This window comes from Psittacula echo (assembly GCF_963264785.1).
Source record: "Psittacula echo genome assembly, chromosome: 11".
Taxonomy (NCBI): domain Eukaryota; kingdom Metazoa; phylum Chordata; class Aves; order Psittaciformes; family Psittacidae; genus Psittacula; species Psittacula echo.
The window spans coordinates 3,450,171-3,522,259 of NC_137746.1; the positions used below are offsets into that span (position 1 = coordinate 3,450,171).

A 72,089-nucleotide genomic window follows, 5' to 3' on the forward strand; every position below is an offset into this window, starting at 1 on the left:
AGCATAACCTGGCTCTATTGCGAGAGCTGAATTATTGCTGTGTAGCTTTAAAAACACAGTATCAAATTATCCCTATAATTTGAGGTTGGTTTTTAATAAGCATTTTCTCTTGCCTGTGGTTCCCTCTGGTTTCAATGTTCTCAAGTTCTTGGTCAGATAAATAACAGCCTAGAACAGTGCTTCTAGGAACAGATGATGCTGGGTGATGGCTGGGGTTTCTGTGGCTTTCACCACCCTTTAGAAAGCTTGGGCTTATGTGTGTGCTCTTCAAGGAAACAGAGAACAACTTGGGATGGTTTTAGCTGAAACATCATTTAAGACAGTTCACAACCTCTCCTTTGATTGTGGGAGCTGATGGGAGGGTTTCTCTGTATTCTGAATATAACTGCACCTTCTTGATCTGTGTACACCTACCCCTGGTTTTACTTTATTCTTTCATGCTTTCCTCTGTCTTTGCTTCCTTGTTTCTCATCCGTTCTTTCATGTCTCTGTGTTCCTCTCACTGTTTCTACTTCGCTGTTTCTCTTCCCAGTTCTTCTGCAGTTCAAAATTACCTTGTCTAGAGCTGTTCCAACCAGCCCTGGCAGAAGTCAGCTCCTTGTCAAGGCCAAATTATGCTTTTGGTCTAATGTGGAGATCACATCCCAAATGTGCCTACATTAAAAGGGACAACACTATAGAAAGGAGGGAGATGAGGGCAGGGAAGCTTGGAGGAGTGTGCTATGGAGTGTCCCTGCTTCACTTCAGGCTCGTTTCCACAGTGCTATCAACAGCTGAGGGAGGATGATGAGGTGTGAATGAGAGCTGGAAGAGGCTGTGCAGAGAACACAGCTCAATGTCTTGGGTCTTCTGGAGGCAGAAGATGGGTCCGTGTGCTCTGGGTCTGTGGGATGTGGGAGGCACAAACTCAAGGCCTGGGTTTTATCATAGAGCTTTATTAAACCATAGCTGGAGGTGGGAAAGTGACTGAGCCTGAAGAAGCAGAACCAGAGAGGTCCTTACCATGGAGTATCCAAAGGTTTTTGGCTGATTCCCACTGGCTTGTGGATGGGGTCAGTGCTTTGAGGAACCTGGAAACAAGGAGGTTTCTTCCTTGTGCCAGATCCTCTTTGATCCCTTCTCTCCTGCCTGCTTGATACCCTGTAAAGCCTGGCCCTGTGGTGTCAGTGGATGACAGCCACCAGAACTACCTGTAGCGATGTGGGATTAACTGCTGTGGAGGATGACTTAAAGTCCTGAGATCTCCTCTTTTCTGCCCAAATTATGCTACTTGACAAATCCACTGCTTGACTGTGCTGTCACCTCCTCACAGTTCCCACTTCCCAGCTGAGTAGATCAGCTCTGGATTTGAGGAAGCAAAATGTTCTTCAGACCTAAAGACAGTGAACTGCATTGATTTATGTGGCCTCTGTCTGTCCCGTGAGTTCTTCCATATTCCATTACTTCCCAAACGCCACTTGGGCTCCTGCAAGGTGAGCAATCAATGGGGCAGTGTATTAATGTACCAATGGCATTAACTTTGCATCCAGACTTTTTTCTTTAATGTTTGCAGTGGTGTGGATGCTTTGGAAGTTGCAGGCTCTGAAGGAGGTAATACTCATCTGTGGGAAAGGCTGACTGATGCTAGTTCTTTGGCCATCTGGCTGGGAGATCCTGGCTCTACAACTTCAGGCAGTTTTAGAAAGACTGAAGATGTAGATGTTTAAATGGTGATTAATAGCAGTTTTCATCTCAGAGATTCTCTTGGCAAAGCTCTTGCTTTAACATTGGCTTTCAATAAAGCTCGGCCATCTTAAACTTTCATTTTAAGCAGAAAAATGCTTCTTAAGTTTCAGATTTAGAAGCTATTTCGGATCTTAATAAAAACTTGCTTTTGGGGCAAAGCACAGTTGGTAGCTGGACTGATGGCTTCTAGGTAAAAACATGTCCCTTTTGTTTGCTGCTCTTGCAGCTGCTGAAGTTCTTTGTCTTGCTTCATCCAAGTATCTTTTACCATCTCACAGGCATTAGAGAGAAGGGGGGAAATGCCTCCAACATCACCAATAGAGAGAACTTGATTTTAGTCTCTCCCATGACTCTTTGTATTGATGTGGAAGGATCTGGACAGGTACCAGGGTGTTGGGGAGAAGAGGATGCTCTGCAATGCGCACAGTAAATGGGATGGTCAAACACTCCACTGTGCTTCACAAACTATCATTGGATATGTAGGCAGCAGGATGGCCAAGTCCACCAGGCCTTTGTGTAGGAGCAACGTGCCCTTCATCCTTACCTGTTCCGTGACCAACCTGCCAGTAACAGGGCAAAGTGTTCCAATACATAAATGTGATGGAGGCTTCTGGTTTAAGTTCCATATAAGGTCCTATAGAGACAGTAATGACTGCGGTGGGAATCCTCATAGATGCTGTTGGGTTCGGACAGATAAGCAACAGCAAAATAACCAGAGAAACACGGACCATTCAAAGAGAATGATTCAGAGAAAAACACATTCAGTTATGAATTGAGTGGGTAAAATGCCTTTCTGGGATGTGGCTCATCCTATTGCCACATTCCTGGCTGCCTCTCACTTCTCTAGGAAGAAGTTAGCAAAGGGAATAAAAGGAAATCAAAAAGTTAATCTCTTCCCTAACTAGTAGCTGTATCTCTTTACTGGCTTAGCACTTCTGGGGCACATATCCATGTAGGAACCCCAGTTGTAGCTCTTTTTATGTGTATTGACTTAGTGGAGTGCAAACATGTTAAAAAGTTCACTTTCTCCTTTATACGAGTCTATAAAAAAGCTCTTAAAATGGAGTCATAGGGTTTCAATGAGACAAATGAATGATCAGCCGAGGCCTAACAGCCCTTCCCAATGGATTAGGTGCTGTAGTGTGAGAAACTCAAGGATGCTAATCAGCCTGGTGAGTTTTCATGCCTCCTGCGCTATGTAATGACACAGAATACAGTGATGCCTCCAAGTTATGATGGAATAGGTGAGGAGGATGCAGTAATAGCTGTCACTTGTGATACTTGAGTCCAGTTAAAACTCTGTTTGCAGAAGTCTCTAGGCAGCAGAGATTTCTTATGCATTTATGGGAACTTGAGTAAAACTAACCATACACACACGAGCTTGGAAATGTTTCTAACAGCTCTTTGGACACAGTAATGCACAGATCTAATTGTAAACACATGCACAAGTGGATCAGTGTGTGTTTTCAATGCCTGCTTTTAGGAGGAGTAACACATTAACATATTTTCTGCGTTTTGCAAATGCACTGCACAATTGCAGCCCAATAAACTTCGCTTTAGATGTTCTTCTAAACTGATGACACTGGTAGAAAATCAAGATGGTTTCCAGTTGGGATTTAGGAAGCTGTAAGACACGACAGAAGTGTTCATAATAGGGGTTTCCAGCACAAACTTGAACTCACACAGAGTTATCCGCAGTCAGCTTTGCAGTGAGGAATGGATCTGTTTACAGTGCTTCCTGGGGAAGGGATCGATCCCACTGCCAGAGCAGTAAACCACACATTTCCTGCAATAGCACAGAAGCAGGTCACAGCTTCCCAGAAGGAATCACTTACTGTACAGAGCTGCTGTGCCTTAGCTCTGCACACCTGGGAATCTTGTTGTCCTGTCACTTACTGCAGGCGTGCGAGCACTGCGTTTGAGTTCTGTGCTGCTTGCTGAGATCCCAAACATGATCAGCACTGGGAAATGAAGGAGAACAAGCAGGATAATTCCTCTCTGTGTCTTTCTAGGGGTGGTATCGGTTTTTGGGGAGATAAAGAGCAAAAGGGAAGTGTCTGAACACAGCCCCCAGAACAGTGCTTTCTACAGGCTTCACTGAGGATCAATAGGAAGCACCTGAGCTAGTGCTGAAGTGGTTAACTATAATAGCACAGGGCTGTTAGGAAATCAGCATCCATCCCTGGCACAACTGCTTCAGGAATGCTGCCAGGAGCCAGTGGCTGAAAGCCTCCCTAAAAACAACAGGACAACACTATTGAATGCCTGGAGTCTTACATGGTTAGTAGCTTGTCAAGGTGACACGCTTGTGGTCTTTATTGAAGTGCAGGCTGAGAGATAGCTCATGGACATGGGTAAGCAATGCAGGTTGTGAGCACTTCTGCTGTCGTTACAAGAACAAAATGTTATCTGCATAATTATGAAGCTATGTTCTGATAGGGATTCTTATTTAAGCCTGTTCCATGCTCCAGCAAAGCAGAAAATCCCTTTCTGAGCACCCTTAATAAGGGAGCATTAAGAATCCACTGTTCTTTTTTCTTTCTTCATATACATCTACTTACTTTAAAAACAACAGTTTTGATGCTTTCTAGGGTTGCTTTCTCAGGTGCTGAAGAGGTCTTTTCCCTGTACCTGGCTACAAGAAGGAATGTCTCTGCAATCACTTCTGGTCATGTTCCCTGTGCCTTGTTGGGAGCATCCCTCTTCCCAGTGCAGCCCACGGCAGGGCCTGGGACAGGGATTTAGGTGGATGATGTAGTGAGGGGAGTGTTTTGGCTCTAGGCAAAGTGCATGGGCCAGGAGAGGTCGATGATGTTCAGAGATTGCTTTTGGTAAGGATCAAATTGAACTTTCTTGTGGAGAAATTACTGATGTTTAGTGGTGGATTTGGCAGTGTTAGGTTAATGGCTGGACTTGATCTTAAAGGTCTTTTCCAACCTAAATGATTCTATGATTCTATATGATGCTAGAGGACTAAAATACCTCCAATTTTCCCTCAGCAATCTAAGTAGAGTCCATGGCCATGTCCTCAGGGATGTTCCAAGCATGGATTCACACCTGGGCAGTGCCTCCAGTGGTGGTGGGATTCTCTTGGGAATGCTCCTTGGGGACTAAAAGGGCTTTTCAGGCTGTGCTAACCCAGCCCTCTCCAAACCCAGTGAGTAAAGGTGCAGCATCCTTGTGTGTAAAGCTGTGACAGGTTTGGGAAACACAGTGCAGTGGGAAGGGAAGGAGTGTGAACCCTACAAAGGGAAAGAAGGGAGAAGGCAGGCAGGAGGGGAAGGTGGATGGGTGATTCCTGGTGGTTAAAGCTTCCTGGAGGCAACCCCACTCCCTGGGCAGAACCTGCCTGGTTGCTCCTTCCACTGGTGCCGCTTGTTCACACCAGATGCATTGACAGAACAAACAGCCAAGGATAATAAGAAATGGCCACCATCAACCAGGCTCTGCTTGTTGAGCCACTGGGAGTTTGTACCTGGAGGGGCTGAGGTCCTGCATTTAGCGCTGTGTCCAGCTGAGATGTGGTCAGACAGACAAGAGGGGACCAGTCCAGGGAACCTGGCTTCCTCCAGGGATTCCCACAGCAGAGCCCTGACATTGAAGGATGTCAGCAGGCTAACCCACACCTATTCCACTTAATACAGCTTGCTGCCAGGATCCATGGATGTATCTCCCCAGGTTTGTTAAGGCACAGCAGTGAGTTAAGCAGCAGAAAAAGAAGGCAGAATGAAACCCTTTCCTAAGCTGGGCTCTTGAAGAACATGCTAAGTATAATATTAAGTAATGTAAATATAATATTAAGTAATGTAAGTATAATGTTAAGTATAACATTAGCATTATGTGGCTTTATTATGGACATGTATCCACTTGGATTTAAAGGCCAGTGGCTGGATGGTGGGAAGGGGAGAAGGGAAAGCATCTCTTTTCCTGTGTCAGTACAAAGGATGATGAATGACACCAGGAACAGCTGCAGTGCACTTGAAACCATGGGAGCCCAGCTGATTCCTACTGTGCTTCCCAGCCAACAGGCACCACCTGAGACCTGCCAGGTAAAAACCAGGCTCTGTGCTTTGTCCAAGTCATTAGAGCCCCACTTGGAGAGCAGAAAGCAAGGAACAAGCTTTGCCTCATTGCTTAAGAGCTGCTCCAGAAGGGAAGAAATACCTGGAAGAAATGTTCCAGCCCAAGGTAATATTTGCTTGGGTGCTTAAAACTTTGTGAAATGCCCTGCAGGTCATGAGCCATTCATCCTGCTGTGTATTTCTCTTTAAGAAGGTGCTTGTAAGTACTACTGGAACACATGTGGGATGAGGGGTTGCCATGACAAACAGGTCTTGGCACTATTTAAGGCTGGGTTTTATTGCAGGGCAGAATAAATAAGCATGCTAAAGCCACATACAGTAACTTGTTGGCACATACATTAATGCTCCCAAGGGCTGCAATAACTTAAGCACCCTCCCTTTAAACGTTTTTCAGTGTTTTTTCCCTTTTATTGACTACATGCATTTAGTATTAGGGTGAGGAATGTCCCATTTCCACCCCTTTTGAAGTGAGCGATCGAGGCAAGAAAGGGGGACTGTCTAATAAATCAGAAAGGGGCATTGTGCATGGACAAGAGGGGCAATTTTCCCATTCCTGACATACATGAGGATAAGCCAGCATGAGACTTGGCTGTGCACTAAATCCCGATTTCAGATCGAGTAGATTGGCCTGTTTGTGTTTCTGATGGAGCCTGAATAACCAGCAAGAGTTTCACACCATTTGCTGCTGCCTCTTTTTGTGCCAAGCCCATCTCCTACCACATCACAGCAGCGAGCTGGTTACTCCGGCTTTAGGCATCTTATGAACCACTTGTTCTGTTCCCAGTTTGGCCCCCAGTCCACACCAGTGAGTCCAGTTGGATCTGGAAACGCTCCCAGCTTTGAGGAAGTGCTGCAGGGAGACAAGAGGCAAATCTGTGCCTGTAAGAGGGCTCAGGGTTGTGGTGCTCTTCAAGGTGAACATAAATTACACTTTATAATGAAAGCTCCGCTTTAAGAAGAGTGATTAGTGCGTTAGGCTGGGCTTTATCAGCTCGGAGGGCTCGGAGCCATGTGGGAGGTGTAACACTGGCTCCCTCTTCTGTGGGAAGCAGCAACTTCCCTGCTTTGGAGAACGAAGCTGTCAACACAGGCCAAATGCAGCCTTCCCCATTCCCTCCCACTTCAGGTCACCGGTACAAAGCGCATCAGTGCGGATGCGGTCAGGTAACACAGCTGGAGGGTGAGTGGTCCAGTTGCATCCTCCCCTGCGGAGCAGAGGATGGCTGAGGCTGTCGGTGAGTGATTTCTGTTCGAAAACTAAGGAACTGGTGAGCGGATGGACCGGATTCTGCTGGGTTTGTTGGTGAGAAAGCTACTTGGGAGAAAAATCTGGTTTTACTGGTTTATTAGGAAGAGCATCCTCCCTGTGAGGGTGCTGAGGCGCTGGCACAGGGTGCCCAGAGAAGCTGTGGCTGCCCCATCCCTGGCAGTGTTCAAGGCCAGGTTGGACACAGGGGCTTGGAGCAAGCTGCTCCAGTGGAAGGGGTCCCTGCCTGTGGCAGGGATTGGAACTGGATGAGTTTTAAGGTCCCTTCAACCCAAACCAGTCTGTGATACTCTCTATGGTTTCAGGATGAAAGCTGTAATGTATTTTGCCTTTTGCCCCATCGCCAGGCTTAGGGCAATCATCAGAGCTACTTTTTTCTCCTAAACTTTGCTGTATGCTTGGCAATCGCCGAAGCTGGCTGAGGCCTGTCAAATGGGGAAGGAAATAGAGCAGCTTATTTCATGAAACATACATGCTTCATATGGCACACTGATAGCTTCATTATGAATTGCAATTTCTGAATAAGAGAGTTCACAAGGGAGGGACAGTGCCTGGAGAGAGAAGAAAGAAGAAGAGGGAGGTGATTTTATGTCTGTGAAGGTGTCTGCTGGGTATAACCAGAGTTGAAGACCTACCATTTCCTTCCAGCTGTTTGGATTTGCTGGCAATTAAAGCCTAGTGGAGCTGTCAGGGGCTGTTGACAAATATATTATAAGCAACTTAGGTTAAGTGAAAGTTACTTAGAATTAATCCATCCCTGCCCAAGACTCCTGTTTCACTTCAGAAGAATGTGCCAGGAGGAATTCGTATGCTCCTGACCGTGTTCAGAGAACCTCCTCAAGGTGGAAACTTGCAAATAGGGCTACTGTAGTATGTAATGAGAAGCTGCAGGGCTTTCAATTATCCCACATAGTCTGTCTCTTTGCAACTTGACTGACAGTTAATTATACTGGTGCCATTCTTTTGGCAGTGGAATTTAATCTCCCAGATGGGAAGCAAATCAATCTGCCCATCGCTGCAGCTGAGGCATACTTTGGCTCAGCTTTAATTTATTCTCCTAAGCCCAAGAAGGCTTCTTGTCGTTTCAAGGTACAAGAATATCACGTTTCTGCTGTTAACCAGGCTGGTGGAAAAGTGTGCAAGAGTTGGGATTTCATAGGCTACGCTGGGAAATGTTGTTGCTCCCTCCTCCATATTCGGAACCAGCAGCATCCTGTCCCCTTGATTCCTGTTCGTGGAGTCTGATAGGGAAGAAGCGTTTATGAGCAGGTTGCTAGTGATAATGGTTAAACATGAGTTGTGGAGGCATTAAGTAGGATTCTATGGAGGAATGAACTAAATCTCTGAAGAACTTGACACGAGAAGGAATCGGTGGCAATTTTCAAGCACTTTAGCCAGCGTGCAATAGCCCGGCTCCCCTTGGGTTTCATGTCAGGGATAGGGAAACAATCCTCTACTTACCTGTACTCTTCAAACCTATCAATTATGCTGCTCCCTCCGAGCTGCTGTTACAACTTTAGGCATTACTGTCCTTTGTAAAACCATCGCAGAGCAGAGTATGTGACTGGTTACCACTGGCTGCAGCCCTGATCCTCAAGTACCTGGGCACCTGCAGCTCCTGTCAGTGGGAATATTTCCAGGCAAGAAAACCTGATTTGAGCTAGGATCAAGGGCAGGCAGCTCACAAGAACATGGTGCTAATGAGTGCGGGGAAATCAGAGCCTTGTTGTTCTGCAGACTTCTGTTTGGTTTAATGCTGTTTCAGGCTGGTATGGTACTGATGTTTTTCCCTTTTGGGATGCTTTGATTTCTTAATCCATTGGGTTATTCGCTGTGTGTACTCTGTTTTTTGGAGCATTCACAAATAGAAAAGGTTCCAAATTCCCCTTTTTACTGGAAAAGGCATTTCTAAGAGCGTTTTGCATACACCTAATGAGTCTGATTCTCTTTCTCACACTTGTACAAAAACACAGCTGTTTTACTGACTCTTCTTTAGTACATTTGGAGGCTGAAGGGTTACAAGTTCTCTTACCTAGCGCTTAATACCCATATTCATATTATGCTTATTATGTTGATGCTGCTCCTAATAAGCCTTTGAATGACATTTTAATTATAATGAAATCTTGTACATGGAAGCATTTGTTCATGATGAATCTCTGGAGAACAGATGATGCTGTCCCATTACTGCTGTGCTGTGTGATGTATTTCTGTGGTGTGGTAGTTGAGGGAGCCTGTGTGGTGGCCTCACAGTCTGCAGCAGGGAGATCATGCAGCAGATGATCAGAGCACTAATAAGTCTGTAGGAAGAGTGATCAATACCTGGGGAAATTCAGTGCAGGAGCAACTGCAATTCCTTTGGAAAGGAATGTCCTGTGTGCCTTGGAGCTATGTTTGAGGTTATAAATGCTGTTTAAAGCTGCAGGTATTTTGTTGAAAGTGTGCATGTAGTGCATGGAAATTCAAATCACCTGGAAATCACCAGCAAAATGGAGCATCATGAACCCCATCACTGCCACCAGATGTCCAGACTTAGCATTTTGGTAAATTCAGGGTTACATCAGCCCATGGCAAAGCTTGGCACATCAGCACAAGTAGGTGGCCAAACGAGGACCAACCCCAACAGCAGCTATGCAAGTATGGTTAAGACTTTTCCCAGTTCCATCCCTGTTTGTAGCCTGGGATCCCCATTTCCCCACGCTTTCAGATGAGAAGACAGCAACCAGCAGCACTGCCCTGCACTCCTCACATTGGAGTCTTAGGTCTTCAATGGTACCTATTATCATCAGCTTTAAACTTCTAGGATGATTAAGAGCAAAACTGAACAGCCAAGGGGTTGACACCCAGCAAGGAGCTGAAGGAAAAGCAGTGGGGTTTGTTACTGGATCTTAAATGAATTGTGAAGTCTGGAGCACTGATTTCAGGGGGCTGTAACATGAGGCTGAAAGTCTCACCTGTCCATCAGCACACTAACCAGCCAGGAGCCTCACCACATCACTGCTAGCAAATAATCCACCCTTCCCAAATCGTTTCAGGCAAGTAAAGGTTACGCAAATGTTGTTCATTGCTCCCATTTTCAGGATTAAAGGAAGGACTTCAGGGGAATAAGGATTCAGAGAGCTACAGACTGATTATTAGCTCTCTTCTTTAAGGGGGGAAATGACCCCCAAACTTGGGTTTTTGCTTGCTTCCTCTCTAGGGCACAGCCAGGCTTCTGCTGGGAGCTAATTGCAGCTACACCCAGCCTGGCAACCAGGCCATGAACAGGGCAGGGTAATTACACATCTCACACAGGCTGACAGTTTGGGGTGAGGGGAGCTTCAGGAGGATGATGGGCTGTAAAATCAGAGGGAGCTTCTAAAGTTACCCAATTTGGTGCACCCTAAGGACAGCATCACAATGAGTTTTTGTACTGTGGAAACAGTTGACTGGAAGCAGGGAAGTGGTGAGAGCAGGATTTGAAACTGTGAGTTGAAAATGCTGTTGGCTTTAAAATGCTTTTCATCTTTTAAAGTACTGAAACACTTAAAGACTGTATATTGTAACTACTGTTTTCAGGTAAGATCCATAATGGACTTACCAGTAAGAAAATGAGCTGTAAAGGCATTTTAACTGGGGTTTTGCTGGATGTGGCAATCCCAAAGTGCAATTCGTATATTTCATTTGCAGCTGGAGCTTGCATGTTTATTTGTGACAAGCAAAATGCAAGAGAGATTCCCAAAGCAATGTTGTCTTGGCTGCAGTGCATGTTAGGAGGAATTCCTTCTCTTGTTTTCCTTGTTATGCATGTAACATGGTATAACACTTTTCAGGTCCTTGAATATATGCCATAACCTAGTTGGGCTGTCCTGTGTGGCTGAGTTTGAGCGTGTTCTGGGATCTCTGCATTTTTTGACAGAGCCTGCTGGATCCTGGAACAGAAGAGGCTTCTTCAGGCTGTGGGGAAGGTGGGTGGATATTGATGCAGAGGCAGGGCCAGACCGGCTTACCCTCTGTGTACAGTAACTGTACACGGGAGCAAAACATGGGCCACAGTTACCAGTTAGGATGGGAAGAGAGGCTTCCTGGAAGTGGCTGGGCTGTGGCTTGGCCCACCATGGGATGGCAATGAAGCATCTTCCTTGTTGAAGGTGTTGTAAAGAGTCCTTGCTAGCTGATTTTTGGTTGCACAGGGTTATATACCAGCTATAAACTCTACAGTGCAAAGAGACTGAGTGCTGTATGTACACACATTTTGATGTGCATGTTCCTTCTGTGTTAAAAAATCCCTTTCTGTGCTGAAAACATGAGGGCCCTTCTCCCACCAAGTGTTCCCAGAGGTACCTGCTCAGTTGTGCTTTATTTTCCAATCCTTTTAGTGACACCTAGTGCGACCTTTGGGAAGTGCAAGTTTCCGTTTTCCTCACAAGAACCCATGCCACTGCAGTAACACACTCCAAAATTAAACTGAAGTCCTTAAGCTACACATCTTTAGTGTCTGGTATTCCTGAGCTGACTGAACAGTCAGTTGGCTTTGGTCCACTCATTCCTGAGTGGCTGTGAAATCTCTTTCATCAATGATGAAGTTTTCCACAGAGATGGAAAATGTGTGCCTCCTACCTCAAAAGCAGGCTAAAGACTTCAAAGGAAGAGCTTCCTTCTCTTTAGCGAGCATTCCCAGGCAATGCCTTTTGGAAGTGCAACCTCTTCTTTCTCACAAAACTAAGTGGCTTCTGTAAGGGTTTATGTTGGTATGGATTTCAGCTGTGTGAATGATACAGCAACCAATACAAACTGGGCTCATAAATGCTTGGAAAAAAAAAATGCAGAATGGCTTCAAACAGGCCAATATTAAATGGCTGGAACTAGTTAAGAATTCCTAGGCCTTGCTTGGGCTAAAAGGCTTCAACCTCCTAAGCTAAACCACCCCTGAAGTCAGATGCTGAACAGAAGGATCCAAAGCACCAAGTGGAGAAAGCCCTGACCAGAGCATCTCTGAGCATCCATGGGTCCAGCCAGCCCAGGTAAAAGGCTCAGCATCACCCCACATAGTTCCAGGCCACCAGTTCTGATCTGTTCCTCTCACAACTAGCTATCCACTTAGAAAACACAGGCTTAAGGTCAAAATTAATCCAAGTACACCACCAGCACCAGTTCAAACATTTTACTAAATCGGTTCACACAATCTCAAAATTGTAAATATAATTAAGGACAACAGGGTTTCTGTATCTGGGTTTTTTCCTCTTCCAGGTTTCTCATTAAGACAATAAACAAACACAAATTAGGTTTATAGCATCTGTTCTTTTAAAAAATGAAAGGAATATCACTCGATGTATCGATAAAGCACCACAACACAGTTACAAAATAGGGTTGGCCTGTTTCTGTCACAAGTAAAAGACTACGTACTCCTACCAGCTTCCTGCCTCCATCCAGACTTCATTAAAATAAAACTATAAAATCTCCTAGATTACACTAAGGTCAGACAATGCCTGGTATACAGTGCATTAACAGCAGTAATGCCAACTATCAGTGCCAACAGAAAACAGTTTAGAAAGTAAAAACAAACAAAAAAAACCCCAAACAAAATAAAAACCAACAAAAATCCACCTTTATTCCCCTAGATGAGCAAAATTCAAAATAAGGGGTGCTCTGCTCCACAATGAGTTAAGGACTGGGGGAGAATGAGGGGTAGAAGAAGGCGGGGGGGCTGATACTGCAGCTTTCCAGGCTTAGTTGGCATCTAGTTTGGCCATTTCCTGCACGTAGATCCCTATACTCTCGCTGTCAAAGAGCACGAAGTACACAGTCTTGATTGAAGAGGACATTGTTGACACGAAGTAGCTGGAGATGGCTTTCAGGATCAGCTGAGCAGCCGTTTGCTTTGGGAAACCATTTCTAGGAGAGACAAAAAGAAGAAAGGAAAATCAGGACTTGCTGACGCAGCTTTGGATGGTGCAACCTTGCAGGCAATGTGCCAACTTTTCTCTGCCACTGCATGGTAAATACCGCTGCAAGGCTCAGTGGTTACAGCCTGGATTAGAAGCTGCAAACTTGTTTGTTTAGACTTATAATATCTAAAATTCCCAAAATATGGATACAGAATCTACACACTTAAATGGGCTGAACTTTACACTATCTGATGGGTCAATTATTCTCATTTAACAGACAGGTAAACCAACAGCCTGAAGGGGTCAGGAAGCAGCACATATATCAGGGTTGCAGAGTCAAGCCTGCCCTGAAAGCAAACCATTAAAGAGGAATAAAAAGGGACAGAGAACTTGATAGAGAAAATGGAGCATATAGAGTACAAAATGGGTTTACCACTACTAATGGTTAATAATAGAGCACAACATTTTAAAAGTTACTTGTACAGCCTTGCTGCAGACTGGAAAGGAAAAGAGAGTGAGTTCTAGTAGTCTGGTAGCAAGAAGCAACTCTGGCAGCACCCTGATCACTTCAAACGTGGTAGCACAAGTAAAGCAGCCTGAGTGATGCGGAGAGCCTCTTGGCTCACATCAAGCCTTGTCTAAATGGATCAGTCTAACTTTACTGGGGTTGGGAAGCAGAAGTACCTGTGTCAGGTCTGACCTAAGGGACCTGGTGGCTTTTCTATAAGCCAGCCTCAGCATCACTTCCAACACTCCTTACATCCTTTTTAATTATAGGCTGATTCAATGTAAGTGCAGTCCTAAGAAAAAGATCTTGAAAGCCATCTGCTTTGTATTAGCTGCAGGGATCTGAAAACCAGAGGCCCTTCTACTCCTCCAGCTCCTGCCTCCTCCTGGAGAAGCCACAGCCACACAGAATAACCCTCGCTGCTTTCCTAGAGGACAAAACCGTACATGACTGAATTTCAAAGCTCACTGTCCAATTTGGGACCACTTCTCACAAGCTTTTTCACATTTTTATCCAGCAGCTCTTGTCCAAAAGTTTTATCTAATCTTAGAACAGGTCAAGCACAAGTAGAACAGTCTGAACAAAGCCATGACTTGAACTCTAAGTTTTATAGGTCATGGCAAACTCCTGGTAACTACACTGAATGAGGTCAAAAGCTCTGCTGCTGCATTACCCATGAAGTACTGCTGCCCACCAACTGGGGTTTCACTGCAGCTCAAGTCCTAGTGCTCCCCAAACCACAGTGAAGCGTGCTGCAGTAACCAGCCCGAAGGAGATGGGACAAAACCACTGTTACGAGTGAGACCCAAACAGAATGGGAATAAGCCCATTTGTACATCACCTGGCTCCTCATGCACTTATAGATCCACGGTGGTCAATACTCCCCATTATAAAGCATGTAGTATTAATACTGATTCACAGATTACACAAGTGGCTGAGTTTCTCAGAGTTTCCTCAGCAATTCCAAGAAGCTGGGCTAAATCCACCTCTGGCACTAACAGGCACCACATCGCTTAGCATTTGCTCACTGAAGCACCACACTGATCATAAATGCTGTTGTACTCTCCTTCTCATTACATGCTGCAAGACACAAAATGAGAAAGGCAACCAGCTGTGTCATGGCCCGCTTACTGCACATTACCTTACCATAAAATACACTCTGAGAGCCACGCTGTAGTAGCGCTGCCTGTAATGTGATATTATACCTGCTGCCTGAAGATAATGCTCGTTATATTTCAAAAATGATGTCAGGAAATAGCTCATGCTATTTCTTTCTTTTCTGAAAATGACTATTTATCTTTTACTGAAGAAGGGGGAAAGAAAAAAAGGCAAAAGGCATTGTGAAACCCTTGTACTCTTCCAAAGCCAAATGAGCTGGTCAGGAGAATCAGCTGGGTGACAAGTTAATCAACTGAGAGCATAGTTTTGACATAGGAGCTGCTTGCCACTGCCAGCTTACCTAGAGAACAAGACACAGACTCGGCATGCCTCCACAGCTGATTACTTGCTAGTTACTTATGAATGCTGCATCCTGGCAAATACTGAACAGATCTTCAAGGAATTCCGCTCCTGAGCAGGAATTGTCATGCAGGCCAGTATTAAAGAACAAACAGGGTATGCACTGCTATTGAATCACTCACAAAGGACACAAGTCATACAACTGCCACTTCAGCAGCGTGGTCACCACAGTGCAAGTGAAACAGCAGCAGTCCGCTCAGAAGGAGGCATGCACATAGGGTAGCCAACAATGTAAATTGTTCAGGACCACACTGCCAAAAGAAAGGAGAGAGCAGAAAAATGAGAAGGAAGGGGCTGACCAAGTGACCATGTGTGGGCTGCAAAGAACAGAAGCCTCTTGCACTGATCTAGTGGTCCCAGTTAAATTCCTGTGAAAAGGCAGTGTGAAGCTTTACCAAGCTAGTGTCAATTCAGATCAAAGTCAGAGCCTCAGGATGAAATCCCTACTCCAACGATGGTTTTACATTCAATCCCTAACTCTCCCTTTTCTCCTGCTGGCCCTACCAGACTGAACTCCAGGCTACCTCTGCACCGCACCCAACTTGTGCTTTCCACAAGTTGGCCATAGCTGAGCATCTGGCCCACTGAATGCTACAAGTATGTGATTTTATTTCCCCCCGTGATTTATTTGAACTGCCCTCATGTAATCCCATTCCTCAACTATAAAAGAGAATGAAACTGTTTATGTGGGTTTATTGGGTGATGTCTGCTTGACAGATGTCTGTACTAGAGCAGCTGCATACATGTGGTGTCTCTGGCATTTGCTGTCTTTAAAAGCTTGACTTTTATTTTTCTTTTAATGCGTCTGACTTCATAAAGACAAGTCAAGAGCATTGTCAGAATATATTAAGTTCTCTCCAAATTCAATTTATGCTTAAGTATCTCTAATTAAGAGGAAAAATACACAACCTCATCTATTTCTCAAGGCCTTTTGATTCCTCTCCATCATTTCAAAGCACCACTTCAACTGGCTTGAGCGAGAACGATGTGCACATGCCAAGTGGAGGACTTCGCCTTAGATCTTGCCTGTCAGTAATCAGGTTTCATAACAGAATGTGAATCTAATGACTGTTCAGGGTTTCATCATCTTCCAATACCAATCAACTACTTCACAATGAGGGTTGGGAATGATTCTTCCCTGGGAGCTCTCCAGAAAAGACAGGGAAGATACTTTACATAGTCTTGCTTTTAGATAACCAATTCCATAGTTTCTCTACAGGCTGTGGAGGAATAGAGTTTCTCCCAAAAGCAATTCAAAGCTTCTCTTTGTACTGACTAGCCCACGAACCTCACAGCTAATTCAACAGGTTAGTACAAACCCTTTGCCATACTCCTCTATTGTTGCACAAGGTTTGCTCCTGTTATCCTCTTAAAAAGACTTTCATGCAAATTAACCTTATTTGGAGCTTTGACTCACACAAGTTGCTTAAATTTATTATCTTTATTTATTATATGAAACTTCTACTTCTTTATTGCCATTCATCCAAAAGCTCAAATAGCGCTTTCTGTTCTAACCCACAGAACAGGCAGGAATTAATCCAGTGCTGCAACATGGAACAATGGGAAGAATATTCTTCCTGTACCTCAGCCAACTTCTTTCATGGCAAATTCAAAGGGGGCAGTTGTTCAGCCTAGAGTTGGTCTCATACAGAGCCATCATTAAGGTCCAATTGTTCCCTCCCCACCCCAAACCCAAGAGCCTCAGGTTAACAGCATAGCCCATACTCAGACTCCGCAGGCACTGAGCATCTTGTACAAAGCCAGAGGACCTTAACTTTAGACTTTGGCTTTCAAAGACCACATATTGAGAATCAAGGCATTTCAGGTTTGCTGCATAAATAAACACTAAGTCACATCTTCTGGCTATCCTAGGACATACATTGCAGTAAGTTTAATTACACACTAAAACTAGGTAAAACAGACCCCTTCATGTCCTGCTCTACATCCCAATTTAGATGAACAAACTGTCTGAAAAAAAAAAAGATCTCTCTTTTAGTATCCTCTTTAGAAGTTTATTTTATGCTATTTAACCTATTTGCATGCTTTAAGATTCTGCAGGGATTACTATGAGACCTGCCTGAACTAGTGTTCATACTGCAGGCTCCACACACAGCTTCAACCAACCTAGAAGAAACATTTAGGGAAAGGATTTAAACAAAGAATAAAGTCAGCATTGTAGCAATGGGTTTGTACACGAGAAGGGATTGCAGGATATGAGATGGCGCTTAGAAAACGTGACCTATTTGGCGCTGGGTTTGTGTAACAGCCTTACCTGCCGCTGCCAATTGAAGGAAACGCAATTGATTTCAGCTTCTTTTCATCAGCCAGAGCCAAGCAGTTCTTCACCGTCTTTTCCAGCAGCTCCTCGCATTTGTCTGAGCCCCAGCCTGGGCTATTACAGTGGATCACAAATTTTGCAGGCAATCCATGGCCAGCACTGACAACAGCTAGTAAAAACCGAAAGTGAAACATAATTGCTTTCCTCTCCTTAGGATTAAAAGAGTGCAAATGTGATTAAAATCGCAAACAACTGACAGACGTTCCTTTAGCCCGGGTGAATGTTTTAGATTACAAATCACACAGCCTTAAAATATAACAACATGATTACAGAGACTTTGTATTTTCCATTTCCAGCTGCACTTTGCTGTGGTAATTTATAAATCATAGCTATAATCGAGCTTATTTTCGAGAGAGCAAGAATTCAAGCTGACATCAAAGGAAACATTTAAATTGGGGTTTGTGCAAACCTGTGCAACGTGGAAGGAAAAAAGCAGTAATCTTTTAGAAGCTAAACCTGTTCAAGGGATGATCTTGCTCTGGTTCAGTTTATTGCAGAGCTACAGTAAGTATCAGGGTGCTGGACAGACACATAAAGACTTGTGAGACCTTCAGCTAAATACAATTTGTTTAGGTTGTATGTAAAAAGAAACCACACTGCTCACAAGAACATACACTGAGCCCTCACCAAGAGTCAGGCCCCTAACACACTTTGGGATATAATTATACACAGCCACAAAAGTGTAGGGATAAAATGGCAGTTTATGCCTTCAAAAACAATAGTAAAAATGCCAATAATTTAAAAAAATAATAAAAAATAAAGAGGTTTGTGAAGGTGCTTAGAGGGCAGAAACCCTCCACTCCGTTCTGGAATGTTTATGGCCATTTTGTTATTTAAGTATAGTAGAAAAAAAACCTCTTGGAGCACAATCATCACATATGGATACTATCCCATAGCTGCTGCAGGAAAAGAGAATATAGACTTTGTCATATGGCATTCTGACTGGAGGTGAATCAGAAAAGTGCGTTCTGAAGGACGATGGAAGCATGAGCATTTCTGTTCTGATGGGCTTGCAGATCCCCAACATGTTGAAGAGCCTCACTGTTAGGCAATGTTAATTTGTCATAATGTGCAACTAAAATGTTGGCAGATTCAGAATACATCATAAATCCCAGACAAAAAAAAAATCTATTAAGAGCAGCTGACGTATCTCTAGTCAGATGTGAAATGTGGGTAATAACTTCATCCTGCAATAATGAAACACTGTATTCACACACATCACCAACTTCACTGTTTCTCAGGGACTGATTTCTGGAGTTGTCGTTAATTAACTCATTAGGATGCTGTTGAGGATAACTGTTCATTACCAAAAGCACTTGTCCCTTAATACAAATGCAAATGCTCTGAGAGGGGAACTAAGTTATGCTTCTGCTGTAGAAAGAGACAAGCATCCTAGCATTCTGCGCTGGCTACAGTTACATTCCAGCTAAGGATCCTGGTTACTGGTAGATTAAAGGGATATCTACATAATTGAGAAGTCTGAAAACTGGGTATCCATATGACTGAGAAACTGACGTGTATCAGCTTTTCTCCGGTTCTCCAACAAGTCCCTGACACCCAGTTTCTCATGGTGCAGCGTAGAGCTCCCCATGGGGTAAGATTGCCAAGCAGCTTTCACATCTAGGGGAACTTTTCTCTCCAACTTGCAATCTATTTGTAAGCAGCTGGATTAGGGCTGATAAGCAATATTGTATGGAAGAAAAAAAGAAATAACTGATTCCACAGACTTCTGCAGGACAAGAATTCCAAGCAAAATGTATTAAAAATGTTAAAAAGCCAGGCAAAAAATAACCCCAACTCAATGTATTAAGCACCAGAAGTAAACAGTTGTAATTTTTCCTGTCAGAGCTGAAGCCTTACGTCTCCCCTTCAGCTTTAGTTAGAATTCGTTTACAAAACTGCGCACACTGTATTTATTTTTATAGCATAAACACAGATGGCAGAATCAGCCTTCTATATGAACAACATGTATCAGCAATTTCACAGATGGTGTAAAAATTATATATCGCCATTACCACACTTTATTACTCATATAGTAGATTTTTCTCAGATATTACATAAATTTTGATAACTAGGCATCAAAAAGTCATAAGCTTTTATAGTGATGATTTTGGCACCGACAAAACCAAGTGCCCAAGCAGATGCTGAACTTTAAGCACGTGCTTAAGTTCAGTGAAAGTGGGCAGCATTTCAGCAAAGCAGATGTTTAACGGAGTTGGAATCAACCGTTCTGAAAAATAAGAGCCTCATGAATTGCTTTTCTTAATAATCAGTGTCCACTGTGTATGTGTATACCTGTTAAGAGACTGCTCTTACTTGGAGTATCACACCACTTTCCTGGATGCGTTGGTAATGGTCACTTAAGATGCAACGTGTGTATATTAACTTTGGAGAATAGAAGTATCACGTAACCCATAAAAGCTGCGTGCAGACAGTAGGATCCCAAGTGCTGTATTAGTGCACTAGCAGGAGCTCTGCTGTCTGAGTGCTGCAGACAGTGAAGCCAATGCCTGTGTGTTTTGGCTGCATGTTCCCGAGCGCAGATCCTCACCTCCAGCTATGTCCAATGGCCCGTTCTTTTTGCGGAGCTCAATGACAGCTTCCACAAACTCCTTGCCGCCTTTCTTTTCCAAAGTGCTCCCTAAACAGAGAATGGTTATTTTACTCATCTGATCCCAGTTTCCACAGCAAACATGCGACTCATCATTATTTTATGACATTCCTCTAGAGTTTTCTACCCAAACATTTTTTTTTTGGGGACTGCAAAGTAAGATCTAAACCTTTTGGGACTTGAGAATTAGCTACTCATTAAAAACAACAACAACAACAACAGAAAGTAAAAACCAAAAGAGACAACCCTAACAACCCAAAAACCTCACATTGGTTTATCCCTTGCCAACATTCTCTGATTTCAATGTCAAATCATCTGACATGACATCCCTACCTCCTTCCTTATCACGAGCATCTGTTAGGGTGCAATGTTCCAGCAGGATGTGCTAGCTCAAGAGTGGTCGAAGGTTCATAATTCCTTCCCCTAAGATGCATTTTCCCCTCTCTCTTATAAATTGCTTTAAAGAGCCATTTGCCACAATAAGAATTTGAAACTCACCTGTTCTTGGTCCCTGACCCCAACAGGTGGCACCAGGAATGAAACAGTCTCGTGAGTGCAGCGGGCTGCTTTACTTGGTAACTGCCCAGCTTGTTGAGCCACCTTTAACCAAGAGGAAGAGCCTCAGAAATAAGGAGAATCTCTAAGGAACATATTCCTCCAATGAACTTCTCTAACTACAGCTAAGGAGCTGGACAACATCATTCTGGGAGGAGAAGAGCTGTTCAGTGTTTCGGGGCAACCAAAATGTATGCTGTTTACAAAGGCAGTCCATCACTAAATGGTTTAGATCTTATTTTGCAGCTCTAGTTGTAAATATTAATGTATAAAAAAATAGCCCAAGAAAGCATTTTCCTAACTACATAAGCATCCCACATAATTTTGCACTGTGCATATTAATTATAGAGGTAGATAACGCAAAAAGCAGTGATGTTTCATAAAGGCTCTTATTTATTACTTTGAAAACTGATTTCCATCAATTCAGAACTAGGATCTATAAAGATCTAGACATTCATTTGCTGAAACCCCTTACTTTCACTGATAAAGAAAGAAAACAAATGCATTTTCTGATGGAAGTGCACATACTATATGCTCAAGGAAGCAGAGCCCTTCCTCCAAGAGTCCGTTTACTAAATAGGGTTATAGCTCTAAGTACTAAGAGGACTGAAAGATGCTTTTGTTTCAACACCATTGCTAAATTTCTTCCAAACTGGAGATTAAATGTTGGAAACAATGCATTCAAAAACTGACTCCACAGCCCTGCCTCTATTTTGCTATTGGGAAGTTCTTGCTTTTCGAGGTACAAAAGCTGAGGACAATTATAAAGTGTCTGTCTTTCCTTTTGCTTTTTTTCATAATCATTTCATACTGGGTGCTTGCCAAAAGCTGGATTGTGAGGTCAGAGTGCGATTTGCTTTTAGTGCTCATTTAAGCTTTTTTATAGAAATACTTCAGTCTAACCTTATTCATAATCCTAGGAATTTTCTGAAACTCCAAGTTACCCATCCCTGTGCAGCTCGGATCTCACAAATCTCTTGGGAAAGGCAGTAACTGCTCTTTCTGTAGCAGCAAAGTGTCTTAGGAGAGTGCTAAGGAAAGAGATCCACATCAGCACGGAGGTGCCTGGGTACATGCAGCCCTTTCAAGGCACGGACGTGCCGGGCAGCACGAAGCCCTTTGCTGAACCAGCCTGATGCAGCAGTCTTACACAATCACTCTTGACAGAGAGGGGATGGGGAGGGAAAGCAGCAGTCTTCCATTCTAGTTATATCCCTGTTGTATGTATTTCCATACCATTCCTATTTATATTTGCTTATATTCCAGTTATATTCCCCTTGAGTCCATGAACTCAGATCAGTCCAAAACCCCATGACATTCATAATCCTTAATTTCTCTTGTTTCAAGGGGAAACATAATTAAGCCTTGCACAGAACCCAGGAACAGAAAAGATCTATTAAGTAGGTCATTTCTTTGCCATTGCAAAGCTGTTGTACATTTAATGGAATTTAGCCTAGTTTGGTTTAATTCAATCCAGAAGGATCAGCTTTTTCCCTTCTACTGGGAATTAATTCATAATTAAAAGCAATGAACAACACTGTCAGTCTATTTCACCAAGCTCTCTGCTTGCAGATCTGGTCTATAGAAGAGCAAAAGCACCGTTTGGTATGACTCAGTAAGGTTTTCTGCATTTACTCCTCAATTATGTTCTCTTTCTGATTAATAGCAAGGGTTTATATTGAAATTATATTTCAGAACTACGTTGTAAATTAGCTTCATCTGGGAAAGGACAGACTGTAGTTAAGCATTTTCCACTACATTAGCAAGTTTCTTGATGGAAGTCTTGCTTCACAGCTTCAAGGTTAGTAGCTTATTTGCTCACAGGCATAAATATGTGTCACTCCCATGAGAATAAGATCATTATCTCATGCTTTCCAAGCAGGCATTGGTATCAGTGTTGAAAACAGCGTTAGCAGAAATTTAGGCTCTAAAATTCTCAGGATAAACCCCCAGTACATTTAAATTGTTAGGGAAAAAAAAAACAACAGAAATTAAAAATAATTAAAAAAAAATTTAGATGGGGAAAAGTTAATCATTGGAAGCTAAGCATTTGTGCACTTCTATTCTTTCTTACAGCAGTCAGAGGCAACAGGAACCTACGCTAAGGAATGAGCAGTACAGCTTCGAGAGACAATTTTCTCTGTAGGGTAGCAAAGCATTTCTTTGTCAAAGAGTAGGAGGCACATGAGCTAAATGGGTCTGACTTTAGAAAGTTAGAACTTTAGACTGCTCTAGACTTTAGCAGTGTATGCTTCAGATACAGGGTATTATGACACTTATTTCAATGCGTTTGCATGATGTTTAGCCAGCCAAGTCACAGCTGTTCCTGCCCAACAGGCCATACAGAGCTACATTAGTCTACATGTTACTTGGAAAGTAGCCCGTTTGGAAAAAGCAGGAGTTGTGGGCCATGCCAGCTCTGCGGCAGGACATGCCCCTCTAACCAGGTACTGGAACGGGGCTGCAGGCATGGAAGCAGACCATTTGCATAGCGATGATAAGGTTAAGGTGAGATGTAGAGCAGAGCCTGGCAGCTTAAGCTTGGTGGGTCATCACCTTTACCAGTAATTCCACATTCAGCCCAAATGCGGATTTGCCTTCTCAAATTACCAAGGCAGTAAGTTAAATTACTGCTACCCTTTTAGAAAGTCCCTCCAAATACTGTACGTAGAGCGGGGTATTACTAAGGGAGGAGTTACTCAGGGGACACTGGAGATACTGAATTGAGATGTCATGTTTTCTGTCATGCCTTCTGTCATCGGTGTAGCTTAGGTGTCTGCCTGCCTGAAAAACATATGTAGTATCACTACCTGTGTGCTTGTGCGTGTGAGGACTGTTGACTCGGCTATGGATATAATCAGTCCACAAAACACAAAAAACCTAACCTAAGAGTTCATAAAATATGGATGGGTTAGATCCAGCATGTCAGATGTGAACATCTGAAACTTGGCATGGAGAGGGTGTAGTGGAACTGGTTAGAAGTCTACAGATCAAGACTCAAACCACATTCAAAACAGGCACTTAACATGTCAAACAAACAATGTGGTAATTCATTTTCCTTGGTCACAGGCCTGCACTGAACATACTGTTCCTGCACTTCAAATTTTGGCGGTGCAACCTATTGTTACTTCTGAAAAGTCTGATTTGGTGATAAAACCCAAAAATGCCTACAGAGTTTGCAATTCTTCATTTCTTTTAATATCAGTCAGGACTGCTGGAAGTGAGAAATGAATGCAAATCTGCATAGCTACAACAAGCTTGTGGCTGCTGATTGACCATGCACACACATACAAACTCCGCAGCACTGAACTTGCCATTACCTACTTCACCACCGGTGTAGAAGTCAGAGTTTGTCGGGTGAACGACAGCATCACTGTCGATCGTGGCAATGTCAGCCTGTACAACTTGCAACTACAACAGGTAAACAGATGTATATCAACCACGTTGGACAGAGACCCAGCACAGGCTCTACATTTACACATGTACCAACGTCCATATTTTCCTACCTTTACATCTCCAAACCTTGCGCCAAAGGAGTATGCTGAGTTGTGTGTGCAGGTGTGTGTAGAGAAAGGGGTGTAGGGAACAGGAGGAGGAATATTGAGTATGACATCATCAAATAAATGTTAAAATGACAAGTCAGAGCAATCACATGAGATCATTTCCAAAGTTTTAAAATCAGCTAATACCCCATTTCACTTGGCAGTAACCTAGAACAACCAGTTCCCCACAGAGCATGACACTAAAATATGGAATCTGTTTAAAAAAAGAAATTCAGGATCATCAAGCCAAACAAAATAACTAGTTTCTCCATTTTGTCAGCATCAATAAGCTGACAGGCACCAAGCTTCATATGGATAGGATGCATCGTTTTGTTTCTATAAACGACAGTCTCCTTCATATGGAGGAAACTGTATCTGCAGACAAGGTTGTACTGAATGTGCTTTAAAAAATAGAAATGATTGTTCTTGTATTTTAAAGGTTAAGGCACATTTTCTAGTTACGTGTTGAATGGCTGAGACACTTGTAAAAACGTACATATTTCTGGGAAAGGCTGACTGAAATCTTTTCCTTGTTAAATTACTGTGTACATTCCCATAGGAAACACAGTAGTAGAATTACGGGGTGTATTCCATTAAGGAAGTTTTAAACCAAGACAGCAGCAGGTGTACTCAAATAAGAAAGGAATGCAGTACTTAATGCATGGCAGTTAATTTTTCTTTAACTTTAGCTGAAGAACAAACTTCTGTTGAAGAAGGATTTACTTATTTTTCAATATGGAACAAGACAGAAGCTTTAGAAGCAATACATCATCTACGATAGTATCTACAAGTTCAGTGTTGGTATAACATCAGTATTTGTTTTCAGCTGAATGAAAGTGCCGAGGAGTAATTGAAGTGCAATGGAAATAAATGATTTGTCTGAATTAAACATGAAATTGAGGTAGGAAAGATTTGGGAATAGTTAATTATTTAATCAATCCTCTTTAGAAATATTTATGCCTACTGTGAGTATCAGAAAAAAAACCCAGATTGCAGCGAGAATGGAGAAACTGCTTATTTTGAAAACAACCTGACAAAGAAGTATTTTAGTCCTCAAAGTATCCAAATAAGAAACCCCCCAAAATAGCTAACAGTCACATATGATCATTATGGAAAAGAATTTATGAGTTTTGCTTTAACAGAAATCAAGACTAGCAATTGCTGCGAGTATTCAGATTTGGTGAAAAAGGATTTTGAATGTAGTTCTTCAACAAAACAGAACCTGCAGGATTTGAATTTCTGCTCTTTTTAAATATAGGAAGCCCTAGAGAGTAAATTCTGGGTTCCATAATTTCCATGTGACCATTAGTTGTGTCAACCCATGCCCCATTTACCTAGGTCATCTTTAAGGTCAATGTCAGCATTGGTAGGATTGATAATGGCCTCCACCTCGAAGCCGGCTAAATTACTGATTTCACTGTGAATAAGGTTCAGCTGAAAAGAAAAGCATGAGGTGGGAAATAACAGGACAGCTGGGAAATCACAGAGAAGCTGCAGAAAAGTGAGCTTTGCAACACAGATGGAGATAGCATCACTGCAAACAAATATGCAAAATAAAAGGCAGGTCATAAAGGAGGGTTATTATCCAAATAAAATTCAAACACAAGACTCAAACATTGTTCACACTGGGGGGGGACATAAAGGTACCTACTAACAAAGTCTAGTTTGGCTTTATGCTGATCACTATCTGGGATTGTTATAAGAGGGTATTTGTTTCTCCTCTAAGTATAGATGAAGGACACGCTGATCATTTCTTGAAGTACCAATTACAGGAATGTGCCATGACCCCTGGGCACTAAAACTTGGATAAAAGATGCTGCTCCTCCTCCTTTAAGCCAGTAAACTTGAGAAAGCACATGTGTCTCCAGCAATCCCTCCAGCCTAACAAAGGGATGTGTTCCCTTATGAGTGGTCAACACATTCTGTATTGCATTTCAGTTTTCATTTGCACAGCTCCGCAGCCTTTGGGAAGAGCTGGGGATGTCCCATAAGCAAGCACTATTATGTGCTTACTGCTGCTAGGTTTTATTTCATTTGCTTTATTTCCTTTTGTCAGTTATGAAAATAGAGATTTTGCCCCCATCCATTAATGCTCATGAGCTTCTCTCACTAACACCATGTATTTCAAGCATGCCTTTCAATTTCTGTCTTAACTGCTACAAAATTGGAAGGATTTCTCATGGGCACACAGTAAATTGAGGAAGTCAGCACAGATAATGTATTAGGAAAATATTCTTCCCTGTGAGGGTGCTGAGGCGCCGGCACAGGGTGCCCAGAGAAGCTGTGGCTGCCCCATCCCTGGCAGTGTGCAAGGCCAGGTTGGACACGGGCTTGGAGCAACCTGCTCTAGTGGAAGGTGTCCCTGCCTGTGGCGGGGGGGGTTGGAATTGGATGAGCTTTAAGGTCCCTTCCAACCCAAACTGTTCTATATCTCACATCTGTACTACCTGTTCTCAATAGAATAAAAAGAATTAATGAAATATGACGAAGTGCAGATTTCAACTTCTAACACCACATTTTGAGCAAGACCTAACAAAATATTGTATAAAATAAGAAGTCAGTGAAAAAGTCAGACCAGCAATGGTAACGAACTGATCCTGCCATGTCCTTCTAGTAAGAATGTGTATTTGGAAGTAGTTAGAGGTGTAAAGGGACAGCACAGCTTGCTTCCTACTGATAGCAGAGAAAGTTCTCATTCATTTATGCAAGCCTTGAAGCCAGCTGCAGCTAAGCCAGGCTTTCCTTCCAATCCCAAACCCACCAGGTTCAACCTCCGAAGCGTAACATTCAGGCACAGCAATTTATCTCATCAATAATAATTTTGTCTCTTGGTTTGTATTCCATGTTCTATAAAATGAACCCTTCAAATCTCCTCCTTGTGTCCCTTAGTTTATTAATAAGGAATATGAACTAATTCATGAAACCAGTACAAGTGAATGGGTCATTTAAGGAGGCCAACATCCATGCATTTAAGTTTTATGAATAAATTGTTTCCATTTCATTCATGTGATTATATGAATTGACCTTCTTTCTCTTCTTAAAAGCCTACAATTTCATGCAATTTGCAGATGGTGCTTGACTAAACTACGCTCCCTCAAAATAGGGTTATTTTGGCTAAAAATGAGTGTAATTCAGCCCTGCTTTAAGTATGGGTCTGTTGAGGAATTTGTAATAAAATCTAAGCAGGCTTGCTTTCCAAATAGCTTAGAATCCTTTAATATTTCACACATGGTGACTTATTCATACTGGAGTTTGAGTCTTGAGTTTGACTACAAGCAACTGCTGTTTAAAAAATAAAGTCAAATCATATCAAACCAAAAGGTTAAAAAAAAAAATTGATGAATTTTGAAATAAAAAAATAAAGAAAATAAGAAAACCAATGACAAAACACATGCACACACCAAAAGACTGGTTTGTGGGGATTTTAGTATGTTCCTAAGCATATTTTGTTCACTTAGGTGATGCTTTGATTCCTATGTTCTACAAGCTTATGCCCCAGAATACTGGCTGCAGAGCATTTTGTTTTCAGACCTCTAACCTATCTCTGTGCCTACTCATATATGGGATTTACATAGTAACTAGATGGCAATTAAAGTTTCAATTTAACAGTAACATCAAATGCTCTAAAAGCTGCCCATCACTGACAGCCTCTGTGGCAGCTAAACTTTGCAGCCACTGTTCAATGCAGTGTTAGTGATTGCCCAAAACTATTAAAACACTCCGGAAGTTTTCCTACTGAATTAACCCAGTGGGTTATTGCTCAGTTTTACTACTCAGTAGTGTGAAGCATGTATTAAGACAGAAGTAATCCCCCCTAAAGAGCCACTTAAAACCATATAAATAGGCACGACTTGCACATACATGTGCAGCAAAGAAGGGATGCAACTTTAGGTAGCATTTAAATTGCATGTTAGATAAAATGCAGGTGGTACTTAGCACATCCATGAGCATTCTCTGGGCCAAGCCTTGCATTTCTTACTTCAGACAAAATTACCTTCAAAGTCTTGGGAGTGTTTCTGGTATGAGTTTCATACAGAAAACTGAAGATGTCTGTTGCAGACAACAAGCTGAGGAGCTTGGAAATTCCAAACCCTAATGCTTAGGCTTGAGACCTTACAACTCTGCCTCTACTCTGTAATTGTCTCAGGAAAAACAAACTAGCTGATGTGCAGAACATCATGTTTCCATTGGGACATCACCTGTAGATGTGCAATCATTTACCTAATAGCTAGATTTTAATGCTTAGTGTGGCACTAATATACTTCTAAAGGTGTAGCTGAAGGGTTTGTTGCCCTTTCCAACCTCTAAGAGTTTTTGGCTGAATGTCAGCAAGATTTAATGATTTCATGTCAAGATTTAATGCAGTAACTACATTCTAAAAACTGGGCAATACCCAGGTTTGCAGCATTCTCATTTGTGCTTTCAGTAATTAAATCTGGGGATATTAGAAACACGAAGAACTACTCTTGCAAATAAAACCCTTCCCTTCTGCAAGCTTCGAGCCAAGAAGATTTTTCCCATTAAACACTTTTGAATGACGTGATCCTAAGGATTATTTTCTCCCTTCTCTTCATTTAGTCCATTATTTCCTGATCTAGCAGGTAGTGGTTTTGCAGATCAAAGAGACATGCCGTAAAGGTGTCCAAAGATGTCACAGGATGTCCAAAAGGTACAGATTATTTGTCTGGTTGGGCTTTTCAGTCTCAGGTTTCTGTGTTTACACTGCACTTTAATAAGAACACACAGAACATGAAAATCTGTATGTACAAACTCAAGAAAAATCAAATAACGATGATTAATATGAGTGGTTTTGCTTTTCAAATGGAAAAGCTCAAGGTGTTTTATCATATTAAGCTTTCCTACCATCATTGTGAAGAGTATCTCCAAGTGTGTCTCCATTATGCAAATGCAGAAGGCAACAGAAGGAGAGGAGGTGATTTACAGTACCTCTGACTTGGCCAAAACCAGAAGCCAAAGTCATGGTTTCCAGACCTCCAGCTGAACCTGAAAACACTGTCCTCCCTACCCAAGAAACCAGTCTCCTTCCCTCAAAATGCTGTTTAAAGGAGAGCAGGCTCTGCTGAACAGAAGGAAGGTCCTCCCTTTCTGCCCTCATGCTTTCCAAACAAGCAACACACACGCATCTAAGGAATCAAACTGCAACTCTACTGTCTGCAATCACTATTGATGAAATTCTTAGTTCATTATGTTAATGAATGCCTTGTGGCATTCATTTAAGACAACCCTAACAAATGTGATATTTTGCTGTTAAGCATCAGACTTAAATTTAGACAACTAGTTTAAGAACCAAATATTACCTTTTTAAACAGCAATTGCATGTAGAAATGACTAAACAGAAGCATTTACCTGATTAGAAGCCACTTGAGTTTTTACAGAGAATTGTTACATTTAATTTGTAGATTTGCCAAATAAATAGCATTTATTTGGGACTGCCAAGTGTCAGTTCACTAACATCCACCTTAGCAGGCTGCTAAACCTGCACGTAGCAGCAGATATCCTGTCACACCCAGGATCTCCTTGGCCCATGCAAAACACACCTCATGTTTAGAGGCATTCAACTCTCACCAGTTCCATGTTTGACAGTTTTATCTTTGTCTTATTTATCACAAGAAAATTAAAATTTTTTGGGGTAGTTCTGAAAACACATGTTTTGAAATTAATTTCTGGGGAATGGTCTGAAAATATTCCTGGGAATAGGCCAGCATGGGGTTTTTTTTTGGTTATTTTAACGCTAAATAAAATCTCTTTGATCACTACAGTGTAAAGGGTTTTTTGCATTCTAAGCTTTTCACATTTTCAGTCTTAAAAGAATTTAGGTTGGTCTCAACATGCTATTTTGGGAGTAAAAATCGGAACAGAGACATGAATACATTATTGATCAGCTCAAGCAAGGCAAGATTTTCATTTTTAACTCAGAATACAGAAAATTCTTGCATTTGTTAGACATAGCCTATCTTTAGATTTGTATGCTAACCATTCACTGCCTCTGAAGACAGTTTCTGCCAGGGAATCAGCAGCAAACTATAATCTGTGCTAGACAAGCGTGCTAGACTCATCTCCACAGCACCTATGCATGCTCTATCCCTCAGAAAACAAACCACTGCATTTAGAGTGTTTGCTCCTAACAGAGGGGGTTTAATTTTTGTTACAAATAAACGCTAAAACCTGTCCCCCACTCACATGCAGGGCTAACTGACAGCGAACCGGTACAGGGATGGACACGTCATACCACTGATTATTAATAGGGGGCTGCCCTCCAAGTGAAGGAGAAAGCCAGAAAGCCCATTTCCCAGTGCAAGGTACTCACTGGAAAGCTCTACAACAGGCACTGGCTTTGCTCACCATAGCTTAAAGCAGTCCCAGAGCTCATGACTCTTCCACTGAGGGTGACAGCAAAGCCCCACTGATTTGATGGGTCACTCTTGCTGGAACACACCACCAGGCATTACTATAGGATTCCTATGGTAACTAAAAGCTGTTCAAAATCAGGTCCAAGAGTCTGACGCTACTTGCTTTCTTGAAACACTAATGTGTTTTACAAGTTTGGGGCTCTGATTTAGTCATCAAAGTATGATCAAAACCAGCCCCTTAGCAGTAGTCAAACAACAGCCCCCTACCAAAGCAGCAACCCGGCTCTAGCTGTAAAATTCATTGTGGAAAATCAAAACTCTTGCAAAAAATAACAGTACTCTCATGCATGTTAAACTGAGCAAACAAACTGTGGAAGGGTAAATGGAGAACAACCTCAGTATGAAATAAAAATGAGTCAGAGGAGATGCATTCCACAATGGACAATGGCTCATCGTTTATGACTTACAACACAATGAGCTGATTACTGAATGATAGAAGAAAGATGCAGTTTTACTTCACAAAGTTTTCTATCACGAACTAAAGGCAGGTTTCAAGATAAAAGACCAAATTAATTTAATGAATTGTCTCTAACTGGATCCTCTCTTTAAGCAGGTATTTCTATTAGACCACCCCATGTCCCAAAGCATATTCACAGGGAAAAAAAGGATTGTTGATTGCTAGCTTTTCATAAAAAGCATCATTCGTTATTACACAGCATTAACTTTTGTAAATAACAAAGCAGAACAAAACATAAAACCACTATTATGAACCAATGTTTGAAAGAGGTTTTGATAAAAACCTGGAAATCATTTCCATCAGCAATGAAGCGGGCTGCCCATTGGAAAAAGACAGTTCATTTTTAGGATTAGCTTTGGCAGAAGGTTAGCTGGAACAATTCTGCTGTTATGAATAAAATAAGAGATACAAGCACACAGGCTTGCCTTCTCTTCGAGTATTTATGAAGCCATCTGAAGACTCTCTTGTATATTTTTAAAGTTTTTTAAAAGTTGTTTCAGAGAATTGCTTTGTTCAAAAATTAACAAACATCTCCTCAAGTGCTCAGTGGGGAAATGTCCATTGTGCCTAGGTGGTTTGGGGAAAGGGGACGGGTGCAAAGGGGTATTCCCTAAGCAGCACTGAGAAATAGGTATTCAGTTAGAAAAATGCAGGAGCATACCTTCTGGCCAAGAAACAGACTTTTGGTGGACAGGACTGTGAAACCATCTGCAGGAGTTCCCTCTGTTGTGCTGTCAGCACTGGCTGATTTGCTCACTTCTCCCTGCTTCTTCTTCCAAAAACATAGTTAATTAGTTAACTCAAGGCTGAGAAAAACAGTTTGATAACACTACGATATATGACATGCCATAAATGATCACAGGCAATAAAGTGCCAGTACAAACACCAGCATTTGGATTTTATCCTTTAGTCTAACTGCAGTGACCGATTACAGCTGAAGGAATCAATAGGAAAAATGACCTCAGTGTCTATACATCAACCTAAGTCTTTTCTTGCCTACCACAGTGCACACTTCAGAAGACAGTTGTCTTCAATGAGAAAACAAACAGCCTGAAACTTTTAACAGCTTCCTAATGGCTTGTGTGGAAAAAGATAATGTATTTGTTCATATGTATGAATAGACATTCATTTTAAGGTAAAACCTGACTTGCCAGAGTACAAATTCTCTCTCTCTCTGTGAAGAGAAGAGCTCCCAGATGCCACAAAGTTCTGTTTCAGAAATGCTGCTTTGTAATCTGGCCATCCTTAGAGGCAGGGTCAGAAGAATACATCTACTTTTTACCTGCCTAGTAGTAGGAAATGAACTGAATCATTTTCTCTGTCTTGTTTAACACTATCACCTTCCTTTATCTCCAGTAAAGCTGTAGGTGGAGAGGGTATTCCCCTCCACCACCATTCCTTTTATCAACTGTATTCCTGAAGCAAAATAACAGTTTTCAGGAATGAAATGATTTACAGAATAGAAGAGAGAATTAGGAACATTTTGAAAGGGATGTTTCATGGAGACAGTGAATTGACTGCTGTGGTTATAGTCAGTTTGTGCCAAAAATAATTTCATATTTTCAATAAAATTACTACTTATGATTTCATATAAATACTTGGTGCCTCAGCAGTACCTATGCTGAAGCTAAAAAGCACACCTGGAATATTAAGCAAGCCACTGTTCTCCTATTGGCCCTTTCCAAAGCATATAAACTAAATCTGTGGCCAAGCAACTAAAATGACTTTGATGCAACAGTATATTGGTGCTTTAGAAGCTGTAACTATGCTTTGCTTTACATAGATGTTTTGGAAATTAGATTTTCATGGGCCCTATTTCAATTCCCCAGGAGTTTACTGTTAGCCAAATACCAATATAGTAAGTAGACAATACAGTTTATTGTGTGGAAGAAAAACAGAACCCCAGAACAGACTTCCTGCTTTTGTAATCAAGTAAGGGGGAAAAAATTCCAGATTTAGGGAACTTATTAGTGCATTGTTATTAGAAGCACTGCACTTGAAATGTCAGCTAGTTTCTAAGAGAGAAAACTAAGTTCAACAGTTCAAAACAAGAGTGAAACATCATTTGAGCGACCAAGTAATTAGTAACAGAGACATACAGTTCTGTTTGACCTGGAAGCAACTTTTCACATGCACTGTTCATTTCATGTGAAAATCATGTACTTTTCTTCCCATTTTCATAAACTATGGCTTGACAGTAGTTGTTTTGCAAAACAAACAAAAGATCCTTTGTCACACACAGACATTAGCAAGATTCCCTATTCCTACAAACAAACTAAGAAAAAGGAATGAAGGAATGTTCTCCTCAGCTTAAAAATGTTATTCTTAGGTTTTTTGTCGTAAGAAAAATCACATTTTGGTCCTCTTGTTCTTGCCCTCACCTCCATATTTAATTTTGAATTACTTTCATTGATGACTAGGAAATAACCCCCCCAAAAATAAACATGGAATAGTCTCAACTCTAACATACCAACAGCAGAGAAGGACATTTGTGGGTCTTCAGCTCAGCCAAAGACATCCTGTATAGCCAACAATACAGTTTCTTTGATGCAGCTATCTGATGGTAGCAGTATTGCATCCTACTTCAGGGGTATTTCTTACTCCTTGGGTTTCATCAAATCAACTATGAGGAACCTTACACTAAACTAGACCAAACCAAAACGTATTAAAAAACCCAATAAGCAACAGCAAACCACAAAACTTGAAAACAGGACTCTGACACACTAACGGCTGAGGGCATTGTTGCAAGTGACTTAGGCTGTTGTTTTCATTCATCATTTAAAATTGCAAAATGCTCTTTTAGTTTGACTTTACCTGTTCAAAAAACCACCCCAACCCCAGATTCTTTGTTTCTTGCAGGCCTATAGCAATACCTGAACAAAGTCCAAGCCAGTGCACTCTGCCCAGCCCAATGCAGGCATTTGCACAGTCACAGCAGACCTGCCCCTTTAAGTCACTTCCTATGATCTTTTTGCTCCCCACACCCTTCTTCTGTTTCCTGGTGCCTTCAGCCTGTGTCCACCTAAAGACTGCTTCATACAGTGTATTTACAGCTTGTCTGCACTCTGTCCTGCAGACCTGTGCCACTTCTGAGGGTTGTCAGGCTTCCAGCCGCTCTAGGGAGAGGGCAGCACTCCCTTCAGGATTTGCTTAGACTGTACTGTCATCACTACTGTCAACAACACATGGAAGAGACCATCTACCCTATACATGCTGCTCCCTGCAGCTACTACTAGCAAGTTTGTTTGGGTTTAAAATGAACAGATTACTCTACCTTGGATTTCCTTGCCCCCTTCTTGCCGCCTGCTTTCTTTGATACAGTTTTTTTCTGTGATGGAGACTTTGCCTTCTTTGCTGGAGGTGGTGTGATGATGGCTTCCAGTTTTCCTTTTGATCCCCGCTTCTTTGCCAGCAGCTCTGGGTGAATATTGGGTAACACTCCACCACTGGCTATGGTGACCCCTTTCAATAGCTAATGAGAAAATATAAGAACAAGTTGTAGGGGACAAATTCCAGCATTTACTCACCAATCAATAGCAAATGGCATTTACTGCAAACATTGTACATTGCCTTGAGATTTAACTGGTTCTTGCATGTTTCTCAACACATTGTCCTTAAAGAAGGAACACGAAATGTACAAAATGAACCTGATCACATATCAGATTTTAGCTATAAAGGGATTATGTGTTCTTCTAGCACACATGCTTGTAACTATCAGTGCCTCTTGGGCTCACACAAGGTCTGTTTCTGTGAAGCCATGAAATGAAAACTGTTACCCAGCTATGAGAAAACAGGACAGCCCCAGGCACAGACGTAAGGGCAGCTTGTGAGAGAGAAATGGGATCCCAAAGTCCATCAAACAGGACTGCAACGGGTACCACACTGTGGAGAACCCAATGTGTGTCCCAACTGATGAATGTTCTTAAAAGTGCATTTTTAAAACAGACTATTTTTTTTTCCTTAGAAAAAGAAGCCTCAGCTATAGGGTAACATTCATACAAATCTCTATACCTGGAAATCTTTCTTCAAAAAAATCTTCATGTAGTTGAAGAAAAGAGAATCAAAAGTGTATAGTTCATTCAAGCCTTTAAAAGCAGAGCTGAAATAGATCATGTTCTGTATTTAAAACCACTTTAACCCATTTTTTTATACATCTAACGGGGACTAATTCACAATCCAGGAAGATACAAACAGTGCCAAAGTCCCTCAGGTACTCTCACCTTCTGATCTGTGTTTACTGCTCTCCAACCACAACTCAGTGAGGCTCCAAGCTTACAAAGGAATGATGAATGGAAAGTATTATCAGACAAAGGCAGAAGGAGGGTGGTTTGGGGATATTATTCTCCCCATCATGATATAAAGGTTTGGAAAAAGTATCTTTTCAGATGTGTTTTTAAGGCACCTCACACAAAGGTGCTTTCATCTTTGCCAGTGCCTCTGGCTTTCACCACACCAGTGTAATAACAATAAAGTCCAAGTTTTCTGCAGCCAAGTTAAAAGCATCTTGAAATCTACAAAGGACACAGACATGCAAGAGTTCCAGAGCTCTTAATTCTGTGGTCACAGTGATGGACTTCAATGGGAACAAGATAGGTCCCACTGAGTTCCAAGCTGTGTAATGGGGAAACAAAAAAAAAAAACCAGAAAACCTCATCTACAAGATTTTCTCTGTGTCTTTGTAGAGTTTATGACTATGTCAAACACTACCATAAGTGGTTGTAATAGTGCAAGCAAATGTCATATCACATCCCCATTGCATTCTGCACATTTTAAGAGTCCTGAAATGCATAATTAAGCTGAGTGCTGCTGTTAGTTACACAGGCAGTGTGCTAGTAAGGGAAGGAGCTGATTCCTGGTGGGTTACTCAATAAGCAGAGATCTTGAGTTACAAGTCAGCTATATGGAAAGACAATTTAAAAAGCCCTAAAGGAAATCCTGGGCCTCACACAGTGGAGTTTTTTCTTACCTGATTTAATTCTTCATCATTTGCTACAGCCAACAGGATGTGTCTAGGAGTGACTCGACCCTTCTTGTTGTCCCTTGCTGCATTTCCAGCCAATTCCAGAATTTCCGCTGGGAAAAAAAAAAACCAAGCCCCTTTCAATCACACTGTGATCATCAAGAGAAATCAATGTGTTATTTATTAGCATCCATGCAAACAGATTTTATTTACATCATGTTATTCCTGCCTGCTGTAGAAAACCATCAGTAGGTACCTACTTCTAAAACTGTAGTTTTCTTTTTGTAGGTTTGCTCCCTGAAGGGTGAATGCAATACACATTTCAAGTCCTGTGGTCTAAACTGTATTTACTTTTTTGTCCTTTTAAAGCAGCTCCCCTAAATTCTTCACTTTACAATGTTCTTCCCAAGGTTACTGTGTGTTCATCCCCAGGATCCCTCTCCTGTCAGGTGACAGAGCTTTAGAAGAACAAATGCTATAGTTTTTTTCACCTCGAACCTGTCATCAACATGAGTTCTGGCTTGCACTGCTTCTACTTTATCACTGGAAAAGGTGCTGCTCCCAGTTTCTCATTTTAACATTATGGAAATATACCAGCACACATCCAAGTTAGGGCACTAAAAATATAAACTCTGCTTCTACACTACAATGATTTTGTTTTTTCCTTGGAGAAGAACTTTCTGTCCAGAAGATGTAATTGATGAATCATGTTTGTTTGCTGCTAGTAAATTATCCTTTAGAAGAAATCTCCAGTCCTGACAAAACACATTTAACAGCTGGGCATATGATGGCTTTTATTAGAATTAGGAAAGATTAACTTGTTCCCTTGCAAGGATCTGTGAAGCAAAAGGCTGCAGCATTACCTCCTAACTTATCTGTCTACTCAACAAGCCTTAGGCAAAGAATGCTATTAATTACAAGAAAGTCAGGGGGAACAATTCAAGAAGTGACATAACATGTTTATCTGACTGCAATTATGTGCTACTGCTGTCTCCATTATACCTAACCTTTCATCTCCTTCTTTACAGACTGTGCTTCACTATTGCTTTTCATGCATTTCCTCCTGCAAACTGGTGGCGTTTGAAGAAAAAGGGGGAAAAAAAACCCCCAGACCTTCTTTTTTACATCTATTACACGCTAATATAATAAAATTTCACATTAGAATGGGCTATGATATTGATTTCACATTTAACAACTGACTATACCATGAAAGCACTCCCATAAGCTTGCTGTAGAGGCAAATAGAACTGAATTAAGACATAAATCTGGAAATGAAGAAGACTAAAATCAAAGCCCACATGACCACATACCTTTACTATAACACATAGTAAATCTTAAGTAATACTACATAGCACAGACTATGGCTTCTCATTAGCCCAAGCTTAACATAATTCTCCAGTTACTTTTCATCCTAAGTCCCATAATAAGCTAGCTATGACAGCTGCTTCTGGATGTTCTACACTTAAACTTGATCAAGGATTTTGGTAGGCTTTCACTACTTTTATGTTCTTCAAAGAGCACAATTAACTTTATTACAGGACGAGACAGAATATTAAGTCCAAGCCCTCCCAAACTCAACATTTCATGCTGACTATTGCTCTAATTTCTTTTCAAAGCGGGATTAGCAGGGTAAGGTCAACCTGACCATGCTTTCCACACCTCTAAAGAACTGAATTAAGCTGGCATAATCCTTTTCACATATTCTCAGAAGCCACAGCTTGCACATGCGTGGTTTAGTTTGCATTCAGCACCGCATACAGCCACTTGTGACACAAGACCTGATTCACCTTCCAACGGAAAACCTGGGTAAATCCTGTGCATCCTCACTGACCTCAGGAGGACTCTGTATCTCCACCTCTCTACATCAGGAGTTGTTCTGTTTGTATCTCAGATGTTATTAATGGCTAAAAAGCATGGGATGGATTTGTTGCAAGCAGCAGACTACTTTTTGGTTTGCCTCTGCTTCCCCTACCTCCACTCCTTTACTGCATCAGGCACTGCTAAAACAGTTGGGCCGTGTTATTCTCTGCGACTGATCAGCATAACTATGCAGACAGGTCATTTTGTAACTAAAGAGTCTAAGAAAGTGTTATGCCTGTAAAGCACAGAGGAATGTTTTATTTGTTCCTCATAAAACTGAAATGTCTGCCTTGTACAGTGGAGAACTGTTCTTGTAAGTGCTAAGCCCTCTTCCTTGGACAGGAAACTCATTTTGAAATTACAGTTTTCTAATGGTCCTTTAGGGAAGTTGAGGTACCCCACTTCCCTTTCAGGAACAGAACCCTCTGCACTGCTGTTGAGGACCACAAAAGTGGAGCTTGGGGAGAGGGAGAGAGGAGGAGGAGGGCATGGAGGGTGGAATTTTTCTTCTGGCCTTCTCCTTAGCTCTCCAATAATAATCAAATGCTGCTTGCGCACATAGAGGGATCCAACAGAACTCAGCTGTGCACACAAGGCTGGTCAAAGGGGGGCTCTCCCCTCTTTAAAAGCAAAGGATGGGGAGGTGTTTGAGCTGAAGCCAACATAGGTAACAATTTTTGATTTGGCACTGACAGAGACAAACCCCATCCAACCCCAACAGATTCGAGCACTTACAGATGCTAGAAACGGAGACTTTCTGGGTCTGGACGGGGTCTGGACTACTTGCCTGTACTTTGCTTGCAGCCAGCTTTATTCTTACGCTCCTTGAATTCTGAAGATTTAAATGGTTTCTCATCCATGTTTTGAACCACTTTTAAATTAGATTCAAATCTCTCTCTCTCTGTAAGGGAGCTGATTCAAACTGCCAGAATAACTACTCTGGATTTAGGTGTGGAGCTGGAAAGAGTAGTAGGTGGGAAAAGGTATTTAAAATTGAGATTGGATCTCAATTCTTAGGTCAGACCTATCTTTGGAAGTGCCATTCTACCAGGTGCAAAGGTTGAGTCATTGTGAAGTTCTATTTCATTAATGGTAATCTTTCCAACAGTGGCGAAATAACAAACACAAAAGAAAGTATCAACTCCTGCAACTGAACAGGATCAAGAGAAAAAGCTTTGCTTGTAAGAGTTGAGTCAAAAGCAAGTTTTAAGAGCTTCCATGACATCAGGATTCACTCAGCTTGCATTTACCCAGCCAGACTCAGCTTGTACTTATCCAGCCAGAAGACCAAAACAAGAACAGTTTACAAAAATGAGGCCTCACAAAAAGGATGGAAGTTGCATAATGTCTATTCCATTCCTTTCATATATTGACTCAAGGCATTTCCCCCCTAGAGAATAATTACAGCACCACCACTCAGGCAAAAGGCAACTCTGAGACACACTTTACAGAACACCAAAATCCCTATTTTGTTTTAAATGAGGAAAATATACAAGTTATTCAATATTTTTAGTTTTTGAAGATATAATTTTCAAGTACTACATCCTGAAATCTTGGGTTAATATGAAAAGATACTCTTTATATTTCCACAAGTGACTTTTCCTGTGCTTTTCAAAGATTTGAACTAAAAAAGCAGAACATGTACAGCTTTAACTGCAGGCATGAAACCATCCAGTGAAAAAGCTGGGAGAAGTACATGATTAGGAAAGGAAAAAATTGATCAGGAATGCCATGTCAGCATGGGATATATTCATGTATGGACAGCTCTTGTGTAGCTTTCGAAATCTAACTCTAAGATGAACACATCAATGTGATTTAAAAGACATAGCTATGATTAACCTTTTTCTTTTCAGTCATCGTTAAGTGGAAGATTAAAGTGGGAAGAGAAAGTCTTAAAAGTTAAGAAATTTTCTCTTAAAATTTAACTGAAAGGCACTTCTCATATCACTCGAAAAAATCCTTTGTAATATACAGAGGTAGGCAGATGGCTATGGGTAGTGAAGGCTGTTCTAAGCCTGGTCTCAGCACTTGAACCCGAACCACTTTTCTTGTGCTGAGGTTTTTAAAGTTCAGTTAAAGATTTTAAAACAGGTTGTGAAACTTTGTAGTTCAGCCTGAGATAAGACCACAGGAAAAGCTATTCTCAAGGCATTTCCTACTCAAACACAACCAAAAGCCTCCACAGAAATCTCATCCTGAAGCAAGTTTTGAGGGCAAGTTCCTCATTCTTTACTTGCGGAGACTCTGGTCATGTCTTGGACATCCTCCCAAGCTCCCAATCTCGTTATTTGCACTTCCCTGTTTTGCAGTGGTATGACTCTGCCTTGAATACCCTTGCGTGTATTTCACAACACTCGGTGCAGTTTGGAACAAGAACTCCAAACAAGGTTAAAATGAAACAAATTACTATTAGACCAAAACAAAGCAGACACAGTAGCAACCACAGACCTGGATGGAAACAAAGGCAAATGCATTCTTCCCTCACTCTAGTTCATTTATCCTCATTTTGAAACAAAATACTACTGGTCATTACTGAAGAAAACTCCTTTAAAGCCTCAATGACAAGGCCTTTAGCTTATCATGCATTCCAGGCTGTAACACTTTATAAATGTAAATACTCAACTGAATCTGGTCTGAGTTCAGACCCAAAATGCTTTCTTTTCTGTTTTTGGTTTACATCTCCAGCTAAAACCCTGCTGTTGCATTGAATCCCTCTGTCCATCTTCTCTTCAGGGAGATGAAATCATAGCTTTGAAACTAAACTCTTAACAACTAACAGGTGATGTGCTGACACAAAGCCAATTCCTGAACACGCAAGTTCCAACAGGCACAAGTCAGGGGTTTCTAAAAGCTTGTGAAGCCTCCCTCTCCTCAGCACCAAATTGAAAACAATGTCCAGAAATGAAAGAAAAATGGCTGTTGATACAATTCCACTGAGAAAATACATATTTGCTACAAAGCCAACTACATGACAAGGAGTCTGTTTATTGTACTTTAAATTAATCATCCTTCCATCAGGATTTTATTGACTTCAGAATCATTTTCCATGATTCCGGAAGGTTTTAACCCAATCAACCCCAATCAACCACGACTGTTCAGAGTTTCCTGCATTCTTCTCTCTGTGTATTCCACCCAATCCCCCTGGAATCTGCAGTTGTGAGAGTGAAAGTAGAATCATTTAACAACACTTTCCCTCTTACGCATTCCAATAAAACAGTTCTCAGCCTTGGTTCAAAGTCATGGAAATCTGATGCAGTGAAAATCAATTCAAGAACTTTTATTGCTTTGAACAAGCCTCAATGAAACCTTAACTCTCAACTGGACAATCATTCTCCTTGGATACAATAAAAACCCCGAACCAAGTCTTTAGCGTCTGAGCTCTATCAAAACTAGGCACTGTAGAAGAGAACCTGTAACTGTGCCAAGTTATTGTAAGCTTTGCATTTCTGTGAGGCAGATGACAGACTGCTGTTTACATAAAACTCAAGTTCAGGCCACAAAAGCCACTTCCACTTAGAGCCTTCTGATGTGTCTCACACTTCAGCTCTTTTCTCCACTTCAATACCATCCATGTTTTATATTTTTTGGTAAGAGATCCAACATAATTTAGCTTCCTAATTCTTTTAATTTCCTGGTTTACTATTAATGCAAATTCTGATACATATTTATCCCTCTGAACTAAGTGTCTATACTGACATATCAGTATACAATGATGGGGCTTTTATTATGAGAAAATGCTTTGGCTTTTATGGGTTTTTGTCAACCCTGATCTGTGCAGCTCGGCAAATACACTAGGACCCTAATCAAGTAAGCAGTTCTGTACTGACTTTGCTTTTTTAAGTCGGATATCAATTGAAGTTTACGGAACTACAAGACAGAACAGGCACATACGTGTTCACAGGGCTGGAGCCAAGGCAGGGCATATTAGTGAGAGAAAACTTCATTTATATCCATTTGAAGATGATCAATTCATGCATTTGTAAGTTCAGAATGTTGGTCATTCAACTGCTAACAGTGCAAAGCTTTGTATCTAAAGAGGCACTTCTTACAAGTACAGCAATGTTAAATTATGACAATCTCACTTCTCATGACACAAGTCTTATCTAGAAGAGGAATATTACAAAGGAGCTTTGCTACGCTGACATTCTCCAAAGGTCTCTGCTTGTGAGGCTATTGCCATCAACAGCCCTGCTGTATTTTAGGTCCAGTACTGACACATGTTAAAGCCACACAGGATCTGAAGAGGTAGTTTCGTGCTTGCTCAAATAAGGCATAAGTCCTACAAGTCCCCAATTTATTTTAAACCTCTTTTGGGACACAGTTTGTAGCACAACACCGTAACAGGGACTAGTGCTTCTGTTTAAATAGAAGAAACGTTATCTTGGTGGTGAATGCATGTTTCAACAGTATCAACAAGATACTGTCAATTAATTATCTTCTTAAATTTCATTACTCCCTAAGGATCATTATTTATGGTAGTTTCAGAGTGCCTGGAACTTGAACCTGCTTTTAACCTAATGCTTTTTTGCTGTGGACCTCTGAGCTCCCCTCTGCTTCCAAGCAGAAGTTCAGCAATACATTTGCTTTGACAAACAGGGCAAAACATTGTTTTCCTCTGTGACCCTGGAAAAGTTTTCAGCAGCAAGCAGACCACAAGAGGTGAAAAGCAGTTCAAGTTGATCAGTTTGCACATCGGAAAGTGAGCATCTGAAACTTCCTGCATTGAGGAAGGCCTTTCATTTTGCAGCCTATCAGCAGTTGGCTTAAAGTTTTCCACATCGAAAATTAATCAAGATGAAAATGCATCGAACTGAACTCCAGCACATGAACCTCCATTAGGGGATTCTGGTGTCATCACAAAGCCTGGAAACAAACACTCAGGTAAGCACCAGAATGCCTCAGATGCAATTCTACCCGTGGCATTCAAAAGGTGCTTGTTTTACACTTGAACAAAATACAGGATCAATAGTACACAATGGGCAATAAAAATCCAGTTGAGAGAGAAAAATCTAATGGAGAAAACAGACATTTAATATTTTCTCCCACCTTCCTTCACTGTGTACAGGACAAATATAAATCAAAGTCTCATTTCTTCTGTATTCCTGTTCTCCTGCTGTTTTATAAACTTCTCCCTCTCCTCATCTGCTATGACATTTTGGCAATTGAAAGTTATTTACAGTGGAGAGAAGACGATGGGGGCCAGCAAGAGCAGAAATCAGTTGCAGGCCTGGTTCTTGCTGCCTTTAAATATGCTCTAGAGATTTCTATTTTTTTAAGGGCAAAGGCCCCTTTTAAGGGCTTCAGTTAGCAAGAAAGTTTGGACTAGATTCTAACTTGTGCAAACTACACACCTGAAAGAAACATACCTGATTACATGTATGGCTGCACCAGTTCTGACAAATACAAGCTACACGACTTCATCCAAATGAAGTCTGAGGCCATCCTCTGGACTGACCTAGTATTTTTCTCTTGATATAAACTGGTACTGATGCACTATTTTGCAGGGCAAATAAGGAGTGGATTGCAGTTTTCTGCAGTACACATTAGGGAAGATAAATAAGCGATGAACCATTGTAAACAAGTGCCACAACAACAAAAGACAAAAAGAATTACTAACACCAAACTATCTTAAAGCAGGTGATAATGCTTCAAATTAGTTCAGCAGCAGAAGCAGAAATTAATCAAATATGCTGATTAATCCCTGCAAGACAGGCAGCACTGCCTGAAGTGCTACTGCAAAGAAATAAGAACCATGCATTATAGCATCCACAGTATTCTCCCAGACTAAAGAAAGGAAGTACATGCACTTGCTTCAGAATTGGTAAAATTCAAAGGTACCTTCTGCACATTCACCCATGAATAGACATTTGCATCCTGTTTACAGTCGACATTACAGTTTATTTCCTTAGATGAAAAGCAGGGAAGAATACACAGGTGGTATGCTTAAGAAACCAAACTGCATACACTGAGTATAATGATGAGAAAATCACACTGTAATATTACTTGTAAGGAAGAAGAACCTTTAGTGAATAAGTAATAGGAGGAGAATACTCGCTGTGCAACCTCTTTATGTCAAGTATACTTAAATGGAAGATAAGGAAAACCACTTTATTAGCTGAAGGCCAGAAGACAAATTTTACATCTAATAACATAGTAGTTTTATTATGATTACTTTTGAAGTTACTATAACAGACAACACAGGGAAGATGCATCCCAGCCAGCCCCTGTAGATGAAGCTGTCAGAAGCTAAGTGAGTGAAATTCAGCACAGCAAAGACACACAGTGTTTAGTTCACAGCAAATGAAGCAACCAGACTAATTCCTGAGTGCTAAAACAGTGTGTGCTCCTGCTAGTGGAGCTGTACCATGTATGAACAGGCTAATATAAGAGAACAGCACAAACATAGTTTGAAAAAGCATATTTGGGCATAGACTGAAGAAGAGCTTAAATTACAAATGGGCCCATGCACTACAGGGAATTAGAGACTATGTATTTTTACTTCTAATGAGTAGCTGTATATACATGGTAACAGTAAGTTACCTTCAAAGTACCAAGTGGATAAAGTCACAACTACAGATGGATCCCAAACAGAACTCCAAATCTGAACAGCTGGAAGCATTATAGAAGTTCAAATCTCAAACTGAACCAAACCAAAACCTCAGATCTGAGCACATTATGGGCTAATTTCAGATTTACAGAGTTAAGTTTGCTTTAGCAAAGGCAGCAAAATTTAACACTTCATCTTCTAAAGGATTAAAATCAGTGCCATATTCTGCACGCACGAGACTGTTTTCAAACCTTAGTAGGTTCCTTTCTATTAGGTCACATCCCTGCCATTTCCCCTCATGGTCTTTTCTGAAGTTCTTCTTTCCTACAACTGTTTTTGATATTTTATGTTTCTTCTCTCCTTCCTGAATGCACAGGATTGGGTTTTTGATGTAGCCAATTTATTAGCATGCCACTTCACATGGTCTCCTTCCTATTATGTCACGTTCCTGCTTTTACTTTGAAATGGTTGAAATGCTTTGATTTAGTCTCAGATCATGCGCTGGCATGATCACCTTTAAAAGCTCTCCTGGAGAGAAGTCAGGATTTCTCTGGGTTTGTGAAGTAATAACTAACAAGATGTAAAAAAGAACACAAACCAAAAAGCTCCAAGCATCCCATTTCAAGGGAGGGTTTCTGAATTATACTGGAAAAAATAAATGACCCGAAGTTCAGAAAACATACTGAGCATTAAAGGTGAAAAAATTACACTACATAGAGTGTGAAAAACTTACAGAAAGGTGAAAAAAAACTAAAACCATGAGACTGAAAGAGTCATAAACCATAGAGCTATTGCTAAATCAGGAGAGAAAAGAGTATCTGTGCTTTTGAGATGTATTTATGTACAAGAATGAAAGAAAACCCTGAGATACAAGATACTAAGAATACCTACCTTGCCTTCAGAGGAGGAAAAAAAAAAAAACAACCAACAAAACCAGCTTAAACATACTTAAAGGAAGAAAACAAAAACAAACAAAAAAGGTACTTTTCCCCTTAGCTCTCTTTCCCCCTTTCCTTTTCTCTTTTCCTTAAGAAAGCTATGTATGCAAGTGGTTTTGGCTTTGTTGTTGTTAACCTCCTCAGACAGTTTCCCAAGAAGCCCAGCAGTTAAAGAAACACCTTTATTTCCCGTCCTGTTCTTGGCTGGCCAAGCCACCAGTAACTTAGTAAACACTTTAAATCAAAGAGTTAAGCAATACCATGTGCTGCTCATTAGCAGAGCCTGAAGCTCACCTGTATTGTTCTACTTCTTTAAAAGGGCAGCATTCAAAGCACCCTTCACCCTAAGAAGCATTTTATTTGAGTTGTTATTGCTGTAAGCAGGAACCAAGCTGAAGGAAATGTTAATTTTTTTAAGTCCATCTAGGAAGTTTAAAAGCATTCTTTGGAAAAAAAGGCCCAAATAAAGAAAACTATGAACATGGACAAGTGAAGGAAACAAGAAAGGTATCTGATGGCCAAGAAAACTCAATAATGTAATATGAACACCTTAGAGAATAATAGAGAAGCTGTTTTCTGTAACATTACCAATCTTCATCTTTAAGGGAAGAGGAAACTTTACAGCAAAAAAAATAAAATAGACTACTTCTGTTCTTCAATGTCAATATCCATTATAAGATGTAACTAAAATTGTCTTAACAGTCAGGTCACTTCAGTTTTAAATGCTCCCAGCAATGTTAAACCACATCTTGCTACTATGTGCTTAAGTCAAAGAAGGAATGAACTGTATTGCTTCCTCAGAGGCTCCATAACAGCTCATAGACTACTCTCCCTTGAAACACTTGAACCTGCTGCAACCAAAACACTGCCATAAGCAGATGCACTGGAAAAAGAAACACTGCTATGAGAAATTAGATCCAATTCAAGCTTTTCCTTCATCATGCTAACAGCATCTCTACCCAAACAGTAATCCATCTACCACTTGTGCTTTTTGCTAGATCTCCAGCCTACAGGTATACACTTAGAAGTCAACCTGGCCATGTGAATGTGACTGAACTGGTGATTTATTCTTACCTATTTTTTTAAATTTATTTTATCTTAAGCAAGCCAATATTGCAAAAAGCCCATATGTTGATGCTACTGCAGTTGGGGTTAATTTTCCATTAAAAGACTACTTTTGTATCATTGTTTGTGGGGTAAATGCAACATTTTAAGTTTCGTTTGAGAGAAGAACTGTTATGTAAAGATCTTTACTTTCATGTCTAGTTGTGTATGTCTTTGGCAAAGCATTTTCTTCCTCTGAAACTCCTTTCTAAATGGAGGGAAAATAGCAGTTCCATTCTCCTCCAAGAAGGTACTGTGAGGAGAAGATAATGATTTAAGGTGTTCTCATTCTCATGTGATGACAGGAACATAAAAAGGACTACACATGAAAGCAAATAAGCTGTGTTGATGCAGGACAGAACAACAGTGTGCATTTATACACAGACTCAACCAAACAAACTGCAAGCAGCATATGTAGTCTCAACAATAATCTGTAAATTCAACAGAAATGTTTAAACAACACTGTAAACAACCTCAGTCCTGTGTAAACACCGAGAAGCCGAGAAGCTCTCTATGCAAAAGGAATGTATATGCTTAACACACAATTGTAACCCAAGCAAAGCCACCAGGCACAAAGTTGAAGCAGGAAGCTCTGCAACACTGCAAGCCCAGCCCTTATTTACTGTTATTAATGAATGCCTCTGCCTGCCTATGTGGAAGAAGAGTGTTTACACGTCAAAGCAGATGCAGTGCTGGAATGCACAAAAGCCATCCAAGCTGAGGCAAGGGTAGGGGATATATTGATTTTGGCTTAGATGTGTGATCACCAAGCATGCACTTCAGCTACAACTTCTTAGTCACCTATAAATCAGAGGCTCTCTCTCATTTTTCCTGTGCAAAATTCAGTTTGTATTATTACTTTCACATTGTTCAGCAAAACCTACCAGTCAGATATTCCAGTACAGCAGCCATATACACTGGAGCACCAACACCAATTCTGTACTTGGGATGGCCTTTCTTAATGTAACGTAGCATTCTTCCAACAGGGAATATGACCCCAGCCTTTGCGGAACGGGAAGTCTTGGTTGACTTCTTCTTTCCACCCCTGCTGGACATTTTGTCTGTGTTGGCTCTAGAACAGCACTCTACATATTAGAAAGGAAACAAAAAAGAAACAAAAGGTTATCAATAAGGACTGATGCTATAATGCCATATACTGAATTTCTAGAAAGATCAGTATTTGGGGTAGGCAACGCATTAGGGTGCTTAAACCATACAGAAAGTTGCCTTTTTAGAGTATATACAAGAACCTAAAGCAAATATTCTGTGAAAAGTTATTTGCCATTGCAATCCCACCATAATTTTATAGAGTAAATATATAGGCCAGAGAATTTATTTCCTATAAATTTGCTTTGGAATTACTTTTCTAAAATTCCTAACAGATAGAAGCCAGTACCATTAATGCAACACAGCGTGGTAACTACCTAATGTAAAGTAGAGCTTCCACATTAAAGTGGAGGATGCTTTCTGCAAGAACACAATCCTTTGCTCTCTGGATAAAACTCCTGACTGGGCATTTGAACAGCTGTGGTAGGACTGTTAAGCTCATGAATAACTATGTTCCTAACTAGGAAAAATTGTACCCACTAAGGCTTTCATAAAATGGATTCACCTTCCTCAAAAAAACCTACATTTTTTTCAAGCATGTATGAATTCACAGAACAAAGCCTATGCATAGCAAAACACACTTCCTATACACTAAATGTTCTATTTTTAGAAAGACCTGAAATGAATCCTTTTAGATTTGAGCCAACTACCTCCACATTAATGACCATACGGCTTCAACATGCCCTCTAGGAAGCTGATGAACTTCCATCTGCCACCTTTCCTCAACATAACGGTGGTCTAAGCACCCAGCAGATCTGACAACTGTATCTCAGTTCATCTCAGTGGAGATGTCCTACTGCTGATACAGCTGTCAAGCATATTCTTTTTCTCTCCTTCATTTCTGCTCAGCCTGTAAATAGAAGCTGAAAAATCCAAAGAGGTGGAGGGCTTACAAGCTCTCAAAGTATCTCTAAAGGTTTAGGCAATGTGCTAGGTTTTGAAAGTAACTCAGAGGAAAGGAGACAGACCCCACCTTTCCCTCCCTTGAGGCTGAACTCTAAGGAAACCAGAGGCATGCATCAGTGATGCACATACCTCTCTGCATCCTTGTTCATTCCTTGCTGCACAAATCCCACCTAATACAAATGCAAATTTGCAGGTGTGTTTGTACACTCCACAATGAAGCCCCTGTAAGCCTGCTTTCCCTTTCTGTTTTTCCTCTTTTATTCTGCTTTCTCTCCTTATGAACCTAACTGTATTTGCCATACATCTGAATCCACAATGGGGCAAGCTCAGAATTAGGCAGAACAGGTTCACCAACCCCACTTCTCAGTTTTGCAACTTCTGTTCTGTGCTGACATGTCCTCCAGTCTTTTACATCTCAGTGAGTCACTGACATTCAGACTACATAACTGTCAATGAAGACCATTCAGGATAACTAAAGAAATGTACCAATATACTTTTGCTTTCTGCTTCCATGCTCCACTTATGAAAGAGTCTGTACTTGCATAGCACAGTAAGTAAAATAAATGCAATGGGTTTACTGCTTGTTAGAGGTAAGGAAAACAATCCCATCTTAGTAGCTCAGATGAAAGTCATGCTACATTTATGAAATATGTCAGAAAACAGGCAGGAAACTGTGGAAGGGGGAAGCCATCAAAAGGGCTCCTTCTCCTTCGCTGTGAGCTCAGCTCTGTAATAACTATTATTCTATGATGAAGAGGACAAAAGCCCATTTTCTTGCCTTGAGAAACTAACTGGAATGCACAACTGGCTTCAAACCCCCTTCCATTTAATTGCATGCTCTCCTCTAGTTCTTTGTTAGCATGAAGCTGGGTGTGGTTTTGAGTTGGCTATGGACTTTCTGCCAGAAATTATTTTCACAGTTCATTTCCATCAATATCAGGCATGTTTAACCTCACAAATGTTGAGTTGTTCACTGAATCAAACACGAGGGAAAGCAGGCATTAGAAATACCTGTGCTTCTAGTTTCCCCCATAATTCCTTTGCTTTGGAACGGATACATGAATGATGAAACTCCCAATTTTTCTAGATAAAACCTGCAAGCCTTAAGCAGGAAGCTTCTATGAACCATTTGGCTTATGAGTTTATGGGATAGTCAGAATAGCTGGAAGAGTATATGTAAATTACTACTTCCTAATGTTGTGGGGTTTTTTTCCTCCTTTAGGAGAGCATCATCTAGCCACCAGCTGCTGTAATATTTGGATCAAAGGATGATGTAGCAACACCAAATTACTGCCAAAGAGGCTTTGAGGGAGCTGAAGGAAGTACAGCTCACTCAATCTAAAAATCCAAATGGGAGACACACACAGACAGCTGTGCTGTAGCTGGAAACAGGAAGAGATGAAAGAGCACTGCCCCTTCATTTTTAGGTCCAAGAAAACGACTATTCATAGAGAAGGAAGTGGTTCCTTCACACACTGAGACAAATGGGTACTGTATATCACTGTCTCCAGATACATATCACCTATCCAGAGCAATGCTAAGTTTGTTGTTAACATACTGTCATCATCAGTCACAATAAACTGACCTCCTTTATATCACCCTTGAGCAAAACACTTTGCTGTCGATTTCCAGCCTCTTTCACCTAATATTCAGAGGTTCTTCCCTTTAACATACTATTTCTACTCAAGTACCTTCAAGTCTTCTGTCATCTGCAGCTAACACCTACCCATGTATAAAATGGCATATTTTCTTCTTTCATAATAGGCTTATTTATCACTTCTGCAAATTCTAGAGGTTTATTTCCCTCTCTATTTAATACTCCTGGTCACATTCCTTTCATTAATATTCAGGATAACCCTGGACCTATCTTGACAATTAACCTGATCCTCTTACACTGTACATTAACGAGCTTTCTTGCTGGAAGTTTATTTGTAAAATGTGATAAAGATGAGCTTCAGAGCTTCCTGTCTCATGGATCCCACTCCTACATGCAGTCAATCATTGTATTCCTAGATGTTGGGGATGGAGGGAGGCAAATTCCAATTGTGTTTCAAGTACCACTTTCAATTTTGCCAACCATGTACTTCAGAGGGGGAAGAAAAAGAGGGCCTTCCATGGAAGACCCTTTTCGGGCTTAATTATGGATTCAGGATCATTACTTTGGAGAACCTTTCTGTTCTACCTTTGAGCTGAGGGATGGCCCAACAATCTTCCAGAGTCTCTTCTCTACTCCTGGCTCTCCATAGCAGAGGAGAAGGGAAAGGGAAAAGATTTCACTTGCAACAGTCACCAAAAAAATGTATTAAAGTTCAATGTAAAGAGCATGGCAAGAGTTCAAAAACCAAAGAAAACTGTGTGCCTTACATGTTCTCAAAAGGTTTATCTTTGTAACACCAGAAACTCTGGAATGCTGCCAACATTAATGAACCAGAGCTGTGTGCTGAGTCACTGCTAGCCAGCAGATGAGGGAGGCAACCAAAGGGAACCTTATCACATGTGCCATGGTTCAGACAAGATTTGAGCAGGGTAATTAGGACAAAAAAAAGTAAATAAATCACAGTCAGTGACAGTCAATAGACCAGTCCTTTCCTTCTTGTCCCCATGGCTGCCTTTGCCATGGAAGTTCTGAGAAATTTTACCAAATACATTGCAAAGTCTTCAAAGATTTGACAATAAAATGATTTTATTTTAATGCGTCAGTTCACTAAATTATTACTGTGATAATGAGGGGTTATCACTGAGGAGTCAACTTATGACTTTTAATCAAATTTAACTGAATGTTCTTCAGTGGCTCTATCATGCTTGGACACAGCTTGCCCTAGTTGCAGAATTGAGCACCTGAGCCACAACCTTTGGAAAACCCCTTAAAGACTGCAGCAAGATTCACAGAAATGAGAATTTGAAGATATATTAATTTGGCTCACAGCAAAGTTTCAAGCTACAAAGCTGCTCTGCAGCCACATCTTTGCAAGCCAGAAATGCATTTTCTAAGAAACAAAGTAACATTAACGTGTAGTGATGAAAGCAGCAGAATTAACATTTTCTTTCTGTTTGAAATTGGCTGTAGGAACTCTGGTTGGCTGTCTGTTTCTGTGTGAAGATAGCTACTCTGCTAAACCACACTTTCAAATACCATCTTCCTAAAATGCACACAGGCATCTGTTTTTCTGAAAGGTTTAAAACCCTGTCAAAGTACAGTCTGTACATCCTGGTAAAGTGATACCTGATTTCCAAATACCAGTACTTCATTAGCTCAGTCAATTTGACACCTTCATCAAAGAGCAGTAATAAACCCCCTGCTATTAATGGCTTTCAGGTAGTGGTTCTTAATGACTTAACGAATTACTATGAATGCTGCTCCTGGCCTCATGGGCTTACACTGGTGTATTACCTGCACTCAGCAAACAGATGATTCAATTTATATCTACATCATCACATCAGTACGTGTAGTGAAATCCAGGAGAACATTACTATAGTACAAAAAATACTAAGATATAATGATTATTTTCCTCTTCTTTCCAGGACAAAAACTGAGATGGAAAGTTCATTTCTGTATCACAAGAGATTGACTGCAATGCTATTTTCTTTACACTGTTTCAAAAGACTAACAATGTAAATGCTGCCATTCTCTCTTTGCTTTATTTATGTTCTATAATAAGAGCTGCTCACTGAACTCTTTTGGAAAAGGTGCATTTGAATTTGCTTTGACAACTAACTTGCTCTGCTCTTGGCTAATCAGAAGCTAGTCTGGCATATTTACAAAATGCACTGCTTATGGAATTGGTATTAAATGGTCTGCAATAACATCTGCCTAGCACAACAGCATCTCAGTCTGTGACTGTGGTTTCTAGATACGATGGCAATAAATGAAGAGCTAATCACTCCCTTATCGTTTGATCTGATGTGATCTCGAACTCTAGCTTAAATGTTTTATCAAAGCAGTAACCCTTTGTGGTTTGAAACAGACAGAGGAGCAAAACTGGCTGTGAAACAGCCCTTCCAGCACTACGTTAATTTCTCATCTGAAAAGGTAGCACTTTACATAGATTTATTTTCACTTGGAAAACTGAGAGAACATTCCTCATATAGGAATGCCCAATAGGCATACTTGTATTTTCTGTTACAGACTAAAATTCTCATAGTGATAATATAAATGATGGGAAAAAGAACAACATTTTCCCAAAATCTGTGTGCAGAACAAAATAGCGCTGCACAATCATATTAAACTGGCAAAAGTCCCTGTCTTCCACAATGGGTCTGAAGCCCCCAAACAAATAACCCCTCAAGGTGCAAACCTCCACTAACATACTGGGAGTAACACAAGCATTCTAGCTTGGCATCTTGCCATCAATAGTCAGGAAAATGTAAATACAATTGTCTTCACTGACCACTGCTGGGAGCACTGCATGAAATCCAGCCCGTTTGTACACTACAGCATTTTGTGTGCTAGGTAGGAAGCATAAAATTTGATGCAGGACCTCAAATCACTGGACCATTTATGAATTTGATGTTCAGAAAAAGTGTTTTAAAGAACATTTTGAAAACTTCTTTGCCCCTTCACATTTTTGGAAGCAAACAAAATGCAATAAAGAATTCATGTGGATGTTTCCCAAGGAAAAATCCAGATGTAGAACGAAACTTAACTTAGATGCTACACTGCTGAGCGAAGGAATGCAAAAATTCAGTCTGCTGAGGCGACCACGAATGGCGTGATTCTAACTTCATTCCTTCTGGAGCAAGGACCATGAGCTGAATCCTACCATCCTCTCTTCAGAAAGGGTCTGGGTAAGGAACTGTAGCTCCTTGATGTGTTTATAGCATCTTTCACTAAGAAGCAAGCAAGTGTTCCACAAACACTGCATGTTTCTCTTCTGATTTTACCACTAGGAAGTACTGAATTGACAAAACCTAATGCTTACTGTGCTGCCCACTGGGTCGATATTCCCTCTCCCAAAAGAGGCTCTCTCTGAAGGCTCTTTTTATCTCTTGGGGCATCAGTTCCAGATTTCTGCTCCTTTATCCCTACTTTATAATCTTACTGGGGCAGGACTACCTTTTATGTAAAAGAGATAACAGGCCTTGATCCTAGTTGACAGTTGTACAAAAATACTTGTGAACTTCTTTGAAGGCACAAGATTTGGACCATTCTTCCAGATTGCGACTAAATCTTACCAGTTATGGCTTCATCTATGCTGTCAACATTTGGCTTTACTGGCAATCAGAAGGGTATGCTTTACACACAGCAAAACAAAGTTACTCTTCAGGAAGTCAGAAAATCTAGATGATTTCAGTGCGAAAGGTTATGATACATAACATGGCAAAATAATACAGCATTACTAAGTAAACAACTTGTAATTCCGTTTTTTCAGACCACTTAAAAAACGACACCAAAACCTCAAACACACTGGGTGGCTTTTTATGGGCCAGTAGATACAAAGTCTCTCAGAACCAAGTGCAGTAAGAAACAGTTTTCAAAGCAACTGTAACTGTTTTGTTCCCACTTAAATCTTGTAACTCTGGGCTGTACCTAAGAACCCAGGTCCTGGTTTTACTAATTGCTCACTTGCTCCTGAGCTTATTTATTTCTTCTACTCTTCAGAATGGGGGAGGCAGAGGATCTGCTAAGTTCCCTACAGACCTGTTGCTAAGTGACAGCCACACACAATCCTGGGGAAAAAATGGTTGTTTGTATGGTCAAGAGATAAATAACCAGCCTCATCCAACTATATTTCAACAACCAGTCTCCTTCCATCAACAGTAATGAAGCAACCTCAGCTTTACACCACCCTACTCACATACGAGCTGGTTCCAGCAGCCTTCATGCCCCTTCTGCAACTTACTTTTAAAGATTACAGAGGAAACAAAAGGATAATAGGAAGATATAAGTTACAGGAACAATTTGTTCCCCTTAGTGTCTTTTACACGCAGAAACACATCAGTCTTTGGTCTAAATCCAGGCGCTCCTGCATTATGCCTTGTGCAGAGCCTTAGGAACCTGCATCCACCTGCGCCCTGCAGTACTTGCAGTCCCCTATGAGGAACACCCACACCCAGACAGTCCGTATAGGTTGCTCAGATCCTGCAGGCAGACATATTGCGGGCTATACAAGAAGTGACAGTCTTAAAAGAATAAGAGACCCTGTTTCTAGCTGAATATTTATTTCTATCAATCTTTGAAGCCTTTGCTTATGGTTTCAATAAGCGGCATTTGGCTGTTTTTTTCACGAAGTCATCCACATCTGGCAGGTAACTTTCACGCCACAGCGTCTTCATCCCAAAGTGAAACACACTGTAAACACGTCCTGCTGCTTCTCACTCGCGGTCTCTCTACATCACGGTCTCCTGCCCGACGGGCCGCGGTGGGAAAGACTCAAAACGCGTCCGTGCAAAGGCGGCGAGAGGCGAGGGGCCGCGGCTCAGCACCCCCAGCCCTGCCCGGAGCCCGCTGCGCTTCTTCCATCCCCTTCGCCACGGCCCCGCGGCGGACTCCACACCGGCAAAACCCCGCTGCCACCATTTCGCGGGGAGCGGGGCGGATTCTCCCGGCTTCGCCCGAGGCGCAAGGAGAAGCGGCAGAACCGACAGAGCGCACGGTGCGGGCCCCGGTTTTCCTCAGGGAAGGACTGGGGGGGGGGAGCAGGACCCCACCTCCCTCACAGCCCACCCCGGCACCTCCACCTCCTCCTTCCCCACACAGCCAAGGATAACGCGGCCGCTCGCTCCCACGGCAGTGACTTACAGCACGGCCTCCGGCAGCAAGATGTCTCCCGTGGGCCGGCGGCGGCCCCGCTCCCGCTGCCTCCACCGCTGCCTCCGCTCCGCCTGCGGGGCCAACGGGAACGGCTCGACGGGCTGGCGGCCAGCTCCCACAATGCCTTGCGCGGCCGCGCGTCATATCCCACTCCCCCCTCGCGGCCAACGGCCGCCCCACGCGCGCCCTCCTCCGCGCGGGGCTCCTCCCCTCACGGACCCGCTCTATGAGGGGGGGGTGCTCGGCTCGGTACCGGCAGCGGTGCGGCGTCGTCCGCTTTGTCACAGTGGATCCTCGGCTCGCCACACGCTGGAGAATAAGGCTTTCCAGCCTCTGCGGCGGCTGGTTGCTGTGTGGGAGCCCGGCTCGGCTGTGGAGAAGCCTCGTCCCTGCGTGACGGGCTCCATCAGCGGCTCCTGGCCATTGTGTGTTCGCTCCTAAACCTTCCGCGGGGAGGACAAAGCGGGGGTTAATGCTGCATCCCTGCCGAAATGGAGTTTCTTAGTAGGGGAAAGAGAATGAGTGTATGGTTAGCTGCTGGTGAGAGGCGTACGCGCTCGGGCTGCTCTGCCCTGTACAAAAGTGATTTGCTGCCATTTTACAAAGGCCCCAGATGAAGCTTTCTGAGGAGTTTCCACATGGGTGATGTGGATGTCCTGGCGCTGGGAGCGCTGGGTTGCTGCTGCTCACCCGGCCGGATGACCCTCACTGTCCTCTCCTGGGGCTGGTCTGAGAAGCATCTCTTCAGAAAGGGTGTGTGAAGTAAAGGGTGAGAAGACATGGTACACACAAGGCTGCGTGTGTGGAGCCTATAAAAGCAATGTGCAATTCCACAAGCCAAGCTCAAGCATCATAATTACAGTGTTCTCATCCATAGAAATGACCAGGCTTGGTCTGGTTTTTAACACAGATAAACTCTGTTGCCCAAGCCATCTTTGATTACCTTTCTGTGCAGCACAGCCTTGGCCTGACTGTGCTCTCCAGTGCTAATTGTAACCTGAATGCTATTCACACACACAGTTTTGCCTAACAAAGCCTCCCTGCTAAGGGAAGTACCCTATAGTCCCTGATTGCCCTTAAGCCAAGGGTGCGAGTACAGAACCATCTGCCATGGCTTGTCTTACACAGCTGAGGACACACTGCTTTCCCGGTGTTCCCATCCACACACACCAGCTCCCTCCCACCTCCTCCTCCTCCGTGTTCACAGCACAGCGAAGCTCTGCTCCTTTTTCCTTGCTGGTACTGCTACCCACACAGTAGCCCTTCCCACATGCTGTGCAGAGCACCAAACAGAGCCGGTTCGTCAGTGCTTGGCTCTTCCCACTCCATTTTGCTGTCACCCCCACAAGTTTTATTTAAAACAAAAAGCCCCAACAAACCCCAAATACCTCTGCTGACATGATGAGCTGCAAAGGGCCATGTGGAATTTAAAGAACCCCCAATGTTGTGTAATGATACAAGGCACCATGGTGAAGGGAGCTAACCTTCAAGGGCAGGTAGGAGTCACCTGGGAAACCAGGATAGGTCGGTTTCTGTGCTTTTCTACTATCATCATTGCATCTGTTTCTTAAAGGGAGTTTCTGGATTTTGTACTTTAGAAGAAAGCTTTCAAAACACACTTTGTGAGACTTTCTGGAGTGAGAGCTGCCTGAGTTTGCAGAGGGCCTGGACAATTTGTCCATGGGATAGGATGCCAGCATGCAGACTGCTGTTGGTCATTTTGATGTCAACAGTGACTGGCTCACCTCCTACCAGAGCACACATTTATCATACTGAACATCTACTGGGTCTGCAAAGAGCACCTAGTTTGAAAGCACACAGTGTGTCACGAATGTCTAGAAGGGAGCAATGCTACAAAAGTCTGTGAAACTACACTCCATAAACTACCTCGCTAAACCAAACCTTGGCTTACATTTTATTGCCTTTGCCAGCTTAGTGATGTATTTATTTATATATAGAATGATAAAAAGCACCTTTCCAGAGCTCCTTTGTCTTTATGATTAATATAAATGGTTCCTATTCTTACATCCTTGTATTCTTACTTCATTTTGACACCCTGGCTCTATAATCAATTTTAGCAATCTCAAAGGACTATTTGCAGATGATAGTTCTGAGTGATTGAGAATATAAACACCTAACTTGTTTATGCAGCGTAGGTGGTGGAGAAGGAATTATTACTTGGGAGGGGGCAAAGCAGTGTGGGAAGAGTTGTGGCTGATGGTAATCCTCTTAAACTTAGGTAAGTGTTTTCACTTTGGGATAGCTATCTTAATTCTGAATGCATCTCCTCATTTCTCACTGGTGTTTGTCACTGTGGGTTTATTGGATATTGAGAATGCCTCTCCTAGGTTACTTCAGCAACCTGAAGTATCTCTGGAGGATGTAGTGTGCTCAGCCAGCAGGTCCCTGCTGTTTTCCTTCCACTTTCGCATGGTCAAAAGAAAGTACAGATTCCTCAGGCAAGACCTGCTTCTCTGAAGGGGCTGCCTGAACCTCCTGCAGCTGCTTAGTGTCCTCTCTTTTTGCAGACTGTCTGACTAATCCATGCTTCAGTTAACTAGGTTCTTCACATACATGTACCTGTAATGTGCATAATGCTATTGACATTCTCGCATTCTCTGTCAGATGGACACAGTGACCTTGTCCCAAATCCAGCCAGTGCTCATCATGCTCTTAATGCAACCCACAGACTAAATATCTGTCCCAGAGGAGTATTAACTGTGATTTCCAGAGGGCTGACACTGGCCTTCCAGCAGACTGCTGTAATCCACCATGGTTGTTAACTGTATTGAGACATTATGCACTATAGTACTTAAATGTGCATGGGACAGGTCTTTTCTTTCCCTTCTTTCTGGTGTCAAGCCACCATAAAGATATGCAGCTTCCCAGTTATTCCAAATTAGCCCATAAAGATCAGGAGCGCCGGTGAGTTTGACCACAAGCTGATGGTGGAACCATGGTGTGTTTTGATATCTGTTTTGTTCAGGGTCAGAGACACTGATCTTAATGATCCCTTTTTACCTTCATCATCTAGACAAACGGAGATCTGCAGTTTGGCTTCCAGCACACTTCAAAAGCTGACAGCTGATTTTGACAAAGTGAGCTGCTGCTTCACACTCAACCTTTATCTACTGCACTTTGAACAGGATTAGTTCCATTTTCAAATAGTCACTCTGTCCTTTGACATCCAAGTCATGACAATTAGGAAGATATTCCCCCTCTTCTAAACATGGAAAGCAATAATTTGTACCTGCCTCAATGTTCTCAAGGCACTGTTTACTCTATACTAATTGCCAGGCTTGTTGTTCTGTAGGAGAAATGCCAGTTGGTACTAACATGTTGTGATGAGATTAATACTTCCAGGGCAGAAGAGTGGAGGTCTGAGATTCGTTTCCTGAGCTGGTAGACAGCGATAAGTTAGCAATTTACTTCTTTTGTTCCAATTTTTTGTAGGCAGCTACCTCTTTTTTTCCAAAAAGAAAATTTGTGCCAACCAACTTTTGCAAATACATTTATGTCATTTTAGTAGTTGCTTTCTTCTAGACAAGTATCAACTATGGACATTTTAATCAATTTTACATCCTTATCAAAAACATGATCAATTGCTTTGAAAATATAATAAACAAAATGCCACTTTTAAAAGAAGAAGGCAAATTTTTCCCATTTTTAATCTGGAAAAGGAGAGCCGCTGTGATAACTGTACTTTTTAACCCAGCTTTGAAGTCATTTATACAGCTAACGGATGCTGGGACTGAAAATAACACCGAAGTCTATAAAATCATAATTAATCATAGATTAGGAATAATATTAACCTCTAACACCTGCTTCTTCCAAATAACAACTAAATGCTGTTTGGAGCTACAAAATCAGCATCCCAACAGCAGTGTGACACAATGACATCAGGAAACATAAATGCTTGTTTTTCCAGCAATGGGGAAGAAGTGTGTTCTAAAATCAGACTGACATACCCTGGAGCACACAGGGAACAGGCGCACGTATCTGCTTCTTCTGTAGTCAGCCTTCTGCCCTGAGCACAACCTGATGCTGTGCTGCGCATTAAGCAAAGCAGCTCATTCTCTTCTGGTATTCATAGCAGCCTCTTGCCTGTCTGCATTTTTAATGTCGAGTGGCTGGGGAAAGTTCTGCGTTATTGTGCAAAGCAAGTATTAAATCTAAGAGCTATGATTTATATTACTAAGTCAGAGGATTCAAAATTACATCCCATGATGATCTGCTCAATGGTTCCTTGTAGCTGGTGAAAAGCTTGGTGGATAGTCATGTAGTAATAACTCATATTTCTTATATTTAGTTATTAAATCCCACTGCTTCCCCAACATTAATTTTCCATGTAAGCAATAGCTATAGTTGCCAGAGGGATTTTATGTAATTGCAGATGGTAGCAGACATAGTTGGTAATTGCAGAAATACAGAGGGAGATGTCCAGGAGATGATCTGCTATTGAGATGTGGCCGTTGCTATGGCATACTTTACTAACTGCTGTTCAGCGTGAAAATGCTATGATACATCATTTCAAATAAGAGGTTATTTTTAAAGCAGACCCATTTCTTTGCCTGCAAAAGCATAATCAGATCACCTCTCTGAGGAATATTAATTAAAAAACCTCCTATGCTGGTCAACAGACATTATATAGAATATAGTTCTTGAAGGAGTCAAGAGAATTAGAGTCCACCATAATATCAGGCAGCAATGAAATTGGGAGCTTTCATATCCATCTCATGAGACAAGCCCAACTCTTTAAGTTAAACAAAACTTCTTTAGCAGATACAAAAATCATGACCTGTCATAGCAAACAAAAGCTTATCGGAGGCTGATGTCCTCGGTTTAAACTGAACTTCATAAATTCAGTCAAATCAGAGAGACCATTATTTCTTCTCTTTATTTTGAGGCATGTTCTCTGTGTGGAGGGAGAGGTACAGAGGGAAGAAATGATGCTGCTGGATGTCTGTGTTGGACACAGAAATATGAATTGCACCCGTGTGTTTGTGTCAAAAGGAGTGCCAGGTGACATGGTCACCTTGGGCTTTGCTGAAGGACCCACGGAGTGCTGGAAATTACTTCATAAGAACAGTTTCTGTCTCTGTCCCTCTCTGGGAAATGTTATAAGGATAGGTTAAGGAAACAGCCATGAATTACAAATTTAGTAATGCTGTCTCCCCAGTTGACAAGTCACTACTGTGAAGTCTGAAGATAAGCTCTGTGTCAGGACAAAGAAATAGACACGAATCACAAGTTCTAGTGCAAGCTTTGCTCATCTTAAACCCCTGCATGTTGGGCAATGTCAGTGCGATGAGACGACGGGAGCACATGCCGTGTTTCCCACGGCACGGACAGAAGAAAACTCGAAAGCAAGGGAGAAGCAAAGCAACATCTCCCTCTACGGGAGTCACCTGAATTGCACTCCAGGCTCCTGGCACTCTCCTGCAGGGCTGACTACCTGCCCCGGCAGCGGCTCCTGCGAATTCCAGAACTGCAGGTCGGCTCTGTGAGCTGACAGTGAGCCGGTGCTGAGGATATGAACCGCAGCTATTTCTAACTAAAGTCTTGGTTTCTTGACGACTACTCAGAACTTGAGCCTTTAAAGAGTTTACACACTTTAAGGAGAAACCCAGTGATTGTTGCTGGGTTTTGCTTTTCTCTTCCTAACGGGCTTTGCAATATGCCTGTGCTTACATGTGCTGCTTTGGAGAGTGTGCTGCTAACTGTATGGACAAACACGTCCATCCTGCTGTCCTTTGACAAACCAGCCCTTCTGCATAGCCCCTGGAAGAAGGAACCACATCATTTTACCCATTACAGGGGGAGGAAAATGCACTGTGCTGAACCCAAGAAAAAGTCTGGAGATAACAATAGGCAGGTGCCTGTACATGTATATATATATTTTTCTGTGGGCAAATATTCCTTGTTGCTTTATTTATATAAAGCCCTACAATTAGTTTTGGGATATCTTACTTCCTTCTACTTGCTTCTTGCTAATTCATCTGATGACATTTTTGCCCATTAAAAATGGCTTATGGAAAGCACTGGGCTGAATATCAATGAGAAATATGCCAGGATATTTGTTTGGAAGTGCTTAGAGGGTCATCCTGAAGCTTGTGGATCAACCAGGCAAGCAAAATTAGTCCCAAGAGTCAGTTGACCTGTCCTACAGATTGCATTAGGGAACGTAAAGCATTCTCTGGGTGCTAGTTGGAGTAAATGCTTTCCGAACAATTCATATGATAGAAATATGATCACATAAACTACTTATGGGATAATAAATGAATAGGAAATATGAATATGAAACAAAATGAAAATCTAAATCTTCCCATGTACTATTTTGAGAGGAAAACATTGTTTGGTGACTTCCTGAATGAACTGATTATTGTGAATAAACCCCCATAGCTTGGGAATATGCCTCTTAAATTGATTTTTGATTTCCCTGTATGCTGTGCACTGAATTCTCAGAGGTTTCTCTCTCATTAATATCATACCATTTCTCTAAGGTCTGGCCAGCTTTGAGAGAATGAGAGATGTGTAGTTTTATGCTAAATTACCCTTATCACACATGGAAACATTTCCTAGTGCACAGCATTGCTCCTGAATGCAATCCTCATACTTTTAAACTGCTCTAGAGATTGTTTTTTCACTGAAGTTGCTTTTTAGGTACTAAAAAAAAGAAGAGAAAACAAAATCCTAATTCTCTTACAATGTCTGGTTTTGCAAAAACACAGGAATAGGAATTCCTACAAAAGTAAATGTCCACTTTCTGCACCAATCCCATTACCCTCATCACTCTGTGTGTGTGTCGTGTTCTGCATATGTATGTACAATGGGTGAACTCCATTATTATACAATTACTTGAAATATATCTCTGGAAACTGGATTTGGCAAACAAAGCAACATCTGGTCACTCAAACCACTATTTCAAGCCCTATTCCTGAAATACAGTCCTTATTTTTTTAACCAAGATGACATTTATTGCTTCTCCTTAGACCCATTTACGTTTCAGAATATTTCTGGGCTGCTGTGGCCAACATTTTCAAACGTGATTTTGCAAATCAGATTTTTTAGACGTGTTTCCATTAAACAGAGCTATAGATCATTGATCGCTTTAGAAAGTCTTGCCTAATAATGAGCTCTTTCTTAAGCCCCTTACCACTGAAAGGGGAGCGTTTGAAGCACCTTTCCCATCAGTGTGTGAAGCCGTGATGCCATTAAGGAGCTCAGCCAGCAGGTGGAGTTTAAATTGCATTTAGACAGCAGAGCTTTTGATTAAGGTTTAGCTGGAACTGTGCTGCTGGAAATGCCTCTTACTGACAGCTCTAGAAGAGCATTGGGTGGTTAAAGCTTCCATCAGCTGGCAGACCATTTACATATATGCCACATCACTACAGCAAAAGTGGCACGTACAGTTTATGAACTCACTTGTTTTGCCTTTGGAGTGATGTGGAGTGCTAAATAATTGTCACTGTGTGTAAATTAAGTTTTAAAAAGCTTTCAATTTTATATGTACCTGAACACACATGACAGGAGAAGGAGCACTCAGATGAACTCAATTCCCAATTTAGGCTCTTATATTTTGTGCCTTGGTGTCAAAAAATAGGATTAGGATTGGATTAGGGTAGGATTTGGTGACAGTGCATCACTAGAAGCTGCACTAAGCACTGAAAGAGATGAGAGGATCAAGAAATATCTGACAAAAATCATAATGCTGCATTGGTAGTGGTGGGAGGTAGATGAGAGAAGGGTTTATTGCATCTGTCACTAAGCTTTATTGTGAATCTAGTGCTGAACAACAGCCAAAGCAAGAGCAACTAGAGCTGGCCAGCCGTTCTGAGCAGGAGATGGCTACGGCTGGCATCTGTCCGGGAATGAAGCCAGGCTCTGAGGCTTATACCTCCTTCTTAGAGATGAACTGTGTGGTCTGGCACCACTTTATCTTACACTGTGAGTTCTGGCTTAAAGTTAAAGACAAGACCTAATTTACAGATGCTGCTATGATAAGTTATTCTGTTCTGGAGGCAGTTCCTGCTGTTATCCAGAAATTAGTGTAAGAAGTGTGTAAAGCTACAAAATAAAACCATGATGGGATTTGCTTTGGCTAATAGAGATGTAAGTAACTGGCATCCATGGAAGTCCGTATGTCACAGTTTTCAGGGGGGAAAAAGGAAGAAGAAAACATTACCCTCTTTTGTGGTGGTTTGAAGGGTGAAATTTTTCACCTTTCTGATAGGAATGGCTTGCAGAACCTCACAGAGATGCAGCCTATAAAATCTAAAGTCATACTGGGCACAGAAACAGGCAGGAGTCTGCAAAGAGGAAAGGGAAAGCGAACCAGCCAGGCAGATCAGAGCCTGCCAGGTTACCCTGACTTCTTCTAAGCTATGTGGGAGAAGAAAGGGAATTGGCAGCCATTAAAAGCACATGATGACACAACCCGACTGCTGCAGAGACAATGTGAATTACAGGCAAAACACTGAAGAAAAACATACAGGCTGAAATTTCAGTTGTAGAGGCCTAAAAACTGCTGCTTTAGTCAAAACCAGGTCTGTTCCTGAACTGGTGATACTAAACCTGTGACAAAGCACTCAAAGGACTGATGCAAAGCACCACAAAAGGCATGTTCAAAGCAGATGATACAGGCTGCAGAAAGACTGCTGAAAAAATGCTCCGGTGTCTGGAGGCATTGAAATGTTTTTCAGGTCCTTGCAGATGAAAACACACTTGTAAACTCAGATCAGACAGCACCTGCTCAGCAGAATGTCTTTGAAGAGAGAGGAAAATAACAGGAGCTATAACACGAGCATCCCAGCACCCATAAGGGATGCAGCAGCTTAGAGACCAGATGGACAAACTGCACCAGACCCGAGTAACACTGAACAAAGCTCTAGCAAGGTTTTACTAGCAAATACCTCAGTTCTGTGAATTTCATCTGGCAAAAAGGAGAATTTTCTCCATAAAAAGTGCCAAAAAGAGGAAAGTTGGTAACTAATGCTGGAGAAGGAGAGCCGCTGTGGCCACGGAGGCTGGCATGAATAACACCGGGAAGTGTTTCAGGAGGCAGGGCATCCCTGCCTGGGTGGTCTCAGCCAGCCAGCCCCGGATTGTTCCTGCCGTCTCGCTGGCTGCTAACATTAACAGCGTTTTGCTTGCCACCTCAGCAAACCTCAGTGATCTAAAGGCCCAGATGATGTGCTTTCTGCCCTAGCACAACAGATCTAAGGATCTGTTCCAGCCCTAGGTCTAGTGTTTCACTTTCACATCATCACTTTCTCATAGTTCGCCGGGGTGCAATGCTGAATCAGCAGCGCTCTCCACGAAGAATTCTTACAGAAAGCTACAAAAAGCAAAGAAAATATATGGTGTTCCACTCTTGAAACGATATGCTATAAACTGCCTTTCCAGTCTCCTGGTGCAATGCTTCATGCCTGATGTCAGCATACTTGCGTACTTTGGTGCTTACAGTCCCAACATTATTAAACCTGCCAGTATGGAAAGGAGTTGCAGACATAAAGGAAGAAAAATGTGCAAAGGATGAAGGCTGCAACTACTGGCAAACTGTAAAACTCATCTAAACTAAAAGTGGGAAATTCTGCCAAGATTAGGCTAGTTCTTTTTTTTTTTAATTAAATAAACTTTTCTCCTATTCTTCTTCTTCCGCTTCTGAACAAAATCTTGCTGCCGGTGTATGGGGTATGAGGTTAATGGGATGCACCTGAAATCAGATGGGATCCCACTCCTAATGTGCTGCTTGGATTCCCACATATTAACTGCAATATTTCCAGCACACTGATTTTTATTTCAGACATCAAAAGAAATGAACAGGCATTAAAAGAAAGAGAAGAGGGAAGGAATTCAAAGTCAAGGACGGTGATTTGCTGCAGAAGATGAAAGAAGGGATGGTGAGGTAACACCAGAGAAGAGGCTAGTGGCATTTTCTATATGTGCTGAAAAGATGGCAAATGGCTGGGGAGACCAGGCCTTCACTTCATTAATCACTAAATTACAACAGATGCTTTCAAAATTGCTTCAGCAGCAGCAGCTTTTGTTTTCTGCAGAGATCCTCAACCCAAAGACAAAGCAGACAGTGGGTGTTTTATTATTATCATGTCTTTGCCGGCTTCTGCCAGTCAGAGGGAATGAGGAGGGAGGAATGTAAGATGGGGAATTGGCTGTGGGAGAGGGTTATAGAAGATCATCACCTTTGGTTTCCAGGAAAGTCATGGGTTTTTGTTAAAGGGCCCCTTTTTCTGTGCAGGAGCTCCTGTATCACATAGGTTTAAGTGTGCAGGAGATCTATGGTAGCTCGGTACCACGGGCTGTTGCTTGTTTTAGGTTATTGTGCTCGATGTGTGTTTGTGAAATGTTCACCTCCTGCTGCAGAGAGCAGTGTTTATCACTGTCACCGTAGCATGCGCGAGTGCAGCTCCTTTGCAGATGGCTGTGCTGGAGGTTGCTGTGATACAAATGCAGCTCTGCTTTGCAATGCTCCTTTCTGTAAAAGCCAGGAAATCACCCAACAGCCACAAAAAGCAGTTGTTGAAAAGGTAAGGGGAACTCCCCAGGTTTTCTATCTGACTGGGTTAGCTGCTGAAGTTAAAATGAGGAGATTGTGATCAGTTCACGCTGTGTAAGAATTGCCATTGACTGTTTAGAAGAGAGGATGATAGCGTGAGAAGCAAACAGATACAACATTGTGACTGGCATGAGCAGGTTTAAGCTGTTGAGGCTACAAAAGGATTCATCAGAAAAGAGTTTGATGATTTTATCAAATAAAGACCCTTGTCAGATATACATCCTGAAGATGTGTATTATCTCCTTAGGCAGCACTTGCAGTGTATTGCATGAGGTATCGATTATTTTGCTTTATATTGTTATTTGGCAGTGCTCTGGGTTGTGTAAAACATTCTAGAGTACCACATTCTCCCTGTCTCCTGAACTCCCCTTACCCACACAGCATTAGCTGGGCTCTATCTATTCCTCCAGAAGGCATATAGGAGACATGGTACTATATTAAAACAGTGAAAGGTACAACCCCAATGACCATATCTTGGTTGTCAGGTAAGCTAACAGTGAATAAAAGCAGAGTTAATGCAATTAAACAAAAATTCAGTCCTAAAAATAATATAGAAACTTGCAGGGGATGGAGCAGAATGGGAAGATGGCCTCTGCCCAAGGAGGTGATGTACTATGAGTATGTCTAGGACTTGATCTGTACTTGCAAGAAGAAATAAATCCTGAATGTAGCTGCAGAGCTGCCAGGAAAATGAGAATGAAGGGATGCTGGAACAGTTTCTGCAGGGTCTGGCAACAAATAGTAAGAGGGTTAGTGAAATTACTAATAAGTCCAGTATTTTGCTGCAAGTTTAAGAGTGCAGGAGGGGGAGAGTGGCGTGACAGAAGGTGATTCCCTTACACAGCCAGCATGACAGGGGTCCCTGAGTTTCTCAAGAGCTTAAAATAGTTTAAGTACCGCTCAGCTCATTCTCTTTTTCTGCATGAGCACCAAATCCAGAGAGGCCTCACTGGTGGAGGTTTTGAGTTCCATCCATTTCATGGTCTGATTGATGCCCATGTATGAAAATTAATATCAATATGAGCTGATGCTGTCCACATCCAGCTGGTGAGTAACAGAGATGGGATTTTTATTTCTGGGAAGTACCAGCCTTTCCTTATGAGCCAAGACAATTCCTGCCTGTGCACCTAAAGTTTTCGTCACAGAGGTTCAGAGATGAGCCGAAGTGAGTGTCTTTGACATCTCAGAGACACTCATCATGGTTTTGGGCAGCTGATAGCAGGATAATGCATGTGCAGCAAAGATTTTCACATAGGTATCAGGAAAATACAGGGACAAACTGATTTGTTAAAGGAAATTTAACAAATTTAACAAATTTAAAGGAGGTTTAATAAGATTTTCATATAGATATCAGGAAAATACAGGGACAAACTGATTTGTTAAAGGAGATTTAATCCAAGTCTTCTCTTCATAAACCTCTCAGCAGTGCTGTCATTCAGAATGACAGTCTAAAGCAAGTCTTTCTTTGATTCCAGGATGGAAACCAAACTGTATTTCCTAATAAGAGAGTTATCTCCTTTGTGAATCTGTGAAGACACGTTGCAGTTCCACCCTTTAGGAAGCAATGGCTTTAAGACACAGCCCTTTTTTCACTGCAGGTTGACAGCCTTGTTACACATTATTGTGTTTTTCCAATTTGGTCTCAGGAAGACTAAAGTAAAGCAAAATAAATCTGGAGAACAAGGACATTGTTTTTCCTTTTTATTTTATGGCTCATTCCTTCCTAGAGGCATTTATCACGTTCTGTAGCAATAGCAAGTTGCAGCAGAAAGTAGTGTGCCTTCAACTTCAAACAATTAAAGACCTTCTTGTGGCAAGCCTGGACGGCTGTGCCAAGCACTCATGCGCAGCAGTTAGCTGCCTCTGAACAGCATCTGAGCATTAGCAGAAGAATTACTTCATGTTGTATTTCTTCAGATCAAATTTGACCCCCCGCAGAGACTATTAAAAAACGTAAACCTGAAACATGCCAAGATTTATGATAAATAATGGCAACAACTGAAAAGCAAAGCAGAACAATGCGAAGGTTTCCTCTACATGTCTGTAAATGTCCTGAATCCCAATGACTGGCCAGACGTGCTGTCAAAGAGGTGGATCTCTGCAGTTTGATTCCAGATTTGGAACATGTCAAAGCCTAAAGCTGTTGTACAAATGGCAATAAAACCGACTTACTTTGGTGTGGTCTTATTTTCAAGCTGATGGTGGGGAAGATATACAGTGAAGAGTAAAGGACAAGTTTTAAACTGTCTTTGATTAATCTAAACTGGCTTCAACAATATAAGCAAGCAATTACACTACTTGGAATTTATGGCACCGAGATGTCTATTTGGCATAAACTGGCGCAGCTCCACCAAAATGATGACACCAGAAGCATGGAGAAGAGAAGATTCCAGGAAGACCTTATTGTAGCCTTTCAGTACTTAAAAGGGATCTGTGAGAAAGATGGGGAAAGACTTTTTAGCAGCGCTTGTTGTAATAGGATGAGGGGTGATGGTTTTAAACTGAAGAGGGGAGATTCAGGGTGAATGTGAGGAAGAAAGTTCTTACAATGAGGATAGTAAAATCCTGGCACAGGTTGCCCAGAGAGGTAGTGGATGCATCCCTGAAGGCCTTCAAGGCCAGGCTGGATGTGGTTTTGAGCAACCTGATCTAGTTGAAGGTGACCCTGCTCACTGCAGGGGGTTGGACTAAATGAGCTTTGAATGTCCCTTCCAACCCAAACCATTCTATGATTCTAAGACACCATGCCTATAGTATTTTAACCTGGTGTCACTTTGAAGCTTGTAAGCCAGCCATGTTAAAGAGATATTCTGTGCTTTATATGGTGCAGATTGCATCTATTCCTACCTCCCCTTTCTATGTGTGACCTACAAACACTGCAGATTTGGTTGCTGTTGGTCACATTTATGAGTCCATCATGGGATGGAGGCACCAGCAGTGCTGTGCATTGCCTGGTAGGCATCAATTCTGTGAGAAGAAAATTACAGCTGTGACTTTTATTATCACTTTACCACAACCTCTTTTCCTATGATTCATATTGCCTTAAGAGATTAGTTTTCTTTACCATTTAACCTTTCTCAATATTGCTGCCTGAACCAAATTTATGTCTAGGATAAAGCCATCTCCTCCTTTTATTGAATCCAGGTACTTTCCATAATGAAACGAAGGTCATGTGATCTTTGATTGTGGTACTTGGAATTCCTTATTGAAAATGTATATTATAGACTTTTATGACATTAATTAAATGTCTCAAAAGAAATGACAACATAAAAAATAATTAATGTCTCTGTTTGGCTCATTATCTCTTTGGATTTGATTTGTGTTCAGAGCTGGAAACTCATCTGACCCATATAGATTTGGATGTCTGAGAGCGCTGCCTCATGGCAAATTTAGGACTGAAGACAGAGGGCTCATTTCGTGACTATGGGACTGTATTTTTATTGTTTGCTTGCAAGTTCCTTGGGTAAATTGCACTCATTTATACAGGATGTTATTCCACCTTCATCACCGGAGAGTATCTGAGTGCCTTCCAGCTAAGCATTATGCGATCCAGCTAACATCTGCCATGCTCATTCTCTCTTTCATCCTTACCCAAGCGTGTGCATGTTTTGTTGTTGGTTTTAGATCTACGTGCTGCCATGTGTCAGTGTTACAGAGAGTCATATGTGCATCAAACACTCGTCTAAATAACTTGCATATTGATCCTGCTAGACCCCTCTGGTTTATGGCCTGAGATTCAGAAAACTGGAGTGGGGGTATGAAGCTATTATAATCTTGCAAGAGCAGTAATTACAAAATCCATGAGGATTTCATTATCTTTATGTAAATTCTTATATATTATTCCAGCATCTTGGAGATCTTTCTTTAACCATGAATTAGACCATTTGTACTAGAAGCTGTACAGTCTGTACTTTCAAATCACTTGCAATCTAATTGTAAGACAACAGATCTTGTCTTTTGGTACATTAAACCATCCTATTATAGAAGAAGGATGCAGCTGCTTATTAAATCTCATAGAGGAGTTCTGAATGTCAGCAGAACTAGATTTCTGTTAAGTCTTACAAGTAATTCTTCTATGGGGATTACTATTAGTATTGGGTTTTTTCTTCTTCAAAATAATAATGTGCTGTACAAACACACATAAATATGCCCAAAAGCTATTTCAAAACTCTTTCTGGTGCACAGCAGGGAGTTCAGGTGCTGTTCAGATTCCAATTCAAGCCCTGCTTAGGGCTTCATGAAAGAAACCATCTGACGAGGTATTTGCAGTGGAATATGGAAGGGCTTGAAAGACAAGTCCAGTGTTAGAGGACAATTGACATTTATTGACTTCCTGCACCATCTAGTGGGGATTAAAATTAATTGCTCTCATTTTATGAAGACTCTAAACTGTTCAGGATGCCCGTGGCTTCCTCTCCCGGACACTGAGAAGAGCACTGGAGAACTCAATTCTCATCATCCTTTGCATAACAAGACCAGGCTCCATTGGGATCATCGAGACAGGGTATAACTCATTGGAGTGCATTGCATCCAGCGCCATGTAAGAGTCAATCCACTTGAATTAATGCCAAGAGGACCATTGGGAAGGGCAGACCTCAAGGAGCATTACTGGTGTGTCTTGTAGCTGTGGGTGTATGCGGGACCTTGGGATGGATTTCAAGAGGTCTGAGTGTGATTCCTCCCTCTCCCTCATGATCCAGTTGGCATTACAGCACTGAGGCTCTCCTAAGTGACTAGGACTTAGGAGAAACACTTTTCATCAAACATGAAGACCTCAGCAAAACCACAGAGGAGGAGCCAAGGTCTGATCCTGCAGGCGGAAGCAAAAAATCACTGCTGTAACCTTAATATAAGGCATTTCCTTGAGCATAATTTGCTTAATTATCAGTGAACAGGATGACATGAGGTGATTACACTCCTAATTTTCAGTCCAGGAAACAGCAGCAGCTTTTCACTGTTGCTGGGCAACACAGATCTGCTTTGAAATCTGGTTAAAGTAGTGAGTGGCAAACATTTCTAAATAGCCATGCAATCACTACCGAGGCAATCCCGCTGCTATAAACAGGCAGGAGGCTGGAAAATCCCACCTACAGAATCTAGCTTAGGAATTAAAAACCTGCCCAAGCTAATTAAAAGGGAAGAATATATATAAAAGCTTGAAGAAAAGGAGAGAGATCTCCCCTGAGAAAGAGTGCTGATTATTTCATATGACTGTGTTTGCTATTCCTGGTGCAGTCCTTGTTCAACCTATGACTCATTTCGTAGAGTCTGTTTGTAGGATGTGGTCATCCACGTGTGCATGTATCATTAGACCAGTGAAAAGCATGCTTTGCCTGGGAAATAGGCATGTCATAGGCTGGAAACTGGTCTGCGGAATAGGTTCTTTACTGCAGCTCTTCTCCCCTTCAACAGCAGAACGTATCTTGACCTGTCATATTGGCAGGGTTTGGTTTGAGTAATGGGGACCAAGTGGATTTGAAATGCTGCCCTTCTAGTTTGACAGGTCTTCCTATGGCTTCACTTGAGCAAGGTCCCAAGGAGTTAGTTGACTCATGAGGAGTTGGTCCCTGCAGAGGCATCTGCAGCTCTGTAGCATGGCAGAAATCAGAAAGCCGAACACAGCATCTGCTCTGTTTTCTTCTTTTGAGTGCAGGATTCCAGTATTCCAACATGGATTTCATGATGGCAGAACATCACTCAGTTGTGCTGTAATAACCTATGCTGTTTCCTAGTTTGCAATGGCAGAATTTTCTATACCTTTGTTGTAGGCTTCCTTTGTTTCCCCATTTCCTTTTGGTCTGACACTGCCTCTCACTGCAGGCACTGACACTTGCTTTGTTTCTTTGTCTCAGGGTTTGGAAAGATCTCTGTTGCCTTGCACTGATCTTGATGTGAAAAGCAACTGGGGCTTAAAGTTTGTCACCAAACCACTCAAAATAGATGTTCCAGCTCTTCAAACACAAACAATATGACTCTTTTAAAGTAATGTCTTCTTCAAAAGGCCCCCCACTGCAACATGTGGGAGCAAATTGCTTCCTAAAAGATGCTTCTGCATTTACATTGGTAACCACAATGTTTTTCAGCCCAAAATAATTATAAAGCTGATTGAGAAAGTGGTATTTCTCTCCTCCTCCTGAAGGCAAAGGGCCTCACATCACAGAAATGGGCTCAGTAGCTGGGATGCTTCAAGACATGTTGAAGTGTCCATCTCACGAGTCCTGCCAGTAAAACCTAACACTGCCTTCTCTGGGGAGGTCTCACTCCTTTAGTATTGAAAGTTCTTGGTCTTAATAGTCTTCAAGTGTGTGAGGAAGCTGCCTTGCAAAGTGTCTTCTTAGGATAAAGGACTGAGTTTTCATAGGGATTTGTGAATATTCATATTTAGATTTACTGAGAAATAAAAAGGAATGTCAGCAATTTGGGGTGAATCTTCCATTGAATT

The 72,089-nt window shown here is 41.7% G+C and overlaps 1 protein-coding gene across 4 annotated transcripts; it reads right to left on the bottom strand.

The window, feature by feature from the left end:
• Positions 1-12,640: 12,640 nt before the first annotated feature.
• MACROH2A1 (macroH2A.1 histone) lies at positions 12,641-55,183 on the bottom strand. Of its 4 annotated transcripts, none has more exons than XM_080627194.1 (9): positions 55,060-55,183; positions 47,192-47,392; positions 35,865-35,971; positions 34,173-34,370; positions 31,560-31,667; positions 25,345-25,444; positions 19,854-19,943; positions 17,237-17,411; positions 12,641-12,945 (listed from the first exon to the last, which is right to left on the bottom strand). In XM_080627194.1, the coding sequence occupies exons 2-9, from the start codon at positions 47,361-47,363 to the stop codon at positions 12,780-12,782; spliced, it is 1,116 nt and encodes a 371-aa protein (XP_080483320.1). In that variant the 5' UTR covers positions 47,364-47,392; positions 55,060-55,183; the 3' UTR covers positions 12,641-12,779. The 4 variants fall into 4 exon arrangements, with proteins under 4 accessions (XP_080483320.1, XP_080483319.1, XP_080483322.1 ...); XM_080627193.1 differs by having other exon boundaries at positions 31,560-31,670; XM_080627196.1 differs by lacking the exon at positions 12,641-12,945 and adding an exon at positions 14,403-14,526 and having other exon boundaries at positions 31,560-31,670.
• Between the last annotated feature and the right edge of the window lie 16,906 nt (positions 55,184-72,089).

Excerpts from the sequence above, each read along its gene's own strand:
- MACROH2A1 (XM_080627193.1), bottom strand. The coding sequence starts at position 47,363 with ATGTCCAGCAGGGGTGGAAAGAAGAAGTCAACCAAGACTTCCCGTTCC. Across the intron at positions 34,371-35,864 it reads ATGATGAAGAATTAAATCAG|CTATTGAAAGGGGTCACCAT; the intron begins GTAAGAAAAAAC and ends TTTTCTCATTAG. Across the intron at positions 25,445-31,559 it reads GTCTGTTTCTTGGCCAGAAG|CTGAACCTTATTCACAGTGA; the intron begins GTATGCTCCTGC and ends TTTTCTTTTCAG.